At 46.3% G+C, this 52,813-nt stretch overlaps 7 protein-coding genes and 1 long non-coding RNA gene across 8 annotated transcripts; 2 read left to right on the top strand and 6 right to left on the bottom strand.

The window, feature by feature from the left end:
* The first annotated feature begins 9,355 nt into the window (after nucleotides 1–9,355).
* Nucleotides 9,356–10,625, top strand: LOC129587965 (substance-P receptor-like). The gene is made up of 3 exons (XM_055481945.1): nucleotides 9,356–9,817; nucleotides 9,864–10,019; nucleotides 10,245–10,625. Exons 1-3 carry the CDS (start codon nucleotides 9,356–9,358, stop codon nucleotides 10,524–10,526), a joined length of 900 nt encoding a protein of 299 aa, XP_055337920.1. The 3' UTR covers nucleotides 10,527–10,625.
* A 273-nt stretch (nucleotides 10,626–10,898) lies between these two features.
* On the bottom strand, nucleotides 10,899–12,462 carry LOC129587995 (uncharacterized). Its single transcript, XM_055481986.1, has 2 exons — nucleotides 12,181–12,462; nucleotides 10,899–11,773 (listed from the first exon to the last, which is right to left on the bottom strand). The coding sequence occupies exons 1-2, from the start codon at nucleotides 12,317–12,319 to the stop codon at nucleotides 11,232–11,234; spliced, it is 681 nt and encodes a 226-aa protein (XP_055337961.1). The 5' UTR covers nucleotides 12,320–12,462; the 3' UTR covers nucleotides 10,899–11,231.
* A 540-nt stretch (nucleotides 12,463–13,002) lies between these two features.
* On the bottom strand, nucleotides 13,003–14,367 carry LOC129587997 (uncharacterized). Its single transcript, XM_055481987.1, has 2 exons — nucleotides 14,047–14,367; nucleotides 13,003–13,863 (listed from the first exon to the last, which is right to left on the bottom strand). The coding sequence occupies exons 1-2, from the start codon at nucleotides 14,284–14,286 to the stop codon at nucleotides 13,309–13,311; spliced, it is 795 nt and encodes a 264-aa protein (XP_055337962.1). The 5' UTR covers nucleotides 14,287–14,367; the 3' UTR covers nucleotides 13,003–13,308.
* Nucleotides 14,368–15,021: 654 nt separating this feature from the next.
* On the bottom strand, nucleotides 15,022–16,212 carry LOC129588009 (uncharacterized). The gene is made up of 2 exons (XM_055482009.1): nucleotides 15,844–16,212; nucleotides 15,022–15,708 (listed from the first exon to the last, which is right to left on the bottom strand). Exons 1-2 carry the CDS (start codon nucleotides 16,079–16,081, stop codon nucleotides 15,482–15,484), a joined length of 465 nt encoding a protein of 154 aa, XP_055337984.1. The 5' UTR covers nucleotides 16,082–16,212; the 3' UTR covers nucleotides 15,022–15,481.
* A 569-nt stretch (nucleotides 16,213–16,781) lies between these two features.
* On the bottom strand, nucleotides 16,782–18,541 carry LOC129587977 (uncharacterized). Its single transcript, XM_055481963.1, has 2 exons — nucleotides 18,078–18,541; nucleotides 16,782–17,800 (listed from the first exon to the last, which is right to left on the bottom strand). The coding sequence occupies exons 1-2, from the start codon at nucleotides 18,295–18,297 to the stop codon at nucleotides 17,247–17,249; spliced, it is 774 nt and encodes a 257-aa protein (XP_055337938.1). The 5' UTR covers nucleotides 18,298–18,541; the 3' UTR covers nucleotides 16,782–17,246.
* A 132-nt stretch (nucleotides 18,542–18,673) lies between these two features.
* LOC129587991 (uncharacterized) lies at nucleotides 18,674–21,928 on the top strand. Its single transcript, XR_008690421.1, has 3 exons — nucleotides 18,674–18,751; nucleotides 20,959–21,072; nucleotides 21,222–21,928. It is a non-coding gene; the product is annotated as an uncharacterized LOC129587991 (long non-coding RNA).
* On the bottom strand, nucleotides 21,005–22,717 carry LOC129587990 (uncharacterized). Its single transcript, XM_055481983.1, has 2 exons — nucleotides 22,405–22,717; nucleotides 21,005–21,567 (listed from the first exon to the last, which is right to left on the bottom strand). Exons 1-2 carry the CDS (start codon nucleotides 22,616–22,618, stop codon nucleotides 21,011–21,013), a joined length of 771 nt encoding a protein of 256 aa, XP_055337958.1. The 5' UTR covers nucleotides 22,619–22,717; the 3' UTR covers nucleotides 21,005–21,010.
* A 1,276-nt stretch (nucleotides 22,718–23,993) lies between these two features.
* On the bottom strand, nucleotides 23,994–25,506 carry LOC129587964 (uncharacterized). The gene is made up of 3 exons (XM_055481944.1): nucleotides 25,368–25,506; nucleotides 25,103–25,162; nucleotides 23,994–24,450 (listed from the first exon to the last, which is right to left on the bottom strand). Exons 1-3 carry the CDS (start codon nucleotides 25,504–25,506, stop codon nucleotides 24,101–24,103), a joined length of 549 nt encoding a protein of 182 aa, XP_055337919.1. The 3' UTR covers nucleotides 23,994–24,100.
* Between the last annotated feature and the right edge of the window lie 27,307 nt (nucleotides 25,507–52,813).

The following is a 52,813-nucleotide window of genomic DNA, read 5'->3' as shown; positions in this document are numbered from 1 at the left end:
ATACATGGCACCCAGCAACGTACCTGGTTACGTTATTTTACGATCAAAATTTATTCAGCTCAGCAAGACACATTCAGATATTCGATCATTCACTGAGCGTTACTTCTTGATTGCAAAAATGGCTTTTTGCAAGTGCTCATTTGATGTGGAATTTCGTCGCATTAGTTTCGATTTTGAATACCAATTTGCTTGGTGTGAATCCCAGCAGCCCTCCGTCAGTCTCTTGTGGACATTACCTCTGTGCACGCCATTACCGGCCCCGGGGACCAAAGGTCACATCGTAATTAGCTGGGGAGGAACCGATACTGCTACGGTCCCACCAAGCTGGACTGCGATGGAGCTACTTACCTGCGTTTTGCTGTGAATTCGCAGCACTACACCCGCACAGCCGGTAGGTGGTCATACGGTTTGCATGGTGGCGAAATGGCCATGATTCTGGCCTCACCGACACACATTTTCACCGGTATTAAAACGGCCACTGCAGTGCATGTCACCTTGGCGTACGTGGCCCGAATAACTACCCATTCCAACGGTACGAATTGGTTTTTTTGTTACTTTCAGTACTCCAGGTATTGACTTTTACAGGGGGTGTATCAGAGTGACCTTTGAGATGGTTATGGCGTTCCTTTCATCAGCGTGTTATTTATTATTTGCCACTATTGTCTACTCGTTAACTCTTCTTTTGTCACGACTTATTTCGTTGCGCAATTAATGTGTTCCTCCATTTGTTCAGTTTTGCCAGATTATGTCAATCGGGATTCAGTTAACACTTTTTCTTTCTGTACATGTTTTAACAGTATGTTGTTTTTCATGTGTATCCTAACATGTACTCAAATGGTATTAAAAGGCGGAACGTATACCAAATTAATCATAAACTCATTAGGAATCTTTATTGTCAGAAAAATGTTTGCCAAATCATGATAAAATACGTTGCGCAATCTGTACTTTCTGAACATTTTCAAATCCGTCACGTACATATTTGGTGTTGGTCTTATTTTTAGTCAGTTCCTAGTTAAACACACGTTTGCGCTCTGTTGAATCTTGTAGCTGTTAAAACAATTTATACTAATTTTATGTTCTGAATCTAATAAAAGACATATTCTCATTCTCTTGATGGTACGTTTACTAATTTACCACAGTCTATTATAATTACGTAAAACAAAGCTTACTATGTAGTTGTACATTGTATTGTTAGCTTTATTGAATTTCCTCTTCATCACTGTCAAGGTAATCGTTACCGGGAACGACTAAATCAGGTTCTTAAGCATCAGCACGCACATGCATCATTAGCTGAGAGCGGTAATTGACAAGGTATCGCTAACCTGTTAACCACGAGGCATCTTGAAAACTCTAGATCATCAGCCAATTGCACAAATCGAAAAAAACAGGTCTTACGCTGGTTTGATCGGAAAAAACGCAATCGAAATGTGCTAGAGTACTGCCGATACAATTCGCGTGGCACCCAGTTCTTCTTCGTATTGACTGTAGCGTCAGCCATATCCTCCTTCCAACTTCCGTTCAGCAAGTACAAGACAATGCGGCCGAACATGTTGCCGTTTTCACTGAGCTGCGTCCACGGCTCCGTAATGACAACAAGTTCAGTGCACCCTGCACTTTGAATGTAGCAGTGGAGCTTGCCAGCTTTAATTGTAGGCTGACGGGGCTGGACTTTCAGCATAACATGCTCTTTAGCCCGCTCCTTCTTCTGACTGCCTTTTTCTGGCTCCGGTGTTGTAGGTTCAGGAATGTGGTTAAGTGTGGCATCCGGTACTCCGCGGCTACTGACTTTTCACACGATTTCCGGTATAGCGAAATGGTTCTGGGTGGAGTCAGGGAGCAATCGGACTGACCAAGCGGTAGCGCAACATCCTCAGTGAGCGTAGGGATCGCAGCTTCCTGGTACGACCATTGCACTACCGGTAGAGCACTGACAGCTGGAAACAAAAGGTCGTCCAACCAATCAAGTGATGCGGTCGAGCTGGAAACTGCCGGAACTTCCCCGTCCTGGAGATCGAAACCAATTCCGGTGAGCCCATTTGTAACTAGTAGCGGAACCTCGTTTACCCGTCCGTTAACTCGATGATGGACTAGGTAGAGATTGAACGTTACCATTATACGTAGCTGTAGGAGAGAGAAATTCTAAACCGAGCTCTAACGGAGCATGATCGGCATACAAACACTAGAGATATCCAAAAACTTAACCTTCAAGATTATCTTAACATCACATGGGTTACTAGAATGCTTTATCTCAGTCATGCAAAAACCAACTGCTGCCGTCGTGTTCTGTTTCATTCTCGCTTTCAAAGCTTTCGCAGCTTATCGTGCGCCACTGGAGTTTTGGAAAGCGCAAACGCATGGTAATATCGAAATCTTTCCGGTATAAAAGCGGATTGTAGCTAAGGTCCAATGCACGAAGACTAGTTAAATTTTTTAACTTTTCAACTTGGAACGGAAATACTAAATGGTTATAACCGAAGGACAGTTTTCTAATGCTGGACACTTCAAACAGGTCATCCATATCGCTCAGAAAATTGTCGTGGAGCATCAGTACTCGTAACGACGGTAAAATGTGCAGTCCTCGAAGTTTATAAATTTCACAGCTAATTGCGCTTATTTTTGTGACACAAGTGAAGCGCTCTAACTAGCCCATACAATATTATCCACTCTATGACCGTCAAGAACAATTTCCCGTATATCGCTGTTAAGTCTTATTAAGTATTTATACGTTTCCATTCTGATTGAACGATTCAAATTAATGCTAGCACGAACTTGTCTTGTGTCCTGTTTAATAATTTTACTTTTTATATAATCAGAACAATGCGGTACCTGGTATTTTACACGGGCTGCCAAGTGCATGCACCATGTAATCGTTACCGTATACATGGTTTATTTGTTATTGCTCTACAATAGCGCGCAACCCAAACAAACAATGTATAATATTGTAGCGTTCAATTGCATAACCTGTATGCGTCTATGAGTGTGTTGCGTCCGTAGTGATTCCCAATCAGCGTTTCCTTGACAACGTTGCTTTCAACTTGCTGGTGACCCACGCTAATCTTACATAAATGCATTGTACTGCCTTTCAAGCAGACTCAGTTGCTGCATTTCGTCTGCCGAGTGAAATTAATGACCGATCAGCAACGCTACGTAAATATTATTTCTTGCACAGCGTTCCCAGTTTTCATACATTTTCTTTGCCTTATTATACTGCTTACTTTATACCACCAACATGGCGCATCCTCTGGTCATGCACCTTGCGGTTAACGAAGACTTGGTGTTCGCCATTAGTCTTCGTTTAGCCGAAATCGATGCCCTCAGCAAGACGGTACGTAACTACGTACGTTGTCTACACAATTATAGTAACCCTAAATTTGTATTAAACCCACATTGCGTATTAAGCGTGGGATGTTTCTGCAGCCTGCCGGGTACATCCCGTAATAGATGTTGACCGAGGAAAGCCACGAAGAGCTCGCCAAGCACCACCAGGCTGCCGTCTACTTTATCCGCCAGATGCGTGCTGACGAGCAAGCCATTCCACCAGTTAACCTGCAAGTCATTACCGTAGACGATAGCTATGATGACGACGTGAAAGTGGAGAATCCGCAGCCAACCTCCACCGCCCGGGTTGTGCGTGCGCCGTCGGATTGCAATTACGTGCTCAAGCTGCTCGTCCGTCGCAGCCTGCAGTGCCCGCCAACCAGCCGCAGCCCATCTCGGGCGTTCCATTCGGGCTCCGCTTGCTGAACAGCTGATCGCTATTTTGTCGGAAGCCGGTCCCGCTTTCTACTATACTCCAACGGGCATTAGTTTCGCCTGGCGCTCTCGACCGCATACATGTAAAAAGGAAGCTTCACCAGCAATACATGTGCTACTCGCCATTGATTGTTTTGTATAGTTAAGTCTTGCATGCACTTCCAGAATTTCTGAAGCGCGTACCGATTCCTTTTTTGATATGAACGATAGAGCGATCGAGGAGCAACTAAATTTAGTTACCGCGAAAAGTTGCTCCTAAAAACTTACGAAAGTAAAATTTTCTTGGCGAAATGGTTGGCGATGGAGCGCCAGTGATGTCACAGTGACCCCATTACCAGCAACATGTGTGACCATCTAGTCCATTGTTTTTTAAATGACGACTTAATGGGAACTTTCCAAACACGTGTAAATAGATCACCCATGATTTCTACACAGTCAAGCACAGCAGGTATCCAGTTCTCCGCTAGGCACAGGCCGAAACCCGAAAAACCGTGAGCTTAAAAGTGCGCAATCTGCCCATACTAGCCCGGGCCCACTACAAGTATTTTTTTAATGATCTTCATTTTTGTTATCTTCCTCGAGAAATTTGATCTGACACTTGTCGCAGATGACCGAAGGTGCGAATGCTGATAACAAAACGTGGAAATCGAAAAGGTGTTCATCAGGCAGGATATACATCCGGACGGCGTTAGCAAGACGCGGAAATCAAAAAAAGAGAAACGGTACATCTAGCGTAATATATTTTTTAAACAGCATGTGAGAAAGATGCCGTCTTTTTATTAATATTTATTTTTTTAATTTTCTTTAATGGATTCATTCTGATACTTTTTGTAGGGTCCCGGGCGGTTGATCTAATTTTAAAAAATGTAGAAATCAAAATAGTATTCATCTGGCAAGATATATTTGCAAAACAGCATGTAAAAAAATGCAGTAATTTTTTTAACGATCGTCATTTTTGATCTGAAACTTGTTGTTGATGACCGAACGTGCGGTCGCCGCTAACAAAAGGTGGGAATCGAAAAATTATTCATCTGGCAGGATATATTTTCAACACATAATGTGAGAAAAAATGCCGCCATCTTTTAAAATCTTTATTCTCCTTTTTTTGATATGCTCAGTTTAAACGTTTCCATAGCAGCCCGGAAATGCAAACGGCGCATTAATGTTATATAAGCAATGTATTTATCAGAGAATCATGCTGGAAAATTAATACAATAGTATCAATTAACAACAAAATCATAACATCATTTCCGTTCAGCCAAATGAGAGGCAAAGCACACATCTTTCTTCTCTATCATATCGTTTAACGTACCGAGAACAGAACTTGCATTGAATCTCAGTACCATTTCTTTGGGGTAAAACTCCTTCTAAGCGGAAACTGCCTGTACTGTAGATGATCTTTCTCGACAGCTCTTTGAAAAACTTCTTCGACAGTGGTCCGAATATACCCGTAGTTTCGAACGTTAGCGGTTGAACGATTTAACGGTCTGCCAGCCTTCCATACTTTCCAAGCTTACGGTTTTCCCGTATTTTCTCTGCGCTACCCAGCTCTCTGGACGTCTGTGCGATGGTTTTTGCAAATGTGTCCGCCACGGTTACATCCCACAACAGCGGCTTTCCATCTTTCCAAGAAAAAGCTGTCACACCGTCGGGCCGCTTTCCATCGCCTCTCTCCAAGCCCGCCGGCTTGAGTGACGATGGCACTTTTGCCGAACTCAAAGCCCGTGTAGTCGCTTCGTCAAGACAGCGTGCACACTTTGTCTTGCTTTCGCTAACTTGCACACCAGCCCATGGTGTCCTAGACTGTCTACAATACTACCGCACCGGCAGACAGGAGCTCCCAACCGTCGCGCAACGCCGATGCGCAAGTGTGTGTCTTCCAGTAAATCGAGAAAATAGAAACTGGTAAGGGAGATAACCATGCACGCGACTCCGGTGCGGAGAAGGACACCGCGATATTTCGCCGCCGACAACTCGTCGCAGGACTTTTGGTCGCAGACATTTCGCCGCAAGGTCATCTCGTCTTGCGACGCTTCGTCGCCGGACATTTAACCGGCAGGACATTACGCCGCCAGACAATCCGTCGTCCAGCCGTTTCGACGCCGAGACATTTCGCCGCCGGGCTCTTTTGACGAAAAGTCCATTTTAGCAGGAAAACATTTAAAAATACGAAGGCTAAGAACCATCAGGAAACCCTAAGAACCTAAGAATAACCTAAGAAACCTAAGAATAACCTAAGAAACCTAGGAAACCTAAGATTAACCTAAGAATAACCTAAGAATTACCTAAGGATAACCTACGAATAACCTAAGAAACCTAAGAATAGCCTAAGAATAACTTAGGGCCAACCTAAGAATATCCTTAGAACAACTTAAGAAGCCCAAAAGACTGAAGAAAACCTCCCAAGAAACCCGGAAAACCTGCATAAAATAAGCGTGTCGAACGCTTCTGCGGCGAAGCGTCCGCGACCAGACGTCTTGCGTCAAAATGTCGCAAAGTCAAAATGTCTCAATGCAAATTGTCCCTAACCGAAGTGTCCCATCGTCAAAATGGCCCGCGGCGAAATTTCTTTGCGGCGAAAAGTCGTGCGACGAATTTAATTGCGGCGAAATGTCACACTCCCAAATGTCCGGGTGAGGCGGAGAAGCCAACAGGCGAGCAGAGGTGAATACGTCGGCGTTATCTATCATGCGGGTCGTTTTCTGCGTATGCTGCAGTGTTGTCCAGACCGACTGGAAACAGCGACTTTTTGTGCGCGGGGGTGCCATGGAAAACCGATTTGTCCAGGCTTCTGTTGGGTGATTGCACCTGTCTTTTATAGTGACGCTGCTGCATACCATTCCGGTCGCACCGTGAACAGATGAGGCGTAGGCAGCTAGCGCGACATCCGCTGCGTTAATCATACCCAGGCCACTAATTTTCGTGGGTAAAGAGGCTCGCTCGCTTACTGAGCTGGACATTGCTACGTTGGTCAGCTGTTCTGCTTTCAAATGGACGACGTCATCAAATTTCTTTAGCTCATCCGGAAATTGCCAACACGGTGACGTTCTAAGAAGATACAACAATTTCGGCAGCGACAAACAGTTCTTCAACAAAAATAGCGCTTGATGTGAAAGCAATAATATACCGAGCTGGTCGGCAAGCACTTGTGCTTGACCGACCTTCCTTAATAACGCGCCCGCAACATCTTGGTTCAACAGCGGAGAGCCCAGCAGTTCTAGTTCTTCCGGTTTGGACAGTCAGATATCGGGTGCTACGGTTAGGAAAGACTGGACTATGTTCTGGTGTTCGTGTTCTTCTGGGGCTCCGCCGTCGTACAGTACACACTTTGCCGTGTTCAACTGTAAGCCCACAGTGGCGGCTGCTCCTTGCATGTTCACGAAGGTATCTCTTACTGCTTCCGGATCGCAAGCGGAGACACCGTCATCCAGATACCAGAGGTTTATTTCGGCATTGCTTTGTGAGGAGACATCGTGCGTCTATAAACCATAATACATAGGAGCGCAAGGGGCGCCCTGCTGCACACCACTAATGGACGGAATGGTTACACCACTACTAGGGGAAACGCAGAACAAAGTTGTAGCTTCTGCTTAAGCTGAAAGAACAATATTGTAATATGCAGGTATCCGCTCAAAAACTTTCTCCAACAGTTTGTCTCGGCGGACTGTGTTGAACGCGTTAGTAAAATCAAACTTTAAAAATCCCCGCGGCGTCGTGGACGACGTCTGCAAAAACTCTCTGGCACAGTGAACTATTTCTGTATTTCTGCTTCTTTCTTTGTGCCGAGTCCAAACTGAACTGGTGAACTGGTCGGAAGAAAATTCCCCATTTCTTCCCTACGCCAGAAGCACACGATTTTTGCAATTAGACGACGTAATGGTACTGTCTTTGATGGATCCGATCTGACAGTTTTTTTTTAAAATGCCGAATTTTTGTTTGGAAATCTTCTTTATTGCTGTCTTCTTTGATAGGTTTGGTTTCAAAGTTCTCAAAGTTGCCCTCGCAAACGGACGCTGTTGAAAAACAATTTTACATCTGGGCAGGATGCAGTTTGAAAAATCCGGGCAATGGAAAATATGCCGTAATTTTTTTTGGGAAAATTTCCTTTGTTATTTCCTTCGATAAATTCGTTTTAAAAGATTTCGAAGTTGCCCTCACGGGGCACGCCGTTGAAAAACGTGGAGATAAAAAAGTGTCGAACATGATACATCGGCAGGATATATTTTGAAAAATCAGGCGGGAAAAAAATGCCGTCCTTCTTTATTATACTGTAGTAGTTTCTTTTGGTAAAGGATTCTGAAAGTTCTCAGGGGCGCCATCGCATCCGGACACTGTTGATAAACGATTTTACGTTTTGCAGGATATAATTATTCTTAAAAATCGTGGCGATGGAAAAAATGCCGTCATTCTTTATTATACTGTAGTAGTTTCTTTTGGTAAAGGATTCTGAAAGTTCTCAGGGGCGCCATCGCATCCGGACACTGTTGATAAACGATTTTACGTTTTGCAGGATATAATTATTCTTAAAAATCGTGGCGATGGAAAAAATGCCGTCCTTCTTTATTATACTGTCAAGTGGCGCTGGCTAGGCGCGCACCGACCATCGACGGCGGAACAAAGCAAACCCGGATGAAGGCTTTAATGCCGAAATCTAACACACACCGCGCTTTGCGCGCGAGCCAAAAAACCAACTGCCAAGATAACGGATCCTGCAGCCAGCACAGCTGTGCTGCAGGCCGTGAGAAAGCATGCAAATGCCCAGACAGGAAAAAACCCAAAACCAACCAATGACAGAAGGGCTGAATCATAAGCCCGCCCTGACAATACTGTAGTAGTTTCTTTTGGTAAAGGATTCTGAAAGTTCTCAGGGGCGCCATCGCATCCGGACACTGTTGATAAACGATTTTACGTTTTGCAGGATATAATTATTCTTAAAAATCGTGGCGATGGAAAAAATGCCGTCATTCTTCTGAAAATCTTCGTCAATAACTTATTGTTATTTTATTTGATAGATTCGTTTTGAAAGTTTTATGGGCTGTCGTTTTAAATGTTTTCGCATGTGGACGCTGTTGAAAAACGATTTTAATTAGGAATTCAAAAAAGAACTGAACGCGATGCACCTGTGCATATTTTTACTACAGTAGATAAGGAAATTAAATCGGGAAGTCTTTTCAATTGTTCACAATCCGATATCTAATGTGTGCACTGAACCAGCGTGACGTCAGTGCTCGTGCTTCATTTACCAATCACGGCATTACTTGGCCGGACACTAGGGTGAGCATCGATTGCAGTCTTTCTCAAGACTGGTATTCATGAGTAAGTGGTTGTTTATTTATAGCAGATTTCTTGGGAATCCAATTACTACGAGAATGCCGAATGTATCTGCTTTCGCTTGATAAACTTCCCGGTCGTAATTGAGCTGTATTTCGTTTCCAGCATGTTAACCTAATGCTGACTGCGCAATATTTCATGCTCGCTGAGCTGGAAAACGTGTTCGGTTTCCTTCCTTTCGAGGCTTTAAAGGTGAAGAAGAAGATTTGAATCGCACATCTCTACATCGCTTTGGTTTGGTGCCAGCTGCTGTTAATTCGCCGATCTCAACATGAACGCTACTGTCCATAATATTACGACCAACGTTTTTGTTGCGAGCAGTGTACAGTGGACGGCAGTGTGGAGTTTCTCCATCGTCCTGCAGCTGACATTCTTCATCGTGCTAATCATCCTGAATATGTTCATGCTACTCTTCTTCATTCGGCACAGAACACTGCGCACGGGGTTCAGCGTGTATCTCCTTGTCCTTCTTGCCGCGAACATCTTCTTTGCTGTGGGCAAATATACCGTGGAAATTCTGCACTCCCTGTACCGGCACTGGTGGATGTCGCGCGCCGTGTGCAGTTTCTACCTGTACCACAGTTGGGTGTTTGTCGGTGTGCAGTTGCATATGCACTTTCTTATCACCATCAATCGCCTGTGGGCGTTGACCTTTCCGCTGTCGTATCGCAATCGCCACAGCAGTGCGATAGCGTGGCTGTTGTCGGCCGGCATCGTGGCGTATGTGCACATGGTGTGTTTTCCTCTGTTCCTCATCGATGAGTTGTTATTATCGACAGACACCAGAGTTTGGTTGCTATTTAGACACGGCTAAGCAAGGCTTGTATGCCGCTGTAGTTAATCAGTTAGCGTTTACTTTACCTGCTGTCGTGGTGGTTGCTTCCTATCCCTACATTCTGTACAAATATCTTCGCCGGCGGCGAACGAATAACATGGTAAGGACAGCACCGATGCGGACTGCCGGATCCACAAACGAGACGAACAACGCGGTACGTTATTACCGTAATTATCGAATTTGCACAAACAAAAGGTCGAACGTAAAGGAAATTAATTGGGAGTAGCAGTATTTTCCAACAGGACGTTCGGTTATACGTGTTTCAAACAACTGTGCATCCCATACTCTGCAGTCTGCACTATAGTTTTTCATTGTTTGTGAACAGAGGGTAACAGCAGCAACCAGCCCAAGGCAACAAACCGGCGACAACGTCCACCCTTTCCTGATCCTAACGCTACTGACCGGCAGTATACTTATCTGCTGGATGCCTAGCCAAATCTACTGGACGCTGTACACTGTCATGGACGTCTCGAACTTATCTCTGTTATTCCAGAGCGCGACAGTTTTGTTAGCTCTTCAGGGCGTTCTGGATCCCATACTTTTTGCGCTGGCTTTAAGGAGCGTTCGCTTGGCCCTTTTAAAACTGTGCCAGAAAAGGGCCACTTAATTCTCTTGGCATGCTCGAATGATTCTACGTATAAAGGCGATACTAATTTTGCTTGATACTCTGTTCTGGTGACTTTGTAAGTTTTCTCGTATTACGACATTTTTGCTATGTGTCCTCGCATGCCAGCACCAAACCCACGAAATTCTCCATTTCTCCGCATAGCTCCACGTGAGAAACTTGTAAGGTTTTCATAAGTATGGTGTATAACCGTACTCTGTATATAAGGACAATATTAATTTTATATTTTATCCAGTTTTATCTGTAGAAACGGTTTTCTATGTGGAACAGCGCGGAGAATTCTGTATCCTTTGTGTTCGTGCTTCGTATATCCTAAACATGATTATAAGTAATTATTTTCCTGAACGCAATAATTTAACTTAAGAAATTATTGACCATAAGAAATTTCATAACCGCAACTTTAGACAACGTCATGAACGGACAAGGGCCATTCCATCCACATTTCCGTAAACATTATTCAACTACAGTACGTAGTGCAAAAATACTGCATGTGCTTTCAAAGGTCACTAAACGAATATAAATGCTATTATGCTAATGAAACTCGACTAATAATTCCAAAATTTTTCCATCAAGTACAGCTGCATAAAATCCTTTCAACCGATCCCAAAGTCGAATGAAAATCACGCGCCAGTTCTTTCTTTCTGTACACTCTGAATTAATTCTTCTCTGCCGCAACACGGTTCTAGCTCAGTTATTCCGCAGCACCGTATCCAGTGCCTGATCGGCACTCTCCGTCGGCGCCCCGATCGCAGGCAGTCCTTCGAACCGCACCGGTCCGTCCCCGTCCACCGCTGCCAGGCCCCGCCGGCGTTCCCCTTCAAAGACGCTCCGGCTTTTCATGCGCTCTTCATAGCGGTTCCCCGCCAGCATATTGTAGATGAAAAAGATGAGCAGCGGCCCGAACGCTACTAATCCGAAGATAATAGGCCATTTGAGCAAGTCCAAGCGCTCAGCGTTGATGGCGTTTGGCAGGTCGCTTAGCGCCGCTAGGAAGGACCCGACGGCCAGGAGGCCGCAGCAGGAGTACGTGTAGCCGCGGAAGTGGCGAAGAATGGTTTTTTTGCGGGTGTCCTGGCCGCTGTCGAACTGCAGGATGGCGTCCAGGTCGGAGGGTGGGGCGACGATGAGATGGCGGGTGGTGTGCAGGCGGTAGGCCCAGACGGCCGCGCCCACGACGAACACGTACATGAGGCCGCCCAGGAACCAGATGCCCAGTGCGATGGTCTCTTCTGTAAATTCACCAAGTCAGTCAATGCGTCAAATCGTTGGACACTTAGGAAAACACGCCCGGATTTTCGCCCCATTTATTATACAGTCGCATTTCATGCGCGAAGCGATTCTCTGTTGGAAACCAATCAACATCCTGCACGTAACGTGAGCTCGCATGTACGGCATAAAGTGTGACGGTGAGAAAACCCGTGATATTAAAACTGGATATGGCGCTACAGGTACACTGTATTAGAAAATGTCTGAGCACACACTGAGCCGCGTGCTGAGAATTTGAGATTGTACTGAGGCTGAGGCTAACTGAGCTGCTCTTACAAATGAACTTTACCAGGCCACTGGCAGGTGTACTAGCAAACACCAATTTCAGCGCACTGAATTAGAGGCAAACTTCCCAGTAATGGATTCTTACCTATCAGGGTTGGAGCGAGGCTGTGAATGAGAATCCCGGCGATGAGCGCCAGCGTCGCCTGTGAGCCCATGGTGATCAGCATGCTGGAGCGCACGCTACCGATCAGCGCGTCCGTGTTGACGCGATCCACGGCGGTCATTGTGACGCGATCAGCCGGTGGAATACAGTAGGTGTGCGATTTGCAACAAGAAAAAATACTGCGAAAATTAAATACAGTGAAGAGATTTGTTGGCGGTTTGATTATGCACGATAACTTCAACGGTAAAGAATTTATAAGCACTGGTGTTTATGGGCCGTTACTGTGTATTTTCCTTATGGACCATTCGGTGTGTAGCTGTCTTACAGTCTGGATAAGTGTACTGATAAGGCAGCTGATAACCATAAAGTGCGATACGGTATTGACAAAAAGACAGTGCACTATGTAGATCAAATAACTGCACTTTACTATACAGTTCTTGTAAGTGTAATCTGTGTCTACAGTGGCGGTATATTGACCGGTACCGGCTTATTAAATTGTTGTGCAAATGATTGCTGTTTGTTTTTGTTGCTGAACGATTCTGTGCCATAGAAGTACTCAGGTTGCAGACGTCAATGTACCGTACATGCACGCATGATGAAAGAATTAATTTTGTTTTCTGCGCCTGCCGTCATTAAAAAAAATAACTTCAGTGACATCTGTAGTTAGGGGACAGCAACAGAAAAGTGAAGCTGATCATACCAAATAATCTGACTGGCTGTGTAATTTTTGTTAGATGCGTAATAAAAAATATTGCCGCAAATTGACGGGAACGGCATGCGATTTATTATTGTGTAGAAAGGTATAAATGGCACTCTTTTTTGTCGTCAAACCAGTCTGGGCTGCTGCCGATTCATATGTCGTTGCCAGTGCAAGAACGTATGATGCAAGGATTACTTTGATTTTCTCAGCTGTCGTCACCAAGAACACCGTGAGCTACATCAAGCCGGATGTGCTGCCGATGCTGCAGATGATATCATCGACGTTATTGTTACAACAACAAAAAAAGCAACCCCAAACAATGTAGGAGACATTATTAAAATAAAATAATAATTGTATTACTAACTGTACAAGCGCAACCAGGAACGTGTATGAGCGCAATAAACGCGCGTTTAATTGTTGCGCAAAACGGTCTGCAGTGTCTCCTCCGGTGACACATCATACTGCGCGGGCAACGTCATCTTCGCTCCGTCGACGCCCTCCTCCAGCTGCCGGCGCCGTATTTCCTCGTAGGAAAAGAAACTCCGCTGTTTTGCCTGGAGTTCCTTAGCGTAGCTGTCCGCCGCGACAAAGTTGTAAATAACGAAGATGGCCAGCACGATAAACCCCGCGCCGAACGCAATGAGGGGCCACTTGATATCCTCTGCTTGACTGTGGCCCAGCTGAATGTCTTTCGGGACCACTCCGGTTATGCCGCTGATCAGATTGCCGGCCAGCACCAGCAACAGGCCGTAGTTGTAGCTGCGGAAGGCGAACAGGACGGGGTATCGTTTGGCTTCCTGCATTTCCACGGCGGACAGGGCTTGGGTGGGGTCGGCCGGTGTCGTGAAGACGATGTCGGCGGGCCGGATGGTGCGCACACGGCAGGCGGAAAATGCGCCGATGAGCAGTGTGAAGATAAGGACCCCGCCGACGAAGTACATGCTGAGCGGGACGGATTGGACGGGCTACGGTACAGAACGGTGCGTCAGGAATGGGATAGTAATGACGACCGCCACTGATTGTGAGGGTCAACCATAAAAACAAACAAGAAGAAAAAGCGAATAGGAAAGCTCGCAGGGGATATTACGTTAATAAACTGAAATACACGCGCTTCGCTCGTTTCAATTTTGATCTGCTGGCTAGCTTACCAGTAAGGTGGGCGCCAGGACGACGATGAGCACGCCGATGGCGACAAGGATAAAGGTCTGGACGGCGATACTTATTACCATGCGGCGGCGGATATCGTGACTATCGTCGATGACCGTCTGCAGAGGCTTCGCGGCCGTGGAGCCCTGTTCCGGCGCCGCATGAGCGCCGCTGTGGACGGTTTCATGGACGCTGCTGACATACTGCTGTGTAACCGTCACTGTACATGTAATCTGCGCCATATCGACTACGCAGCGGAAACGTGGTTCACAAGCTCGTTAAAGCACTCGAATCTTAAACACTCACTGTCTGCTTCGTGCACAAAAATCAATAAATGCCTGTAGAAATGACAATGAGCATTCGAGAATACGCAAAGAAGTGGTTGTTAGTCAATACCACTGCCTGCGGCGCTATTCAGGGTATACGCGCGTCTGCGTATATTATATGCCGATGCGATCACCGGCAATCTTCCATTGCCGAAATGGTTTCTTCAACTCTGATTGTTACAGTCGGTCCGGTATGCTAAAGACAATACTAAAAAAACTGGCAGAACTGCCGAAGGAGCAATGCGATTGCAGTGTACCGAGCTGGTAGCTGTGCAGATGCAAATTATGCTGATTCCTGCAGCGTTGCATGCGTCGTTGTCAACATACAATGCAAACACCAGCCACAAAATTCTTAAACTTACAGTACCATATCCTGTATTCTTGTACCACAATCAAAAAAATCATAAAATATATTCTTGTGAGTGCGAAATCACGAGTACGGGAATCGACATTTGCCCGCGTACAGTACACGTATACGACACACGGCATACAAGTAGCTGCCATCATTGTTGTTTGCTTTCGCCAATAACCCTAAGTTTCCGCTGCCGGCATCAGGAAAATTACAATTAGTGGCAACTGGCATCAAGCCGGATTTTCTGCCGGCGCTGCAGATTACAGCGTGGCCACTGTTGGTCCAACGAGAGAAAAAAGGAGACATCACAAAAAATCATCGAAACGCCAATTCACATACCGTACTCTCGTGAACTATTAATTTTATAAATAATTATTATACCGACCTAACCAGGAAAGGGTATACGTACGCGAACTAGACAGACCGTTGCGTGTTTAATTAAGTATGACGTTCAGCAATCTGTTGCGTCCGGCCCGGGGGTATATTAAGATGCGCGTGCACGACTTCGATCGTCACCGGTGCCGCCGCACCGTCCCGCTCTCTCTGTCAGCTTCGCATTTTTTCCATTTCCAGCAACTCCCGTTTCGACTGGAGCTCCTTATCGTAGCCGTCCGCCGCAACAAGGTTGTAGATAATAAACGTCAACAGTAAGAAGAAGACCGCCCCGAAAGCGGATGAGCGGCCACTTGGTATCGGCCATCTGGCTGCCGTGATTCTCCGACGGGATTTCACTGAGAGCGGCGATCAGACTGCCGCTCATCACGCCCCACAGTTCGTAGTTGTAGTGACGGAAGGCGAACAACCCGGGAACCGCTTGGCTTCCTGTTTCTCCACGAAAGACTGCACGTTTATCGGGTTGGCTGTGTTGAAGACCGCGTCTGTCGACTTTATGGTGTGGACACGATACATGTTTAATGCGCCAACGAGGGACGTCAGGATAAGGAAGCCACCGATAAAGTACAGACCGAGCGGAACGGTAGCTTTGGCTGGAAAGAATATAGATTTGTGCATTAATATGAAGATTTGGTTGTTACAAATGGGAAGAAAGTCCTGCGACAAACATTTTGCGAGAGACAGTATTATGACAGCCGCCTACGAGGCGCAGCTAGCGAAGCAATTACAGAGAACGTTCAGCATTGCACACTGCGCGGCAACGGAACGGCTCGCAATAAAACGGTTAATCACGCTCGCTTCGCAGGCTCGAGTGTCGTTCAGCTTAGGTAATACGGTGGCGGCCAGGAGGACAACGATAATGCCGACGGTGACAATGATCGTGGTGTGGATGGCGATGGTCCGCAGTATGCGCCGGCGGATACCGGTGAGCGTCTTCTCCTGTGCGGTGCCCGCTTGTTGCGCCATACCTCTGTGGACGGCAACACTATGATGCCGGTTATGGACACGATCAACGCGGCTCAAACGTTAAGGTAGTTAAAATTACAAAATCGCAAAAGCTTTCCAGAACAAAGAAACGATTTACTTGTTGCAGTCGCTGTGAGTCGTGCGTGAAAGTGGATTGGCACACTAAAGAATGCAAAACTGAGTGGTATTGTATAGCCAACAGTTGCCTGCAGCGCTCGTGTTCTATACACCTGCGCATAGCGCATGCGGATGCGATCATCGGAGATTCTTTGAGTTGAAACGGTATTTTGAACTAAGGCTTTCATAGTTCAGCCGGTATGCTAAACGTGTAACGTCGTATACAAAAAATTTTGCTAGAAAAGTTTGAAAGAAACTGCTTACCGAGGGTGTTCAGGGTCGGGAGGTTCCACTGTACTTAAGCTTGCTGTTTTTCATAAAAATTTATTTATGTTTTCGTTCAAATAATTAATGAGGGAAGTCGTATCTATAAAAATTAGTGATTGCTGTGAACTTCGTTTCGTCCTTTTGTCGTTCCGTAACTACCTGGTGACCAGAATATGTAACCATACACTCAAAGTGACCGGAATATAAAAAAAAGCGAAGTACCGTAGTAATACACTAATACCTATCACGATACGCCTTTTTGTGATGTGGACGAAACTCTGTAAAGAAAAACAGTACTGCAGATGTTGTCTGAATTTTTTCGCTTTTTTAAAAATGCGCGTTAACGGCCACAGTACAATGTACCCATCTAGCGGGCATCTGCGTAACAAGCGTACAATCTGCCTTGAGTGCAAGAGGCCGGTACAACAGACAAGCTTGTCTCGTAATTCGTGCATCATCACAATACGTACTATCTGGACCTTAACGAAGTTACGGGACAAGCTTGTAGGCAAGCTTGTGTGAAAACCACGAGAATTATCAGCACCGAGGTAAGTAAGAAATCCAACAGCGAACCAACCGCAGCAAATGGCGCCATTCGGCATCGTTCAACAAAAATAAAAAAGGATTTCACGCAAAATAATCCACATGAATTGCAATTATATGACTGACCAAACCTTGATGAAATTAATTAACAGTTTTATTATACAGCCCAACTTACGGACTGTACAAAGCTTGTGAGTGAAATGAAAAATGTCAAAGATCATTGGACGGTCCTGAACATTTAATTATTACGAAGAACGGTCTGCAGTGTCTCCTCCGGGGAAGACACAGGAAGATGCGCCGGTAAAGGTTCGAATGTAACCGGCGCCCCGGCAGCGCCTTGCTCCATCTGTCGGCGGTGCATTTCCTCGAAGGAAAAGAAATCCCGGCGTTTCGCCTGGAGTTCCTTTGCGTAGCCGTCCGCCGCGACAAAATTATAGATAATACAGGCCACCAGTAGGACGAACGCGGCACCGAACGCGATGAGCGGCCACTTAATACTGGCCACTTGGCCGCTCTGAAGATCCCCCGGGATTTCGCTGCCGACACCGATCACGCTGCCGCCCAGCTCGCCCAATAGCGCGTAGTTGTAGTGGCGGAAAGCGTACAGCACGGGGAACCGCTTGGCATCCTGCACCTTCATGGACGACAGGGCTTCGATCAGGTCGGCGGAGGTGTGGGAGTCGCCGATGGATTGGATGGTGTAGACACGATAGGCGCTCAGTGCGCTGACGAGGGATGTCAGGATGAGAACGCCGCCGATGAGGTACACGCTGACCGGAACGGACGCCACGGCTGAAAAGCAGAGAGCTGTGTGTTGTCTGAATGCTTCACCATACTTCGCTATTATACTAATAGTCATGGCTGTCTGTGCACGTACATAATAGGCAGCTGTACGGTACTAACGCTTCGTGCTAATTTTCAAACCGGTTTTTCCTGTCTGCGCCAAACGCCAACGCTGTACCCGTAGCTTTCTAATGGGGGAAGAGTGTATATTGTCTTGTTAAAGAGTATAAAAGTAACGGTTAGTATCGCCTTTACGGACTCGTTTTTTAAGTGTTGCTTTACGTACGCAAGACAGTGGGCGCCAGAGCGACGATAAGAATGCCGACGGTGACAATGATGACGGTCTGGATGGCGATGGTCAGCAGTATGCGCCGGCGGACACCCTCGACGGCTGGGTCAGGCTGGGTCTCATTTATCGGATCCTGGCTGACTATGGTGGCCGGTGCCCATATCGCATGGCCGCTGCCAGACTCATGCTGTGTAACCGTCACTGTCAACTGCTCCATAGGGACAACGCGGCGTAAACGTGGTTCCGGACACCAGATCGTTAGAAAATTCGAATAATAAAAATTGTTTTCTTCCTGCAGTACTGTCTGCAGAAATGTACGCTGAAGTTCTGTATACTCGCGAAAAGCTTGTTAGTCCACAATATCGTCAGCACAACCGCGGTTCTGTTATAAAATTGTTTACAGCTTGGAGTACTGATTAACGGTGGGCTGCTTGCACGAAATGCTCATAGAAATGTACGCTCAACAATAACGCAGCGAAATGATTGTTACTGCTAGTCAACAGTATGGCCTGCAGCGCTCCTTTGGATATATGTAACGTATATCAGCCTAAGTAACATCTGCACGCGTATATCATATACGCGTGCAGATGTTATTTAGGCTGATGATATCATCGGACATTGTTAATTTCTGAAACGGATTTTTTTGCGGCGTGGATATTCTAGTCGGCATGGTAAGTGCGAAATGTGAAAACAGCCAACCTAATGTGCACAGGTACATGCATATGAAGTGCACATGCAGCGCATCAACCGTATAGTTCCATTTCGTTTGTCGACTGCTTCTTTTTAAATGCAGACTTCGACGTCATTGATCGGCGCGGAATCGTCGACCAGGAATTAATAAGTACAGTCTAGAGCGGCATTAGGCGTAGAAGAGCTTTAAAATGGAAGTTACGTTGTTACTGGCTGTTTTAAATGGCTTGTCTTCAATGTATATCCTGCGCATAACAGAAGGTTTATTAATTTGGTGGAAGACGGTCCGGCTTTTTCTAAAGCATGTAGTATACTTCATCTGGAGAGTGTTACCAGCCACACAGCCCCGTGTGAGCTATTTTAAGATACAGCCTGGCGTAAACAAAATCATTAGCCACAAAGAGAACTGAGAGAATATCAATTAGTTCTATATTTGGGCGTAAGTTGATAAGACCAGAATCGACAGAATTCCAGCCTTCTCTGTATCTCTTGTTATGATGTTCTTAATTGAGTGATCTTTGGCTTTGAAAGTTTCCAGAAGTTTCTTAATGAGGATGTTAACCCGAATGTGGCTATATAAGCGCCAAGCTTGCCAATGCTAGATGGTCCACTCTGGTTTAGTCCACTGGAAGTCATCTAGCAGTCACTTGAATTGTGTTTCCTAAATAAAGTCTCAAAATCCACGTCGGGATTTCTACGTTAGACTTAGCTACATACAGTGCCAGGGGCAGCCCGTCACGCTAGTGGAGTTTATAACGTAACAAGAGGAGGAAAAGGGGATCCTGTTCCTACTGCAAGTCGGAACAGGATACATCATACAACCTCACGAAATCACTTATGATTATAATGTTGGTAACTGCCAGAATGAGTGAAATTCCAGATCACTGGATGCCATCCAGTGGATGGCCAGACAAAGTGAACCCGTCACTTAGCCGAGCAGACACTATGTCGACCCGCCATGAAGTCGGCAAGCGTTTTGTTAATTAAACCGTCTTAGTTGTCCCAAAACAAAATAGCCCCTGCAACGAAAAACTCTGTGGTGCCACTTAATCGAGCCGCTACAGTAGTAATGCACAGCCAAATGCGGCAGCGGCACGGTCTGCACGATATCCTCAAATTACTTCAGGAGTTTTTCTTGATTAGTAGCCGCTCTTTATTGCGCATTTGCCTGCGGAGTGCGGAAGAACCGTCGCTCACGTACACTAGTACGTCTACTGTTCGTATAAGCGCATCGATAAGGCTACCGTTACCGATACAGCACGATACGGCTAGGAAATTGTTAAAGTACGTTAAAGTACGTTTTGAAGCAATCTTCAAAGTAAACAAACAGAGTGCGTGTACGAGAAGCGACACGAATACGAGTACTGCCCGTTGATTACATACAGTGACAAACACCGCTTCCCAGTTCTAAGCAGGTGCGATTATTGTTTTTTCCTGTCACTAAATAAGTTTAACTGCTCATATTTTAATACAACGATTTTATACAGCGGTTCCAGTGCGGTAGCTCGCACAGAAAGCATGATGTCAGTATCATTTTTGTCTTTGCAGCTGTCGTCGTTAGAAAAAATCACAAGTGGTATCAAGCCGGCGTTGCAGATGACATCGTAGGTCCAACAAGAAGAAAACACACATCAGCATCACACATAATAATCAAAGTGCCCATGTAATACACGCTTAAAAACTTGTTTAATAAATAACTATTATTTTAAAACTTAATCAGGAAAGTTCGTGCTGAAACGGTTTTTTGAGCTGTGGGTTTTATAGTTTAGCCAGTATTATAAGCCTGTTACGCCGTATACGCAAAAAAAACTTTGCTAGAAAAGTACGAATTACGAATTGGTTTATTACCGGTTTCATAACGCCGATTTATACGTCAGTGTCACTGCCATACGCAACAAGCACGTCGATCATAATGTTCTAACAATAATTTCTGTTATTAGTGATTCAATTCGATATGGATATATATTATACACAGTAGACCGCCCATAATACTAATGCAGCACTCGTACTTGTATTAATACATTTTTGTAGTGACACATGCCACGCGTGCAATACCTTATTTAAAAAAAAAAATAAAAAAGGATTTCACATGAAATAATTCAGTGGCATTGCAATTTAAATTCGTTTAAATCTTTAATAACTTAGTCAACAGTTTTATATAAAGCCCAACTTACAGACTGACTTACAGAGCTTACGATCAACATTAAAAATTTCAAAAATCATTGGACGGGCCTGAGCATTTACTTATTTCGAAGAACGGTCTGCAGCGTCTCTTCGGGGGCAGAAACCGGAAGATGCGCAGGTAAAGGGTTGAACGTCACCGGCGCCCCGGCGGCGGAACTCCGTTTAAGCTGTCGGCGGCGTATCTCCTCGAAGGAGAAGAAATCCCGGCGTTTCGCCTGGAGCTCTTTAGCGTAGCCCTCCGTCGCGACAAAATTGTAGGTATTACAGGTCGCCAGCAGGATGAACCCGGCACCGAAGGCGAGGAGGGGCCACTGTATATTCGCCACCTGGCCGTGCTGGAGATCTCTCACGATTTGGCTGACAACACCGATCAAGCTGCCGCTCAGCACGCCCAACAGCGCGTAGTTGTAGTGGCGGAAGGCGTACAACACGGGAAACTGCTTGGCTTCCTGCATCTCTACGACCGACAGGGCTTCGGTCGGGTCGGCGGGGGCTTGGAAGCCGCCGATGGACTTTATGGCGTGGACACGATAGGCGCTTAGTGCGCTAACGAAGAGCGTCAGGATAAGAACGCCGCCGATGAGGTACAGGCTGATGGGAACGGATGCCATGGCTAAAAAGCACAGAGCTGTTAAGGGATTTAGGCAGGTATACAGTACATAGCATGAGGATCGTGTACATCCACGAAAGCTTTCGCCTTTCCCAAACACTTATTTGCATTGCTTTATGACATTTGGTAGCCAAATTACTTGTACCCGTATGCAGAGTACATGGGCCGATGATGGGCGTGAAAACCGTTTGTGCGCGCAACTTTCGGTTCGGGAGTTATGGCTGCCAACAAAAATTCCAAAAGTTATATTATATGCACTCAGGTGTACCAAAAGTCTCATTATCAACCGACCTTCTTCAAATTTTGCACATACATAAATGCACGTAAGTGTAAAGATCGTTTTTCATCAAACCAGAGTTCGAGAGTTATGGCTGCAAGTTACACCATTTTTTCAAATCAAAAAGAATTTCGAAAATCTTGTAATTCATTTTAAAATTGAAAACAAATGGAGTAATTTTGCAGCCATAACTCTCGAACGGTGAAAAAACGATCTTTATACTTACGTGCATCTATATGCAAAATTTGAAGAAGGTCGGTTTACAATCTGACTTTTGGTACATACAGCTGAACGCATTTAAACTTTTTGGAATTTTCTTGCTGCCATAACTCCGACCGAATGTTGCGCTCACAAGCGGTTTCCACGCCCATGGAAATCATTTCTACAAAATATCACAAAGCGAAGCAAAAAAAGTGTTAGGGCAAGCACGACAGCGAAAGTTTTCATGGATGTACACGAATCTGGTGCTAAGAACACCTGGGCCAATTGGTTCAGTAGCGGTAAGTAAATATTCAGTGCGCTCGTTTCACGCGCTTTTTTTTCATTTTTTCTGCTCAACTTACGCAAAACGATGGGCGCCAGAACGACGATGAGAATGCCGACGCTGACAATGATCCCGGTCTGGATGGCGATGGCCAGCAGCATTCGCCGGCGGATGTCGGCGACCGGCGTCTCATCGGGGATGGCTGTGTTGCGCTGTTCCCATGATGCTGTCCCGTGGAGTTGCGCTGTAATATGAGCGCTGGCAGAATAATGTGGAATACGTATATGCTCCATAATATGGACAGTGCGGCTTACACGTGATTGCAGTACATATTATAATTATTATTATTATGTTGTTATAATTTCAGATACTGAAAAGCCGTTTGTTTCGTGCACTACATGCGTACTAAAATTTACGCTCAAGACCAAAGAGTGTGCAGTGAAATGGCCATTTTGCCTGCCAAAGAGTGTGCAGTGAAATGGCTATTTTGCCTGCAGCGCTTCTCCGGATTATGTAGGCTGGTGCGATCATCGGAGATTGTTCAAATCAGAAACTGAGTTTTTTTTGCGGTGTGAATGTTGTATGCGGTATACTGAGTGTGCAATACAAAAAAAACCAGCCGTCTATGTACAGGTACTGTACATACATGCGTATACACTATACAGTGTGCATGAAGCGCACCGGTCGCATTGTTCCATTTTGTGTGTCGGCTTCTGTTTTGTCAATGCCGACTGCGACGTTACTGCCAGCTTGCAGTCAAGACATAAATAATTAACAATTCATATACTTACCCCTGTATCACCTACTCGTATGATCGGCACGCAGTGATAAGCCAGTGACCGATGGTCGTTTAAGTGGAACAACTTGAAAGTAACTGCGCCATCGCCGTTTACGAAGTTAACGTAGAGACGTAAAAGCAAAATCGATTTCAGTTTTAAAGACATTAGCATTAGAAAAAAATTCAAGCCAAATTTTAAGGCGCAGCCGCGCACGTGTGGCTGTTACTGTAATTTACCCGGGTGTGGTGTAGTGACTCATGTGGCGTGGCTAAAGCGCTTTCGTCACTGATTTCTTTACGCCGCAAAGGCAAAAAAAACGGCTCAAGGTTTTTACAATTTGTAAGTACTATGTAAAGGATACATTCTCTTTAAACGGATAAAGAAAAAAATTGGAAGAGAATCGGTTTGTAGACTTTAATATTTAAGGTGTTCCACTTAAACGACCATTGCTCATCGATTTATCATAGCGTTTCACTTAAACGACCATACGGGTAGGCTTGCTGCCAGGGACGCCAGTGCGAACAGAAGAACATAAGACTTCAGTTATCGACGTGTTTAAGTGGTGGCAGAGAAACCAAGCGCTGCTTTATTATTTCGCAGAATAATTCGCACAGTCCCCGGCAATTCGATCGACACAATCAGATGTCTACTGCATGAACTGCCGGTGCGGACTCAGGGGTAGTAACCGCCCACCGAGAAAGAATATGACGGGGAGCGCGCTCTGATGCAATACATTGCGCTTAAATCAATGTGAGCAAAGCGCAGACAAGCAGACTTATATCAGGAACAAAAAAATCACCAAATGGCCAACCCGGTTGGATTACTACGCAGAAGCACCTGCAGCGTCCGCTCTGCGAACGCTGCCGGTCGCAGGCAGGTACACTGCGTTCGACACTGGCGTCCCGTTCTCATTGCCAGGAGCGTCGCAGTTCTTCATCCTCGAGCCATTCCCGTCGTGACTGCAGTTCCGCAGCGTAACGATCCGCCGCGACAAAACTATCGATAACAAAAGCCACTAGCAGGAAGAAGCCGGCTCCGAAAGCAATTAATGGCCACAGGATTTTGGCTCCATGGCCGCGCTGAATATCGCCCGGAACGGTGCTCACGCCGCGGCCAGCACCCCCAACAGTGCGTAGTTGTACTGGGGAAGGCGTACACCATGGGGTACCGTTGGGCTGCCATCATTTCCACGACAGAGAGCGCTTCGGTCGGGTCCGCCCGTGTCGGGAAGACGATGTCCGTCGGTGCGATGGTGTGGGCACGGATAGCGCTCAAGATGCCGACGACGGAAGTCAAGATGAGGATAACGCTGATAGCGTACAGACTGATCGGTGTGGAATCGTCGGCTACGAAATAACGGAGGAAATATACATCGTTAAAAGAAAAGTTATGCTGTCTAATCGGTTTGTCATGTTTGTTACTGCTTGTTCTAGCCAGCTTGTCCTCAGTATCCGTAGCGTCAGCTGGTGCTTTACCGGAAGATGATCCGGCTATTTTAAAGTACTTGAGTTTTAGGTGTACCGTTTTCATACAGGACCTGGGACGAGCCGACCAGTCCCGAAGTTAGCTAAGGTTCTGCTAAACCGTCTTAGTTTTCGTAGGGTTTTCCTAGGCTTTTCTAGGTTTTATTAGTTTTGTTGGTCGTCATTCTCGTAGGACTGATCGCATGCGGTTGACCTTTGCGACGACCCAGTTCAGTAAGTCGTCCCATAATTATGAAACAACCAAAAATATTCATTCCGCTGTGGTTGGCTACAAGGATTCACTAGATATTTCACGAGACTATTTCACTGGATATTGCTATACATCAGCATAAATTAAAGTCAGGTGTGGAAAAGCTTTGTAGCTTGGCCAGCTTCCGATAAATGTGTTATGTGCGGCAGTCATGCTACTCTCATGGTAAGCTGGTCAGAATAGTTAGACGCAATGTGAAGAATCGTATTAGACTGGATTCATCTGCTTTACGCAATTGTTTTTCGTACGTATTGTTGACCTTACTTGTTAAGTCCACTTCCAACTTCCAGCCTAGATTGTCAAAATCTGCCTCTGTATTTCTCCCTGAAAAAGCAATTCGAAATGTTGAATGGAAACGGTCTAGCAGCTTCAGTTCGGTATTAAAAGAACCTCCCCGTGAGGCCAGCACAGGAGAATCGAATAAAAACGCGTTTTTTACATTGTATGCGCTGGGACAGACCCGCGACGTACCAATCAATCAATTAACGAAGCATAAGCTAAGCATACACGCTAAACTGGATCAACTTACTCAGTACGGTGAACGGCAGGACGAAGATGCCAACCCCGACGCCGACAACGATAGCAGTTTGGATGCTGATGGTCTTTACAATGCATCGGCGAATATCCGCAACCGTCTTCTCATGGACCGTGCCCGGTTCCAGCACCATATTGACGTCGAAGGATTGATGAGTGTTAATGTATAAATGCAAGGCGGTTATGAAGAGGTACTTTAAAAGATCGTTAAAAAATCTGAATATTAAAATAACGCTTTGCTTTAGACGGTTAGAATCCTGTACGCAGAGAATCGGCAATGAAAACTTGCTAGTCAACAATGTCATCTGCACGGCCCGCTGTTCAGTCATTGGAGAGTATTCATTCTGCTTGGTTTTTTGAACTGTGATTGTGCAAAATTGGGCTGGTAGCTTAGTGTATACGTACGAATAAACAGCGGAAAGACTATTATATAAAGTGTAACAAGCATTCATTATGCTTGGGCTTTGCTTGAACACTGCGCAGCGGGTTTCTATTGCCGATTTGTGGATCACATCATTAACCATAATACATCAACCATAATAGCGTAAATTAGATGTCGTTCCACATTCACTGCCAATTTCCTTATCCAAGTTTAAACGATGATGAAAAATGTTTTGCGCAGTCAAAATAGTAATTTTATAGGATACTTAGCGGAGGGCTGGAAAAATTCCAGTTTCACTGTCAGTTTGTCAACTGTGCTGTGTCAAATTTACTCAAAACTTCTCTGCTTATCATAGTATTCGTACTTGCCCGTATGCGTATTCCTGTCGTCTAGTAATATTAGCCTATTTCAGATTGCACAGTCTGTGTTCCGTCCGGCTCCGGTTCCATATGGAACCTTCGGTTCCAGGTTGTTTTACGTCCATTCGCGACGTTAGCAGCTGCAAGTCTGTAACCCAGCGTCGTGCGGTGACGCGTAAAAACTATGTGCCTTACGAGGGTACTGTATTCACGTTGTATTCTCCATTATAACATTTTGCTTTTCCAAGTACGTCTGAGTCGGTCTGACTACTTGTAGGTCTTCCTCTGTTGTATTACCTTATTCCAGGATTTCCAGCGTATTCTACCCGTATGCTGTCCGTGTTAACAATGTATTCTTCGGTTATTAAGCTTCTTAGGTTTCTAACTACAGTAGACAGTAGGGAATACGTGGTGAACACAAGCCGATACGTGGGAATGATCTAATATGCTGCCAGATAACTGCAGTCATAGAGGCGAAATAGGCGAGTTAGGGAATACCTTAGGAATACAGGCCTTATACGTGAGAATACGGGCACACTCCGCATGCATATCAATCTCGCCTCTGTGACTAAGGTAACCTTTAGTCTTCAGCAGTTTTCCCAAGTAGTCCATCCGTATTCCACCTGTATTCCTACTGTATTCGCGAGGTTTTTTCCGTTATCTAGCATTTAGCCATGACTGTTGTCTTTTTAGTGTTCTCCCGTATTCTCCTGTATTCCGCCCGTATGCCCCATGTATTCTTGGGATTCTTAAGTAGAAAATCAGGATACGCCTTGATTTCGGCAGAATACTTGCGGATTACATGAGAATACCTCGATACGCTAAAGAAGACTGCAGCCCTACATCAAAGCTAAGTAATAAACAATTTGTTAATACGATAAGAATACAGACGGAATTCGTAGGAATACCGGCTCGTTATCAGAGAACAGTGAAATCATAATACTGTAGCGGAAGCGGAGAATACCACATGAATACAGTATAACCGTGGACTGGATAAGAGTCCAGGACAGAAGCCCAGACTGACAGGACTCTGTGGAGTGTAAAACGTAACGTCCCTAGGGATAAATGCGCAACGCACGATATCCAGCTAACGTTGTACACTTTATTAGCGTCTTCGATTGAGAACCAAAACACACTGACGTTCAGACCGCTCAGAGAGCCCCATTCCATCTGCTCTCGGCAATGCTAAATGCATCACACATAGTGAACACAATGAACGGCTGTAGCCGTCAACCAATGAGATATCACCGTGGACTGTGAAAGAGTCCAGGACGGTAGCCCAGACTGACAGGACTCCGTGGAGTGTAATACGTGACGTTTTAGGGAAGAAAAGCACAACGCACGATATCCAGTCTACGTAGTACACTTTATTAGCGTTCTCTATCGTGAAAACCAACACACTGACGTTCAATGCTCGGTGAGCTAACGTCTACCAAATATCTCACATGTAAACTGCACGGCGCATAGTGAACACAGTGAACAGCAGCCGTCAGCCAATCAGAAGAGAGCCACGCCACAGACGGTAATTCCATGGGGAATCCCCATGCGTAGTGCAACGAAGCACTCCCCCAACTCCAGTAGCGTCACTAAGGTGGACGCAGAGGAGCCATCGCCTCACATGCCTCTGGGTGGGAGGCTGAGCTCCGTCGAAGCTAATTCCATTCCATCTCGCTCCGATCGGTGGTCTGTGCGCGCTCTCGTAAAAAAAACATCAAATTCTCTTAATCCTTCTTATCACATGATTCCAAATGCACAATGTGAATTAAAGAGATCTGTATAAAAATACTATTCCATATAAACAGATCAACAGTTAAAACAGATCAACAAAAGTGGTTAAATGAAACATGTAGACTAGGATCCTCCATTGACTGGCATAGGTCACAGGTCCTGTCCACCGTTTACCGCATCTTGGGCCCATTCCGCTCCATTTTGAGCAACTTCGCTCCGCTTGAGCATCTTTGCGCATCTTCGTGCGACTTTCATCACATCCGCTTGTAGGAATAAGGTGCGTATCGAATGTACGTCTTAGGAATACTGCTTCAGCTTTGGAATAGATGCGTATCAATTGTACGACTTCATAATGAGATCCGTTTGAGTCATGGAGGGACATCATGTAGACAAGCGAAGTTCGCTTCCTCCCTAGTAAGATCATCTTTCTGATCATGGATGTGCGACATCATCTGGTAAGGTTAATTCAGCATAGGTCATGGAGGAACTTAGCCAATTTTGAATCGGCTTTCAAGCTCATCTCAGCTTGCCTCCCTGGTAAAGTTCATTGCGTCGCACAATCCATCTCTTCTGCCTTATTTAGAGAGCCGGCCGAGTGTACCGTAGCTACTCTGAACTAAGATGAGTCGATATATAGGGATGCCGACATAAGCCGTAACAACTCCTATCAGATCGGTTTTTACTGATTCATCATCTCGTTCGACCCATCTCCATCGTCTCTGTCTCGCGGTGGACGTTTCCGAGTTGAGCCCGGCTGATTTCTGTCGGAAGTCCGATCAACTGGTGCAGCTGATCCGGCCGGTACGTCCTCGTCCGCTTGAACTCGTAAAACGATGTTTCGTGGACCGCGACCTTTCCTTGTCGTGCGATGTCGGTTGTTTCGGTCCCGTTCCTTCAGCCAGGTGTCCTCGATTGTACTGATGGACTCGATCCTGCGGTTCGATATACGGCGTATCCATAGTATCTCGGATTCGATTGAGCCGTTCCTGGTACTGTGCTTCGTGTATTTCATGGAGGTTACAATCATCAAATCGCTTTTTGCAGATCGCCAATCCGTCCTTCGCTTTACGTGCGATCCCCTGATGTCTCGACAGCATTCCTAATTTAGCAACCTTCTCCCGGTACACAGGCGGAACTTCCCCCTTCGTAAAGTTCGAAAATAGCTGATTCTGTGTCGGAAAATGGCCCAGTCTCGCAGCAAAGACCTTCTGACCGAAAACTCGAGATTTATAATCGGTAGGGTCAACCGTCAGTCCAATGGCTGCTTGTGCCGCAAGTATCTTGAATGCCGGGTTCACGTTAAGTAGCACAAATTGTGCCACATATGTACTTCGCTCTTTGATCTCTTGGTAGTGGAACTGTGTAAATCCCGTATTGTCGATTGTATCCAACGGGACTTCCCATAAGCTCAGGTCGAGGAGACTCGGTAAGCCACATTGTCGGATTGGTGTATAACACACCATCGCAGATTCGGTGGTGATCTCCAGGCGACCGAGGTTACTCTCTTTGAGATCCGTTTCATAATTTGAGTCCCGTAGAAACTCGCGTAGATCGTGGAGCTGCGCATGTATCATCACTGACTGCTCCGATTCAATTTCCAATCCAAAGTAGCGACAGATTTCCGCTCTTTGGGTTTCGATATCATCCATGTCATACATTTTGCTGATCAACCTTCGTCGTGAATTGTCAAAACGCGAGTGATCTCTTCGGTGACCATCTTCGCGTCGTCGTTCAGGGCGTTCCTGTTGACGTTCTGGTTGATGTCGGTTCTGCGGTTCTTGCCGGCGATTCTGCGATTCGTGAGGGCCTTCCTGCTCACGTCGCGCCGTACTGGCTGATGTCGATGGTTCAAGGTCGCGATCTAGTACCACGTTCCGTTTATGGATGATGCTCTCAGATGACAATTCCATTGGCTCATCTTCATCCATCGTTACCACTAATGGCTCGACCATGTGAACCATCGATTTAACTTTCGGCTGTTTCGGTGGAGTATCGTCGCGTTCTCCACTCGAAGTTCGTTTATGGTTGATCGGGAAACCCGCGAAGTAATTCATATCATCCTGCCATCCCTTGTCGTATGGACTGCGGCTTCTGGCGGGTCCCGTTAAGATCCCTTCTCGTCGTTCCGGTGTGAATCCTCTGGCTTTCGGATGACAGAAACCAACTCCCATCGGTATCTGTTGACGAGGTTCATCTCGACGCATTTCATCTTGACGCGGTTCATCTCGTCGTTTGTCAGTGGGTTGATGGCGACGATGTGCGCTGGTTTCGATTACTTGATCTCCGTGTCGCACCCATGATCTGCCGCCTCGGTAATCGTGATCTCGCGAGCGTGATCTATCATCTCTTTCGTTATGATAGTCACGAGTTCGTTCGCGGGAACGTTCCCTTGACCTTTCATTTCGAGAGTCGTAATTTCGTTCATGTGAATACTCTCGTGATCTCTGATGTTCCCTTCGCACTGGTGATCGAGGTCGTTGGAAACCGTCATCGCGCCGAAAACTTTGAAACGCCTTCATAACATCTCGTTCCATTTCGTGTGTCTTTCGAACCTCCTCGGTCATCTTTTCGATGAGCATCTTGGTATCGGGTTTAAGTGCTTCGCCTCTTTCCAACCTCATCTTTTCTCGTAGGAGGAGTTCGAATGTGCTTGCGCGGATCTTTGACGGTTCCTTAATTAATTCATCGATCTGGAGGAGAATGGCCTTCACTCTAACCTCCGCTTCGGCTGCATTCAATTGAGCCACAGGAATAGGAGCTTTGCCCTGCACCGACCTTTCTCGGTAATCCTGGGCTGCCCGTTGTTCAGCGCGTTTTCGACTGGCTATCGCCTCATCTGCCAGCTCCTTCTGCCGTTTTTCCTCCATCATCTTTGCCTGATCCGCTTCGAACTTTTTTCGGAAGGCATCACATAGGTCATCTTGAGGAGGTTCATAAGTAGCATCCCAACCGATCTCGCCATTCTTAATCGCCTGTCGATATCGATCTTCGATCAACATCTTTTCTCGTGGTGGAACTGTCTTCCATGCCTCTGCTGATGTTATGGCTCGAAAAACATCTTTATTCCCGCGAATAGCTTCGGTGTATGCCACTAAAGTTCGATTTGGTTCCTTAAAGATGCAGAACCAACAAGGGTAATCTCCTTTTTCAACCTTGTTGTTTCTGATACAGTCCGGACATTTAGAATTATAGCCCGTAAACGGATCAATCCACGGTTTTGGTTGGTTTGCGGCAGGTGCGGTCGCAAGTTGAGATCGCGGGGGTGCCGGTTGACTTCGCACGTTCGTAGGTGCGACTTGATTCTTCGCAGCTGCCGGTTGACTGCCTTGAGACGCAGGTGCTGCCTGACTTGTGGACGGTACCACCTGACTCGGACCTTTTTCCGCCATCTTTGGTTTTAATCTGCAATGTTAAGCCATGTCAAAATATCATTTCGTAACCATCTCCCGATCATTCTTATCATCCTTTACGCCTAAGTTTGGCTATTTCCGTACTGAGCTGAGACCTTCCTAGCTCATGATGGCATTTTTAATACTGTAACATGGTGACCTTTCCATGTTGTCAGTTCTAAGCTCATTCGCCTATTTGACCGATGTGGTTATCTCATCTCCTCATCTCGTTTAGCACATTCGCTAAGTCATTTCAACCATCTGTTTCAACGTTTTTCATCTCGGTTATTTCAACTTTTCGCTTTCGTTAAACTGATATGATGCTGTTTCGTCTGTGATATGCGGTGGACCTTCCTGACCGCATATCACGCATCTCGCGTTCACTCTTTTGCTGATGTGTCAGCCGACTCCACTGTTTCAGTCGCTGCTGGCACAGTATCTTCCGTTTCTGCTGATTTCATTTGAGCATCGCCAGCTGCGGGCTCGGCGGATGCCGGCTGTTGCGATTCCAAGGTAACTTCCTGGGATGCCGGAATGTTCGCCGAGTCCACAATCTCCTTCTCTGGAGTATCTTCGGGGAGTTCCTTGGGTTTCGTATAAATTCGCTTGTTTTTAATCTCAAGGAGATTATCATCGAGAAGACTTTCCACTGCCTGTCTGATCACATCACGATCTCTTTCGATGTTGTAGATTCCCAGCTCATTGTTCACAGCGAAGAAATTTGATAGATCGTCTCATGTAACTCCCATCGACCCGCCAAGTCTCGGCATTGCCGCATCGGTAATGGCGATTTTCCAATATTTCAATTCCATCTTCAGTCGAGGGTGAAGCGTTGGTTTTGGGAGGTAATATGACCATCTGTTGGAATCCGAGTAACAAAAGCCCAACTTTCCTTCTTTGTAGGCCCTCTTGGTCATTCTGTCAAAGCTCACACCAGATAATTTCAGGACTCGGCTGGCACAGATTGTCGCTCTGACATCCTTTTGAGTCATCGTCTGAAATGGCTGTCCCGCCAAGATGTTCTTCAGTTCGCACCAAGCGTGGTTCTGATTATCCAGTGGTATTCCGAGCATGTAGTCGCGACCTTCTGACGTCGACTCTTTTTCATCGATTACGAGCTTGGGAATTGAGCTTGATGAGGGCTTCGTCGATTTGGATTCGTTTCTCTGGGTGGGAGCTGAGTCCGTCTCATCATCTTTCGATGCTTCTTCAGCTGCTACTCCCTCTTCTTGGGAAGTTAGATCGGTTTTCGATTTGCCGCCACTAGTTTTTGCTTGCTTCGATGTTGGCAACAGCGCTGCCTGTTGTCAACGACGGCGCATTTCTTCCAATTCCGCTTCGGTTTGTGCCGTCAGCTTATCCATGGGAGTTACGGCCTTCGTTTTCTCACCATGTGACTGTTCACTCGTCGTAGCTACCTCTCCAGGTGTCGGAGGTGCGTCATGTTCCTCATCCGATCCATAGGCAAGTTCCATTATACCCTTCGGCGTCAACGATTCCTTCAACTTATCTGCCTTAATCTTTTCCCTGGCAGCCCGTTTCTGATCTCCCTTCTGTAAGAGCACATTCAACATGGGAGTTTCCGGATCGTTTCGTTGAGGAATTGGAAGTTTTTCCATGACTTCGCTGGACGAGAAGTTGCAATAATCATGTATATCCTCCGGTATAAACCCCAACATGGTATATCTGATCGGAGATCCTTCGTAAGCGTTGGTGGTGAGTAGTTTACCCTCTTGAAGCATCTGCGTTAGCATTGTCTCGTTACCCGCTTCGATCTCAGCGATTCTACCCATTCCGCTTTGCCATAATCCATTCATATATTGGCTAATACGGTGTCGGGTAGACCCTACCGGACTTCGTAGGCCTGCGATAGCCGATTCGATCTGTCGTCTCTTATCAGCGGACTTTTCGAATAACTTTTTGTTGATTCCACCGGTTCGAATCAACTTTGACTTGCAGCGCCAATCGAGATGTTTTTTAATCAGTCTACCCGAATTCAAGGCGAAGTCGATGATCGTGTCCAACTTCGATGGAGTCAAACGTCGATTTCGTTTATTCAACCATTCTTTAACACGTATTCGGAACCTTACTGTCACCGAGGTATCACCTCGCGTGCGAAATGTAGCCATTGCGAAATTTGTAGCCTCAATCAGATCATTCTCTGTTAAGGTGTCGTCATCATCCCCTAATTCCTCGAAGTCGGGAAAGGGTTCCTCATCTTCTGGTTCCGAATATTCCAAATCGCTATTCCCTGTCTTCTGGTGTAATTTGCCAATCCGACTTCATCAACACGTCGGACTGCCGCGGGTTTAGACTTCTTCTTAGTACTCTTCTTCTTGGCGCTTTTCTTCTGTTTCTCCAAGGCTGCTTGTTTCTGTTTTTCCAGAGTCGCTTCCAGACTGTTGGGTGCCACCTTCGGCTCTCCCGTCTGACTTCGTGTGGCCCGAATCGGGATGTTGGGCTTCGACTTCGAAGCGACCGTCGATGTACTTGGACGACTTGCCTCTGATGCTGTCGACTCGCGGGATGTATCGCGTTTCCCTTTTTCCTTCTGTACTTTCTCTCTACGTTCTTTTTGGGTCGACGCGGCCATAATCTGTCCCATATTGACCACTCTCTTTATCGCGATAGATTTCGGTTTTTCTTCCGGCGAGGTTGCTGATTGTATAACACCCTTTTTCGGTGTGGTCGTCGACGATTTCAAGCTCTCATCAATTTCGAGGACTTCGCCATCCTCTTCTGATTCCTCGGTCACGATCTTTTCATCATCAGATGGGGAATGGTCCTTCTTTTTTCCCGCTTTTTGTTTCTGATCTTTCCGAGATTTCCCTCTCGACTTTTCCGTTCCCGTCTTTCCGGGTTTATCAGTCCCTTTGTCTGATTTCTCCGACTTCTTTGATTTTGTGTCAGTTTTAGATGAACTTGGTTTCGACTCCTCTTTAGACGATTTCGATTTGGATTCGTCCTTGGACGATCTTGGCGCTGGATCATCGTCTTCTGAGTCTTTCTGAACCGTATCCTCCTCATCATCTTCGTCTCCGTCAGTTTCGGATTCCTCAGGTGGGTGACATCGATCGCAGTTTACGTCGTTACATGCCTTGTGATCTGCTCCTTGGATGATCGCGATCTCCCGTTGCATCGATCGTCTCGGGTTATTTTCATCAACTGGTTCATCTTCCATCTGAGGGGCATTTTCGCCTGATGGAGCGTCTTCGGCTTCCATCTGTTCTTCATATTCACCTTCACCGGCAAGACCTTCCTCTTCTGCCTGTTTGGACTTGACATAAATTTCATGTATTTCGGCCGCTACCGCGAGATGCTTCTTCGGAGTTTCCATCTCGTAGACCAACTCGTAATGCGGTGTGTAGACTCTCGTACGAAGTTGGCCATCGTCAGTATATGTAACTGTCACCCTGACATAGGCTCCATCGTCGGCGGCTCGATGACTCATGATGTTCAGAATTCCGTTTCTGTTGGCTTGAACATCTTTTTTCTTGTCCTCAGGTAACATGTTGTACAGATTCGCGAATGCTTTTTCATTTTCCATAATAGCATATTCCTTCTCTTCTTTCGATATAAACCAAGGTGCAAATGGGACGGGATCTCCTGATATAGGATCGACAATTTCGGCGATCATCACGATGGGCAATCCGACCGTACAGTGGAGTCCCAATTTGAAGACTCGACAGGTCATTTCCTGGTACAGGTAGGTCGTATCATATGCCTCTTTCGGCTTCCTTTTACCATCTGACTCGATCCCCTCTTTCAATCGATGTCGCTCAACTGCTAACATCTCTCCATCGGTTGCGTACATGTACGCAAAGTGGTCGTCGTGTGTTCCCACTCGTATACAGATCCAAGCTTTCTCTTTCACGGCTATTGGCGTGATCAGTTGTCTTAACATCTGAATGAGGATTCGTGGATCCGCGCGATCTTCCTCGCGTCTGATCTTAAGTAGCGCCCCCTGCACCTCATCTCTCGACTGTTTGGTGATCTGGTTTCTAATTTCCGTCGGTGTAGTGGGATGGTATGAGGGAATATCCTCTTTCGTGTCCTTATCGATAAGCTGGGCAGTAACCTTGTACGGAAGTTCTTCTGATCTCGAATATTTCGCCGTATATGCCCGGACCTGTGGTATGATCATCGGAGTTCTTGCCGGTGGTGGTGGCAGTTGGGTCGAACTTTTCCCTGCCAGTACAGCGATTTGTTGTTCCTTCGGTGGTACCTTGCTCACCGAGGGTTTCACCGGAACTACCGACGTCTCTTGCGCCTTCGGCGGTGCCTTACTTGCCGTGGACTTCACTGGTACAACCGACATTTCCTGCACCTTCGGCGGTTCCTTACTCGCCGTGGGTTTCACTGGTACCGGCATCTCTTTTTCTTTCGGCGGTTCCTTACTCCCCGTCGACTTTTTAGTCTGATGTCCCTTCTCCGTTGATTTAGGACTTGTCGTCTGCGATCTGTTCCGTTTGACGCTACCGCGAGATGAATCGGCCGTTGAGCTTTCTCGTGATCTCGCTCTTTGTTCGATAGCTTCGTCAATTCGTTTCTTCTGTTCTTTTAAGTCCGCATCTGTCATCTCTTCAACTGACTTCGCAGTTGGTGTACCAGGTTTAGGCGCGCCGCTCGTCGCAGGTTGCATCTGTGATGGGCCGGCTACAATGGGCTCGGGCTGTGCAACTTCTTCGGGAAACTTTTCGATCCATCTCAGAATTTTTTCAATCATTTCTGGCCACGGCCTGTTTATTAACGCTTGATGATATGTTTTCATCGTGGCAACTCTGATTCCGAGGTCTGTCCGTGCTTCCTGAACCTTCTTTTTCCGATCCTTAAGCACTATGTGTCCCGAGTCGGTTACGGCCATCTGCTCTATCATATATCCGTAGAGGAGTTGCTCATCGTTCACCCTTTCATGCATCCGATAGAAGTCCCGACACAGACGGTTAAAGTTATGGATAGCCCTCCGATCATCTGCGGTGAGCTCTTCCTCCGCTCCTACAATCATGTTGAGCCGATCATCTTCTTCGCTCACGTTCACCGCCAATCTTGGTACATATCTGGAAGGTGAACCTGGAGGACTTATTGTCATCGTTTCCATCTGTGGGCCTAATGGGGGTAGCATTCCTCGTGGTCGAGGTGAATTGCGATTTCCATGTCGCGATCTTCCGCCTCTTTGGTTCGGAGATCGTCTGTCGGATCGGTTAAACGGATGAGGTGCCCTCATAGGTGGTGTCTCACTCCGTTCGGGAAACAATGATGGGAAAGATGGTGCTGGCGCCCTTCCGCCGCGCACCGATCCTGGCGGTGATCCGCCAATTGCCCCGCTATGTCGAACTGGTGCTGACATTGGGCCTCCGAATCCGTGATGTCGGATAGGCGACGCTGACATTCCGCCAAGTCCCCCATGTCGGACAGGTGTGGATGACATCCGGCCAAATCCACCATGTCCCGTCGGAAAACTGGGTACTGGCGGTGGTCCCATCGGCATTTGCACAGATCCATACATCGGTGGAGTCTGTGTTCCAGGAAACAATTGAAATGGATCGTTTTGTACCGGATATTGAGTCGGTCCGGCCGGATGGCCGTAGGTCAACCAATTCTGTGTACTCTGATAATTCGTAGGGTCCTGGTACGGATAGTATGCCTGGACGCCGGCCGCGTAGACCGTTTGATCTCCCTGTCCCGGTTCGTTCTGCGCCGTTCCTGCAGACGATGTGGACTCGTTTCCGTAATAAGTGCCTTGGCTACGATCGCCTTCCATTCTTATCGGCGTCGACGCTTTTAACGGATTTCCAATGCTTTCCGAGTCGGAATTCTCTGAATTTTGCCGTTCCAACCTTTCCATTAACTTTTTATTACCTGCTATAACAATGAAACGATATCTGTTAGCCAATTTACAACGGTTAGCTTTTACACCTTCCCAACTCCTGTGCATGCATCATAACGCCCTTTTTAAATATTATTTTGTATTTTCGCGCCCTTTAGTTATCCGATCAAGGAGTCCCGTATCGGCGGCATCTTCATCAGCTCCTTGTCGCGTTAGGAATTCCGTAGGAGTGGGTTTCGACTTTGTCTTTTTGGCCTTCCTTTGCTCGATAGCAGCAGCAATGTCGTTTGCCAGCTGTGCAGCTGTTGCTTTCACTGCTTCAAGCTGCTGTTGCCTACCAGAGCTTTTCATCTCATGCTCTGTTAGTTCAGTCCCTTTCGACTGATCGGTAGCAGTGCGTGGTTCGGAAAAAGACCCAGCATATTGGTTGGAGTCTTTTTGCGGAGCTCGCTCTGTTACCCCGTCTGCTTCCGTTAAATCCCCGGCTTGTTCGCTCAGCTTGATAGTGACTGCCGTTTCGAAGTCCTTATCCTGTTTCTTCGATCTTCCTCGTTTCTTTTTCTTCATCTCTGTTATGTCCGATGGTTCAGGTAGCATTGGGCGTGGTTTGGGACTCTGTTCCAAATGACGGTCTGCTACCTCATCACCTTCCTCTCTATGTAGCAGAGGTGGTTTGAGAGAAGTGCGCTCTGCTTCGGTCTCCGTCTCATCCACTCCGGTAGCAGATCGTGGTTCACGCTCTGGTATTCCTTCTTTATCCTCTCGTTCTTCCGTTAAAGGTGGATGCCATGGCTTTAATCGATCGATGGAGACGACTTTCAAATCAGCTTCTTTTATCGGGTTCATTTCGATGACTTCAACTTCGTTCGGTCGTGGAAAGCTGAGGATTTTCCATACTTTATCGTACTTCTTTTTAAAATCCGATTGAACTTCCTTTTTCCCTTGTTTCGTATCTTTGGGAAGTCGGATAAGTACGAAGTCGCCGATTTTGAAATTCGGTTCCGATTTCTTCTTGTTATAAATCTCTGCATTCTTCTCATATGCATCTTTTATGTTGCATCTGGCAACTTCCTCAGCGAATATCAGATTCCTCTTCATGGTCTCCACCCATTCGTCTGGAGTACCATAATCATCTGGTAAGTTCGTTTTTGTCACCACATCCTCTGGCATAGTCATCTCTCTTCCATGTAGCATGAAATATGCCGAGTAGCCGGTTGTGGCATGTATCACTCTATTTATCCCTGATACCACATACGGGAGATATTTGTTAAATTTCCGCTCGTTTCCCGCTTTCATATACTGTGCCAGTCCATCTCCAATGATCTGCATCCGCCGTTCGACTTGGCCCTGGCCTTCAGGGTGATATGCCGTTCCGAACGTGTGTTTAATCTTAAACACGTTGGTGACTTTCGATAGAACTTCCGCTGTGAAGTGTCTTCCGCGATCCGTATGTAGGATATGCGGTGCTCCATGTACCAATATCACATGTTTTACGAAGACTTTGGCAAATTCCTTCGCCGTAGCCGTCTTCATTGGTACTGCTATCACATACTTCGTCAGCTGGTCGATGAACACCGCGATATACTTGTATCCGCGTTTCTTCGTTGGCAATAAGGGTCCTTTAAGATCAGCATATACTCGGAAGAAAGGATGTCCCACTTTAATTTCTTGCAACTTTCCTGGTGGGCATTTCCTCGGTGTCTTAGTGAACTGACATCCCTGACATGCGAGTATATAGTTCTTAACGTCCGTACTCATTCTGTCCCAATAATAGCGCAGTCTTATTGCTGCTAGCGTCTTTTCATATCCAAGATGACCTGCTGCTTTCTCATCATGCATCGCGTGGATGATCGCTCGTCTCATTGACAGTGGTACGACGTATGACCTTTCTAATCTCCCTTTGTTGTCTTTTATTCGGTACAAGATCCCATTCCACAGCTGGTAATGAACTTCGAACTTCGATCTCGTTTGGGCATCTGCTAAATGTTCGAGTTCATCGATGATCATTGCAAGGTGAGGATCTTTCAGCTGCTTATTTCGGAGCTGCAAGTTCGAGTCATCCTCTACTTCCTCATCTCCTTGCAAGTTGACGATGCGAACAGTTTCGGTGCTGAGATCGTTCCAGTCCGTGATGACTTTGCATCGCGGTAACGGTTTATGTCGGTTATCCTTCTTTTTAGGGAATCTCAACAGCTTGATCGGGCATTCGGTTAGAGCTCGTATACGGTTAACGTTAATCGTTGATTCAGCCGGCTCATTCGCCGTAGCCGGATCATCTTTTATCCGCTTTTCTCGTTCGTCGACCATCTGTACGAACAGCTGCCACACTTCAACTGCCGGTTCTTTTATGTCATACTCTTTTTTAATGTCTTCGAAGTTTGGAATTTCATCGAATTCTTCATCACGGCATGTTGGACCTTCGATTGGTGCCCTCGATAATGCATCCGCGTTATCGCAGTACTTTCCCGGTTTGTACTCGATCTTGAACTGATGACCTTGTAATGCCATCGCCCATCTCGTGAGTCGCGGATTCATGCCAACTTTATTCGTTTCCGATCTCAGCAGATTCGTCAATGCTTGATGATCCGTTCGTACGGTGAACTCGGAGTAATCGATGTATGATTTGAACTTCCTGACGGCGAACACGACCGCCAGACACTCCCATTCGGTTACACCGTAGTTCCGTTCAGCTCCAAGTAGGACGCGGCTCGCATAGGCAATTGGATGACCTTCTTGTGATAGTACTGCTCCAATTCCTTCTTTGCTCGCGTCACATTCGATTACTGTTGGCTTAGCTGGATCGAATTTCGCTAAAACTGGACCTTCGCATAGCAGCTTTTTTAGATTGTCGAACTCCTTCGTATGAACTTCTGTCCAATCTTTTCGTACGTGTTTATCGTTTCTCAACAGCTCATATAAATGACAGGTCTGCTGTGCATATCCAGCTATGAATTTTCGATAATAGTTCGCAAGTCCCAGAAACGATCTCAACTGCCGTTCAGTCTGAGGTCGTTTGAACTCGGATACTGCGGTGATCTTTTCGGGATCCATGCGAACTCCATCTTCGCTGAGTATATGACCTAGAAATCCCATCTCCCGCATTCGGAATTCACACTTCGTCGGTTTAATGGTGAAACCTGCTTCAACCAAACTTTGAAGGACATTCCTCATGTTCTGCAGGAAAATCTCCCAAGTCTTTCCAGCAAAAATGACATCATCGATGTATCAAAAGACGCAGCCCTTTCGCTTTGCCTTGGATAGGACTTTGTCCATGCACAGTTGAAATGTTGCAGGTCCATTGCATACTCCAAATGGCATCCTCTTAAATCGATACATGCCATCTTGCGTTACGAACGTCGTTTTGTTAATTGATTCCGGATCCATCGGTATCTGCCAGAATCCACTTTGCAGATCCATCTTCCCGTAGTACTTGTTGCCTGCGCATGCATCTAGCAACTCATCTAGATTCGGTAGCGGATAATTATTTTTCTTCGTTAACTTATTCAACATGATATAGTTGACGCAGAATCTTGTGCCCATAGTTCCGTCACCGTTCTTTTTCGCAGCCAGCACGACTGGAAAACTCCAATCGGCATCTGATGGCTCGATGACGTCCTGCGCCAGCATCTCTTCGATATGCTTTGTTATGAACTCGCGACCTGTCCAGCTCGTTCTGGCGGGATTGCATTTTACTGGTTTCGCATCTCCCGTGTCAATTACATGGGTGATCCCTTTTACATCGCCATACGGTTTTTTCGATGTGGGAAGCACCTTCCAGAACTCCCAGAATGCATTATACACATCGTTTTTCTGAGCTTGTGTGAGATCAGGTCCGAGTTTCAAATTTCCGATGATTTTTGTCAGCTCGGCTTTCGTTGTGTCATCCACTTCGGGATCAAAAAGCACGTTCTTTACTGTGCCACTATTGATCTGGACGTTCTCCATATGATCGTATGGCTCAACATAGCCAAGGGACTGACCCTTCTTAACAACTTGCCGTTTAATGCTGTGGTTAGCGATGACCAGATCAAAGTGCCTTCCTCTATGATCGGTCACTCCCGCTAACGGTTGAACATCAGTTTCCACTTGGAAGACGGGTGTGAACATCAGCTTCTCTTTAGCTGGTACGAATTTCCCCCATTCTAACTTTTACACGGGTACAAACAGATGGTTTTAAAAGAATCCGTTGATCGCTATAGACTCTTATCGTCTCTCTGTTCAATTTCATCCTTTGCACCTTCGTTCTTCTCACTTTAATGTCCTGTTCCTTTTCTTCATCAACTTCGTCATCTTCGTCGAGATCGAGGAGATCCTCTTGTTCTGAAAGATCGTTTACACCCGAGTCTTCCGAAGTTGTTGAGTTGTCACTCGAGCTTGTCCAATCTGAATCTGAGTCACTGCTCTCATCGTCAACTGCAGCGCTCTTATCGAGTGGCCGCTCATCAACTCCATCTCCCTCAGATAAAAGGTCACCTTCGTCGCCCTGAGAATCGCTAAGTTTTTTCGTTTTCAGATTTTTGAGCAGAGGTTTGCCCGTTTCTTTTGCCTTGATTCCATATTTTGCTGCGATTCTCGGATGACTGCGCGTTACTCGCACTTTCGGTGATGACCTTTGTTCATCGGAGTTCGATCTCCGATCATCTGGAACTGTTCCTTCGAGCTGATCGATCTCTTCCAAGCTCATCAATCTGTTATTCTCGACCGGTGGACCTTCTTCACCAGTATCAAGTATATTTCCATCTTCTTTTGCTTCTGTTACTGGGTTTTGTTGCCCTGCTGAGATCTTTTCGAGCTCCTCTTTGAACTTTTCCCATATTTCACCTCGAATCATTAGCATCTGTGCTATCTCATGAGCTCTTGGTGACCTTTCGTCATCTTCTTCGATCATCTCCTCATCTCCAACTTCCTCATATCCGATGGGCCTTTTAGTCCCAATAAAGACACAGTTGGCATAAAGATCTTTGGCGAGGAGTTCGTTGTTAGGAGTCATCTCGTACATGCACCATTTATCATCTCCTCGTTGAGGGTATTCAGCTTCATCTGGAACTGGTGCGAAGGTCACCTTTTTCTTGACCAGGTAACCAGCTGATCCAACTTCTCTTCGTTTTCGATATACTTTCAGTTCAAGTATATCGGTATCTGGCAGTGGAGGGAATTCCGCTTCCAACTTTTTCCAATACTTTTCAAAGGATTTTTCATTTCCTCTCTCCAGCGCCTTATAGAACATTTCGAACAGCTCATATACTGGTTTACCGAGTCCGGTTGGGAAGATGATCGTTGTTCCTTCTCCCTTATAGAGGTGATTCACACGAAAGTCCCAGAATAAGTCGGTTCTAGCATTTTCCCACATGATTCCTTCATCAAATACTTCATTTATTTCTCGATCGAGTTTCGATCGGAGATGCTTGACTTTCGGGTCCGATCTCCCTAAGTTCGCAATCAAGCTGTTGACGCTATTATCCAAATGAAGCAATGATCTCCCCCTTGTTAAGATGAAGTTTCGAACGCAGGATAGCCATTCCTTATATCGCTGCCAATGGTAGCGTTCAATGTGCTGATTCCACATCGAGTTTGTCCGGCATATGCTTTTAACTTCTTTTTGAACATGATTTTTCATGTCATCGATCGCTGCGTTACATCTTGGCCAGATGGACAGATCATCTTGTTCAGCATCTCGACAGCATTCCTCACATTTCCATTGAGGTTGCACTCGACACGGATTCTCGTTGTAACCGTGATGACAACTGCTAATACGTTCTTCCAGTGTCATTTTATCGAGGCAAACGAATGGGTTATTGCTGTCGTCATTTTCCATATTCCAAAAACCGTGATTCGGTGTCCCTCTATCCTTGTCAGATGAGATTTCGATGATCTCCGGTTGTTTTTCATTCCGTTGATCTCTCAACTGTTTGACTGCTCCATCTCGTATCTCACTTAGGAGTACCTGTTCATCTTCCGTCACCTTTTTCGGAGCTTCTAATTTCTTTTCGAATTTCTTATCGTTCCAAACTTTGGCAACTTTTATTCCCAGTGCCTCTGGTACTGGGATAGACTTTGCTAACTCCATACCAGGTACGAAAGCTCGTTTCGCTTCGATAGCTGCTTCCTTTTGTACAGCTGCTATCTGTTCCCTCGTCAACGGAGTTCCATCTTTCGTTCCCAGTGCCTCTGGTACTGGGATAACATCTTTATCAGTTGCCTTTTGATCATCTTTCGTCGTTCCCGGTGCCTCTGGTACTGGGATAACGACGTTTGCCCGTTCTTTCGGTTTCACTGATGATCTCCCCAGTCGGGTCGAGATCTCTTTTTGGATGGCTGCCATCTTTTCGATTGTCGACAGCTGAGCAGGTGTACCTCCCCTTCGTTGCTTCATCGTCTGCTTTCCCAGTGCCTCTGGTACTGGGATAACCTTTTGATCCGTTTTAGCTGCTTTTACAAGTCCGGTGACCTTTCCGGCTTGAACTTTGACAGCTGATTTCGGCTCATCTTCAACTTCCTCCTCCCCATGATTATCGATCAAGACGAACTTTGTCGCCAGAAAATCATGTCCCAATAATAACAGATGATGTCCCACATCATCTGTTTTCGGTCTTACGTAGAAGGAGTGTTGACTGGTCCGTTTCCGCAATGTCACTGGTGCTACACAATAATGCGTCACGTTGAAGCCTGATGTCCCGCTGTTTCCGTTAATTCGCACCAATCGATCTGGTGGCAGCGGTAAGACATGAAGTCCGTTCTTTTCGCAAAACGGTCGGCTGATCAGTGATGTTTCCGCACCGGTATCCAACATCGCCAAGACCTTTATGTCGCCGATTTTCACCTCATGTGTGTACGCTTCGATCCTTTTCGGCAAGTTATGCTTCGATCCATTTTGTACTTTGAGCGTACGAACGGTACATTTAACTGGGATAAGCGATACAGATCCCGGATCCATATCAACTGCTGAAGAAGACACCTGCCTGTTCGCTAAGGTGCTATTCCTCTTCAGTATCGAACTCAGATGATCGATTCTATGTGGGACATCAGTTCGGATATCATAAAATTGTCTCTTCTTTCCATCTTTTGAACTTTTTCCCATCTCACACCCCTTTTTCTTTGCAGCTTTTTCATCGTTGATGATCTTTCCGGTTTCATTTAGTTGCTCCTTCGCAACTTCTGAGTGATCTTTGAGTGAGCAATGTCACATCATCTGATTTATCACGCAGATGCTCGATGAGCTCATCTGTGATCTGGTCGGCTCGTTCTAGCTCATCTGCTTCGCTATCTTTCAGTTGATCTGGTGATCTCTCATATGTGACCATCTCATATCCGTTTTGCGTCATCCAGTCGATCACCTTCGCTGACACTTCGTTATTCGTTTTTGTCGGATCGATCGGCGAAGACATCCCATCTGTTCGAACTGGTGACTTGTCATTGGGATCTTTTTGCAGTGCTTCGGTTAAGTCCCGTGACCTTTCAGTCGGTTTGATGGCAAATCCGCCACTTAGCAACTTTTGTAACGGAACTTTTTCTCCGTAATTCGACGGTTTATCGGTTGGAGGAGCATTTCGGTTCTGGTCAACGAGTATCTTCTTATACTCCCTCTCGTTGAACACTGGGACGGAGTTTCCCCAGATTTGCTTCCGCTGTAGCGTAACTGCATCATCCAATGAGTCATCGGAGATCTGTTGTGCCCGTTCGCTCTCTTCAAGCTGCACTTTCCGCAGCGTCAGTTCCTTTTCCTGACCTTTTCCAACGATCTTATTGTCGTTAGTTCTAGCGGCTGCACTTGCTTCCTGATCTCTCACTGGTGCTTTCCTTATAGGAAGTGGCTTTTCATCTTTGCTGCCCACTGTGGCGTTCTGTTCTAACCACCTTTGTTTTAGTACCGTATCATCTTCATCTTCCGGACCATTCCCAAACTTCGTTTTCATCTCCGCATTCTGCTTAAGTAGGAATTCTCGGAATCTGGAATGTTGATCATTCGTCTCTTTTTCTTCCAATTTCTTCTTCAAGTTTGCTTTTCGAATGATCTCGTTACGTTGAGCGCGCCGTTCTTTTAGCTTTTCGGCACTATATTTTCCTTTATTTATCAACTGATCATCAGCAGTACTATTCTGCTGTGGTTTTGCAGTACCATTCTGCGCAGGTGGTCCTTTCTTCACCTGTGATGGCATCTTTTGAGCCATCTCACCCACAGTACCATTCTGTGGTGATTTCGCAGTACCGTTCTGCGGGAGTGGCCGTTTGTCCACTTGTGATGGCATCTTATAAACCATCTCCTTCAACTGATGTGACGGCATCTTATTAGCCGTGTCGCCTACAGTCCGATTCTGTGGCTGTGGTACTTTGCCCACTGATGATGGCATCTTATTAGCCATCTCTTTCGCAGTCCGATTCTGCGTTCCCCCTTTATCCGGTGGTTTCGGTTGCGGAGGATCAGTAGGCTCACCGGCACCTACTGATCTTGGCCGTTTCCCTGATCCAGCATCTGCTGCTGCTGCTGGACTTGTTCATCTCCCTGGCCAGCGCCGTTCGCGCCGCCGCCGGCGTTATTCTGGCCGCCGCCGCCACCGTTGTTATCGGCGCGCCAATTGCCGCCGCCATTCCGGTTTCCGTATCCGCCGCGTCCATTGCCGCGACCTCGTCCGCGGAAACCACCTCTTCCGCCGCCGTTATAGCCACCATTTTGGCCACCACCGTTATTTCCATTCCCTTGGCCGCCGCCGCCGTTCCCATGCTTGAACGCAGCCCATCTCGCGACCAGGTCGTAGCCGTTCGCTACTGCTTGTCGCCAGCCACCTTGGGCTCGCAGCCGTTCCCATTCTCGGGTGGCGAACAAGTTCGGATTCCGGTTTGGTGGCATGCCAGCGAACATGCAGTTCTGTGCATCGTGGTTTCCAAATCCACAATTCTGGCACAGCTGCACGCCCTGGGCGATCCATCCGTCGATTTGGCCAAATTTCCATTCTGTACGGGAACTCTGTTGTGGCTGCTGATAGTTGCCGCGGTTCTGCTGGTAGTTCGCTTGTCGGTTATTGGGCTGATAGTTGCCCTGCCCCTGGTTTCGGTTAAAGTTGCCATTTCGTTGGCCGCCATTCCAATTTCCGTTTCCGTTTCCATTTCCGTAATTGGACCTTCCTTGTATTTGGGGCACCCCTCCCTTCAGGGGACTCGGCATCATATTAGCCGGGGCCATTGGCCTTGCCTGCGCCTGCGCTTGTATCGCGGCGACCATGGCGTACGAGATCGGCTGCCCAGTTTGGCTGTCGGTGAATGTCATCTCCTTGCGCGTTGGGGATGGCGATCTCGTCTGATAATCCACTGGAGACGGTGTGGCTGCATATTGCCTCTGTGCCATCTCAACTTGGCCTGAGCGGATGGTCACGTAATCCGGTTGATTTCGTTGGCTTTTGACAACCTTATATTTATCTTCGCCAGCTGCCCATGAACAAAAGAAGTCCTTAATCTCTGTTGGCGTTCTGAACCCCTTCGTTTTCAGCGCCTTGTAGAGATCGTTGTCGACTCTGCATCCGTCGATGAGGAATGCGACTGCTTGCAATTCAGTGATAGCCTTCTTAGCCTTGAACTTCATAATCGCTTGGTAAAACTGCTCAAGCGTCTCTTTTCCAGGTCTGAATTCCCTGTTCATGGCTTCACGTAAGCCGAGGACTTCTTCGTTTCGATCTCCAAATTCATCTCTGAATTTGTTTAGCCATTCCGTGACTGTATAGACCTCCTCTTCGGCCTCTTCGATGTCTCTTTCGCCTCGAACCAGATCTCTGCTGGTCCTCTAACAGCGCTGGCGATGTCGATCAGCATTTGATCATCAGTCATGTCGTATGTCCGCTGTGTTTCTCTTACTAATCGAATCCATCCGCTTAACGCATCGCGGTTGCCGTCGAAAGTCGCAAGATCAGTTTTGCGACCCATGTTTCTGATGGGTCTGTTAAATTCTCGTTGTCCTCGATTTTCATTCCGATCTTCTCGTTGGTTGCGTTCGTTACGATATTCCTGGAAGAATCTTCCATCGTGTTCGTGCCGTGGAGAGCGTGCATCCTGATTTACGCCGTCCTTGACTGCTGTTTCGTCAGTCTGTTGGAATTGTGAAGGGTCACCGAAGTTCATATGTGGCTGGTGACTACTTGATGGCTTCCTGTTATCCTTGGTTTCTTCATCTCCTTCTGTTTTCAGTCCTCCTGTGCCACCGCCCGTTCGCAGTGGCATCTCGAAATGGAAGCTCCCGCCCGCTTCTTGTGCCTTACTGTAGCTGGGCGGGGGCGTGTCGGCCGTATCTCTCTTTCCACTTTCTTTTTGCAGCAGTAACTCCTCTCTGTGCTTATTCGTTACTTTAAGGCCCTTGTTCTCATCTTCGAGACGTTTAATTCTGATGTTAAGCTGCTCGTTTTCCGTTTGCAGCTGATCTCGCTCCTTCTTGAGCATATGGGCGAAATTCTGCCGCTGAATTGTCTCCACATGCAACTCCTTTTCATCCGTTTCTCTTGCTTTAATCTGGTCAATTAGCTGATTCATTTGCTGTTCCAGTTAAGCATACGCATCAGCTGCCGATTTCAGTTGAGTTCTCGATTGAGTGACTTCATCTTGATGTGTCATTACTGTTTGTGTCATATCAACTATCTCCGTATTGAGCTTTATATTCTCATCTGTCAGCTCACGGATCTTTTTCTGATGTTCTTTGCTCTCCACTTCGACTTTTGTCACCTTCGTGTCTAGTCGTCGTGCTTCATCTTCCCATCTTTGGCCCCATTCGGCCGTTTTCTGACCAGCTTCTTTGAGCTGCGCGTTCTCCTCAGTGACCTGCCTAATCTCATCTTTTAGTCGTTCTCCTTCAGTAGCTAGGAGCTCTCTCAGGTCTTGTGCCACTTTGAGAGCATCATCAGCTCGTTTCTGATGATCTTCCGATTCCCTTTGGAGAGTTGGAATATCCTCGTCTTTAAGTTTCAGGTCATCTCTGAGCTTGAATATATCCTTATTCACCGCTGTCAATCGTTTGGTCGCTTCCGCTAATTTGTTTGCATATTCGTCTCGTTTCGCTTCAGCTTCATCTGCTTTTTTACGCAGTTCATCGCACTGATCCTTCAATTCGGCTATGTGCCGTGACCTTTCAGCTGTCTCTTCGGACATGCTCTCGTTAAGTTCGTTTACGGCTATATAGCCTTCCATCTCCCTATCATCGGCTATCTTCACCGACTCTTCCGCGATCTGTACTTGGCGTTGAAATCGAACTTTCCACTCTTCCGCCGTATTCTCAAGGACAGCCTGTTGCTGTTCCAGTTCGTATATACGCGTCTGTAGCGATCCCACTTTGTTCTGATATTCTTGTTTCTTCTTAATGACTTGAGCTTCCTTTTCTTCCAATGAAGTCTCAAGTTCTCTGACTCGTCGTTTCAGGCTGGAAGTTGGGCTGTTCGGAGATGGAGATCGTACATTGACGATCTTTCCCGTCTGACTCCTTTCGATCAGCCTCTCGGGGATCTCCTCAAAAGGTGTCAATCCCTGAGCTCGATCCGCTTCCTTCATCGCGGTTTTAAATGACATATTCAATGTCATCTCGTCTTCAGTGAAGTATGATTCTTCATTCCCGCGATTGGACATCATCTCATCAGATGCCATCGGACTCTCGAAGATATCCTCGGTTGTTGTTTCATCTCCCAGTGTGAGATCGTCCAACCTGAGTTCGTTGAGATCATCTGATGTGATCTTTTGCTGCTCGGTAAAATCAGTTTTAACCAGGTTATCCTTCTTGTCCTGGTCGGATATATCCTTTTGCGATGTCAGATCCATCTCCGCAGCTCTTTCCGAGTTCATTCCTTCTTTGGTGACCTCCCGGTTCACCTCACTGCTTCCCGCCGCAGGCGCGGGAGATCGTTTCAGATCATCACTGGAGCTCTCATGACCCGACACTGCTTCGAGTGCCTTCTGATATGTCATGTCAGAGCCTCGAGAGTCTTTCCTCTCAAAGGCTTTAGGTGCTCGAGTGGCCCGTTCATGTGCGACTGGGCGTGTGTACGAGTTAAAATCCTTCTCATAAGGGTTGGGTGCGCCTTGCTTTGAGCCTCGGGAGCCTCGGCTCCCTTGGCTGCTGTTAGATGTCGGTTCGATGATTTCTTTGTCCATGGTGATCGGATAACTGAGACGCACCTATTGGTTTTGCTCACACACACGTATTATGAGATCGTTTTAGGTCCCTGAGATCGCTTTTTAGCTGATTTACTTCGATCCAGTTCGATTTTAAAGGTCACTTTTTCGAGAAAAAGATCAAGAGGTTTGCCTCAAAAATGATCTCGCTCAACTGTTAATATCGATAAAACTGCTGGAAAGATCGTTTAAAGTTTGTTTTTCGGTTAAAATAGATGATCTCAGCTCGGTTGTAAAGGTCACTATCTGATCTGATCTGATCTCAAAGGTCACTGATGATCTCGAGATGATCGATCTCCGAGATGGTCACTTTTCCGTCACTTCAATTCAATTAAGACTAACTTCCTTTAACCAAATTTAGATCGTTTCCGATGAAAAGAGATCGTTTTTACTGCTGGGAGATCGGTAGGAGATCGTTTTTAGATCGATTTTACTGTTGAAAATTTTGACCAATCGGAGTTCGTTAAACTGACCAATCACGTGTACTCATTAAAACTTCCTGACCGGCCTGACGTCACAGATCGACGGCCAGACTTGCGTGCCGTGTGCAAAAACTACGCCTACGTCTAGCTCAGCTCAGTACCGACCAATAAGAATTGCGCTTTTTACGCTTCAACCAGTCCAATAATTAATAACGGTTTTTACCTGTCTACCGTTCCGATCCCGCAAGGAAGATGATCCAGATGATGGAGATGATCCAGATGATCTTCTCCACAGTCCGATCCCGCGTAGCCGTATTCCGCACGGTTTTGGCGCCTTCCTGTCCGACCTAATTAGCCTTCTGCTGGGCTTGTCAAGCCTACCAGCAGGTCGCTCTACAACCAATTTGATGGAGCGCGAAAAACTGACTCTTGGCACCTCCTTCGGTGCTGCCAACTCGTGGCTTCTCGGCTCTTGTGCCCGACAGCCTTGACCCCGACAAGAGGTACTCGCTGCCTAGCAGAGGAAACAGCACAAGTTCTCCAACAGGAGAGATCTTGCACCGCAGCCTTCTGCCGTCTGATTGGAAGTGCACGACGAGTTCTCCTACAGGAGACTCTCTAGTCAGTGCAGCCGCTGATGCTGGCAATCCGATCGATGAGCGCGCCTTGCTTCAGATGAGGGAAACCAGTGCCTTACTGGTGAAATGAGATCAATGAGATCAAGATGATCCAGATCAATATGGCCGTTCGCCAAACAGGTAGAATGTGGCCGTTCGCCAAACAGATGAAAACTCAGAAACCGTCTGTTCACGGCTCTGCTACCATATCACCGTGGACTGTGAAAGAGTCCAGGACGGTAGCCCAGACTGACAGGACTCCGTGGAGTGTAATACGTGACGTTTTAGGGAAGAAATGCACAACGCACGATATCCAGTCTACGTAGTACACTTTATTAGCGTTCTCTATCGTGAAAACCAACACACTGACGTTCAATGCTCGGTGAGCTAACGTCTACCAAATATCTCACATGTAAACTGCACGGCGCATAGTGAACACAGTGAACAGCAGCCGTCAGCCAATCAGAAGAGAGCCACGCCACAGACGGTAATTCCATGGGGAATCCCCAGTGCGTAGTGCAACGAAGCACTCCCCCAACTCCAGTAGCGTCACTAAGGTGGACGCAGGGGAGCCATCGCCTCACAGAGAGAAGCGCTGCGTCACAGACGGCAATTCCCCACGGAGTAGTGCAACGAAGCACTCCCGTAACTCCAGTAGCGTCACGAAGGTGGACGCAGGGGAGCCATCGCCTCACAACAGTAAGAATGCAACCGGAATACTTAGAAATACATGGACCCATTAACAAAAAAGCGGGCCGATCTTATAGAGGGGTACGAAATGGGCCATATCTAGTACTACTGTAATTCGGGATGGGGGCGTCGCAGTACATGTATTTCATAAATAAAACATTTAGGCAGTTGTAAGAATCTGTAGTACACATACTACACTACAAGTTTGGAGTACAAACGAGTACATTAAAAAACATAATCTTCGTTTTGAGTTCATCATAAAATATGTTTAGTACGCACTTGAAGAAGGGTAAAATAAGAAAACTCTGTTGAGAACTTGAGATATACTTCTGCTGTTCTGCATATACTGTAGTAATTACCATTTACACAAAGAACTTTAATGTCGCTGCTTATTAGTTGAGGATGATAAGATCACATCCGTTTGCATCCGGCTACTTGTATGCAACTTTGTTTTAAGGGAAATGGCCCGGTACATGGTGTCAGAAATGGGATACATATACCTAAACTTTCGCTTTCGCGCACTCCGAGTCACTATTTGGTAATGTCATTCAAAAGTTAAATCATTTGTTTACAGTGTTCTGAAAACCGTTTGGGCGCGCAGCATCCGGTTGCCGAGAATGGGCGAACTAAAATGCGCTAAAAGTTTAAATGCATTGTTGTGTACCAAAGGTTTGGTTATTACCCCCATCTTCCTGAAACTTTGCTGTAAAAGACACATGGCCATGAAGTCGAAAGTGAATCAATATCAGATCCATAGCATTTTTTTCCGATTTTAAAACGAATTTCAAAATCTTTAAATTCATTTTAAAATTATAGGAAAGTGCTATGAACCGGAAAATTGGTTTACTTTCGACTTTATGGCTATGGTTTACGATTCCCAGATTCTCGTGCTTTCTCTAACTTACCTGTTTGCTATCTTCTTAGCATTTTCATATCTACGCTTCTGGTCTTTCTCTACCTATTCAGCTGCTTCACAGCTTTTTACGATACAGTACAATAAAAGTTACGATACGCCCATTCTCTACCTATACGTACGATACATACATACATCAAAATGGCCATGTCTCTTTTACAGAAAAGCAAGAAGATGGGGTAATAACTAGACCTTTGGTACACAACAATGCATTTAAACTTTTAACCCATTTTAGTTCGCCATATCTCGGCAACCGGATGTTGCGCGCGCAAACGGTTTTCAAAACACTGCAAACACGTCATTTAACTTTAGAATGACATTAAAGTTTTACGAAGACGTGATTCGGAGTGCGCGAAAGCCAAAGTTTTGGGGTATGTATCCCATATCTGACACTATATGCCGGGCCATTTTCCTTAACCGGAGTTGAATGTTGTTATGAGGTTCTCTACTTAAACTAAATTCGGTTCCGCGGAAGATGTATGTAAGGATTGAAGAGGTGTTACAAAGAGAATCCGTCTATGTTATAACATGCGAGCCAATTCGGTTCCTTACCGGTTATATGTTATAGAGTAGTGCATTTCATAAACAAGTGTATGTAACGAGAGGTTTTACTGTAGTCGGCGGCTGTCGACAAACTGTTCTGTTTGTATGGTTTACCGCAATTGCAGAAAAACCAGCGAGTCGCATTTCGTGTAGATTTTCGTCAGTGTCATAGGGAAACTGTAGGCAAACAAAAAAGGAAAAACTCTGTTTTCATGGCTCAACGTAAACGGAGGTCTCACTTTTTGTACCACTTTTACAAAAGCGTGTTTTTCACAACCTTGCTCATTCAAATAACAAGTGAAGTGCCGAAATTTTCGGATCGATAGATTTGGCATCAATTTCACTGTAGGAACGGCTAGCTTAAAGACCGGGATTCGCTGGCGTATGACGTCCATAGCTGATCCTTTTACTCATCCATCATCCAGAATGCACT

This window comes from Paramacrobiotus metropolitanus, unplaced genomic scaffold, assembly GCF_019649055.1.
Source record: "Paramacrobiotus metropolitanus isolate TYO unplaced genomic scaffold, Prichtersi_v1.0 Parri_scaffold0000027, whole genome shotgun sequence".
Classification (NCBI taxonomy): domain Eukaryota; kingdom Metazoa; phylum Tardigrada; class Eutardigrada; order Parachela; family Macrobiotidae; genus Paramacrobiotus; species Paramacrobiotus metropolitanus.
The sequence above is the reverse complement of the archived record's forward strand: the minus strand, read 5'-3'. Positions and strand labels throughout refer to the sequence as shown.

Excerpts from the sequence above, each read along its gene's own strand:
- LOC129587965 (XM_055481945.1), top strand. The coding sequence starts at position 9,356 with ATGAACGCTACTGTCCATAATATTACGACCAACGTTTTTGTTGCGAGC. Across the intron at positions 9,818-9,863 it reads TCGTGGCGTATGTGCACATG|ACACCAGAGTTTGGTTGCTA; the intron begins GTGTGTTTTCCT and ends TATTATCGACAG. Across the intron at positions 10,020-10,244 it reads GGCGGCGAACGAATAACATG|AGGGTAACAGCAGCAACCAG; the intron begins GTAAGGACAGCA and ends GTTTGTGAACAG.
- LOC129587995 (XM_055481986.1), bottom strand. The coding sequence starts at position 12,319 with ATGACCGCCGTGGATCGCGTCAACACGGACGCGCTGATCGGTAGCGTG. Across the intron at positions 11,774-12,180 it reads CCTCGCTCCAACCCTGATAG|AAGAGACCATCGCACTGGGC; the intron begins GTAAGAATCCAT and ends GTGAATTTACAG.
- LOC129587997 (XM_055481987.1), bottom strand. The coding sequence starts at position 14,286 with ATGGCGCAGATTACATGTACAGTGACGGTTACACAGCAGTATGTCAGC. Across the intron at positions 13,864-14,046 it reads TCCTGGCGCCCACCTTACTG|CCCGTCCAATCCGTCCCGCT; the intron begins GTAAGCTAGCCA and ends TCTGTACCGTAG.
- LOC129588009 (XM_055482009.1), bottom strand. The coding sequence starts at position 16,081 with ATGGCGCAACAAGCGGGCACCGCACAGGAGAAGACGCTCACCGGTATC. Across the intron at positions 15,709-15,843 it reads TGCAATGCTGAACGTTCTCT|CCAAAGCTACCGTTCCGCTC; the intron begins GTAATTGCTTCG and ends TATTCTTTCCAG.
- LOC129587977 (XM_055481963.1), bottom strand. The coding sequence starts at position 18,297 with ATGGAGCAGTTGACAGTGACGGTTACACAGCATGAGTCTGGCAGCGGC. Across the intron at positions 17,801-18,077 it reads TCTGGCGCCCACTGTCTTGC|CCGTGGCGTCCGTTCCGGTC; the intron begins GTACGTAAAGCA and ends TCTGCTTTTCAG.
- LOC129587990 (XM_055481983.1), bottom strand. The coding sequence starts at position 22,618 with ATGGAGCATATACGTATTCCACATTATTCTGCCAGCGCTCATATTACA. Across the intron at positions 21,568-22,404 it reads TCTGGCGCCCATCGTTTTGC|CCATGGCATCCGTTCCCATC; the intron begins GTAAGTTGAGCA and ends TGTGCTTTTTAG.
- LOC129587964 (XM_055481944.1), bottom strand. The coding sequence starts at position 25,506 with ATGGTGCTGGAACCGGGCACGGTCCATGAGAAGACGGTTGCGGATATT. Across the intron at positions 25,163-25,367 it reads CCTGCCGTTCACCGTACTGA|GGAGAAATACAGAGGCAGAT; the intron begins GTAAGTTGATCC and ends TTGCTTTTTCAG. Across the intron at positions 24,451-25,102 it reads GTTGGAAGTGGACTTAACAA|CCGACGATTCCACACCGATC; the intron begins GTAAGGTCAACA and ends GTTATTTCGTAG.